This window comes from Alosa alosa, chromosome 4 (genome assembly GCF_017589495.1).
Source record: "Alosa alosa isolate M-15738 ecotype Scorff River chromosome 4, AALO_Geno_1.1, whole genome shotgun sequence".
NCBI classification, from domain to species: Eukaryota; Metazoa; Chordata; class Actinopteri; order Clupeiformes; family Clupeidae; genus Alosa; species Alosa alosa.
In genome coordinates this window covers 17,156,598-17,225,947 of record NC_063192.1, presented here as the reverse complement: position 1 = coordinate 17,225,947, position 69,350 = coordinate 17,156,598, and the positions used below count along the sequence as shown (strand labels likewise).

Genomic DNA, 69,350 nt, shown 5'->3' with positions numbered 1-69,350 from the left:
CTCTGCATCTTTTTATACCGCGATAATACCGAAAACCGCGAAGCGTTAAATTTTCATATCGTTACATCCCTACTTGTGTTCCTCTTCAGGTTTGATGTCAACAAATAATAATAGCTGATCTGCTGACTTGCATCTCTTAAGTCTGTAACCTAGGCAATTAAATTAAGTTAATTCACCATTGTTTTTTACTGTAAGGACATACAGTAATATGAGTAACAGGCTATGCAACTATTGGCAAGCTTTTACATAGCCTACAGTAGTATAAATAGCCTAGTTCACTCTTGCTATTAGTTAGCTCAGGCCATGCTTGCTTGGCATTTGTGCAGTGCTCACCAGAAATGAACTGTGCATGACACTCCTCTGCGATCCAAGACAGGTTCTCTTCAAGTTGTTTGCTTTTTCAATATTTAATCTAATTAAGCAAATAGCAAACATTCTGATTACACCCTTATATCCTTATGCACATCTCATTTCCAAATAATAGCCTACAGACACGGACACAAGTTACTCTCCTTAAAGTGAAAGGCACCAAAATAGTCTTACACATCACTAAGACAATGTAATCATTACATTAATGGTAGGTGTTAAAAAAAGTTTTTAAAAAATCCATTTGAAATATTTAAATAACAATAAAAATAAATGAACAAAATATTACAATGTACAATATATATGCTCTGAATTGGCCTACCGATTTTTTTTGTGTTTGTCAGTTTCTCAATTTCATCCAATTTGTCTGCTTTTCAATGTTGCCCACCTTAACATTTCTACCAGCCCACCCAAATGTAGTAGAACTGGCCCTGTTGGCCGTTATAAACGCTGATACCGATAGATTGGCAAAGCTAATATTGGCACATAGAGCTGTGTATTGGCAAGAATCTGGCGATACATGGGTTACAATTCCATTTATTGCAATATATTTCAATTTTGTGCAAAATGTGATACATTTAATGTCAGTTTTTCTAAAATTAAATGTAAGTAAAATTTGTAAGCTCTATTTGTTTGGAACATGCTGATGTTTGGCATTACATTTGTCACCTTTGATGTCACCTTTCAAAGTAGGGTACTCGACAGGTTTGTCTTTGACAGGGGTGCTTGGTTTCCATGTGACATTTTAGTTTTGGTGGTTTCATGCCCTCATGTGCCCGCAATTCACCACACACTGGGGTTTCGTGTCCAATTTTGTCCACAATTTAAGTGAATGGACTACTATGTCCATGGCAATGATTGGCATACAAATAAAGTCTATCAAAATAAAGGTCCAATATTAGATCTGATAATGTAATGAGCGACCCACCGTGACCCACGCAGAACGGTTCTGCGACCCACTTTTGGGTCCCGTTAAGTCAGTCAGTTAAGAAACTGCTGTAGAGTATATTATGTATGTGAAAATCGATAATCAGTATTGCCAAATAATATATTGCGATTTTTTCTTACAACCCTATCGGCACACCGATTTATCGGTCAGGCACTAATTTATTTAATGCATTGATTAGGTGCCAGAACAAAAGGCCTGAGCATTTCACACATGCATTTGTAGCGATGTGCAAATCTCAAGGCATGCACAGCGTTTCTCTCAACTTTTTCAATAATTTCATGTATGCCACTCCTCTCTGCACTTTGCACATGTATTTCTATTGGTCTCTTCAGACTCCAAGCAGAATGGGGATGCCAATGTAGCCCTGTCGGAGGAGGAAGACTGCGGTCTGACTCTGCCCCTGTCCCCCAGCGAGAAGTGGACCTTGCGCCGCTCCCGCACCCGTGAAAAACCCAAGAAGGAGGCCGCCTGTTTTCTGCTCACCTCCGGCGACTTCACCTGTGCCACTGAAACCACTGTCCGCACAGGTACCGGGAAAGGGGAGAGCAACGTGCAGGACAGCTTCCTGTAGCTCCATGACCAATATCACGGGGAGCTGTTCCACAGTCATGGCAGTCATCACTTGCCCTTAGACTCCAAGGCAGATTTCCACCCAGTTCCCTTTCATCACCACCATCCCATCAATATCACTAAGTGTTAAATTGACTTGTATCGACCTTATAAGTAGAAAGAAATGTAAAACTGCACTAGGTTGGAGAAATTGGGTTATTTTTATTTATGGATTCGTTTCAAATTGGGTTAAATTTAATTCTGATATAAAGACAGTGAAGAGCACCACAGTACTTTAGATTGAGTTGTCACCAAGCAAGAAAAGAATACAAAAAAACCCCTCATTTCTCCATGACTTCATCATCAACGCTCAGCGCCTCTGTTTTCTAAATAGCCCAGTCTAGCATTCAATAATGAGCATTTGCATTCTGTAATGAGCTTTGCCATACTATACCTAATTTTCCACCTTGTGTGTCACTCACAATATGATGGAAAGTGATGAGGGAAAAAAGTTGACTCTCTGATGAACATTAGAGTGACAGCGAAGCGCAAAAGTATACGTCACACTGGGAGGCAAGCTGATTTCTCTCATTATCCGCACTCCTCCGTCACAAATCTCTCTTTGCCTCAGCGACTTATGTGCCAGCTCTGAGATTCCCCAAAGCTTTGTTACAGACTGAGAAGGAGAGAGAGAGAGAGAGAGAGTCTATTTCTAGGGGTATGTATATCTGACTGTTTGAGCCCACATTCCTGTTTGCAGCATGTTGTGTGCTATTAGCTGATGAATGAATTTTTGTGAATATTGCATATAGTGCATGTAAGATGATAACGCCAGGAGCCCTGATTTGGCTAGAGTTTAATTAGCATCCCGTGGCGAAAGCAATTCATGATAAGATGAAGAAGGAAAGCACTAACCACAAGCCTGGAGCGGCAACATTGGTTTTACAGATGCAGAAGTCACTTCCTGAGAATGTAGTGCAATAAAAATCCATATGTACTGTATTGTCTCTGGGGCCTGTGCCATTCAAACATGCATGGAGGGTGTGTCACAGGGCAGTTTCTTACCAAGGATTCTCTTTTGTGTGGAACACTGGATGACAACCATGCATGTAATGTCCAGTGTAATGTGATCTACCCTGTAACCAGGGAGACATAAAAACAGCATGAAGATGGCCTATTCTGACAGCCCTCTCACCCCCACTCCCCACAAAAACAGGCATTAGGAGCCCGTGTCCTTGACCAGACTTTCATGCCTATTTTCATTTGACTAAGTTGAATGGTGTTGAAACATATCCCTGATATTTTTAGCAATTAGAATTAACTGTGAAGTATTTTGAGAGCTGAACAGCAATTGGAATTGGTATATTATACCTACATAATTTGTTGACGTTTTTCATGAAGTCTCAATAAAACATGACTCTTTTGACTTAATGTACACCCTCGCACCATGTCTTTGCTATCATGTCACATTAATATGGCTTCTCCTCATTGCCTTTATGATTTTACCTTTTATAATCAGCCCCCAGCTCGTCTTTCTGAACACTGCCTGAGCTCGCCTCTGTGCGACAGACCGTCCCCGCCGTGTCATCGCATCAGAGAGACGCCGACAGCCCCTCGCCGGCTCTCTTGTGACGAGCGTGCAATTACGTGGTGGTCCAGTCAGCCACTGTTGCAGCGAGTCAAATGGCAAACGTCAATAGCGGCGGTCTCGCCAGCTCCTCGTCAGCTGTGATGTGCTCTTACTCCCCGAGCGTCAGCTCGGCTTAATTGCCACTAATAGGCTTCCGTTAGCGCTGCGGGCCGAGGCTGAGGTTTTTTTCTCCTCATGCGTGAGCCATGCCTGATCTATGATACTGCCAACCAGGGGCCTGTTTTGTATCAGGGTGGAGCGGGAGGGTAGACACATGCTGGCTCGCCCCTGGGCCTACTGTACATGAAGGAACATGTAGCTGTTTAATACCAACGGGATAACTGGCTGATTTTATGCAAGCACATCCTTGCCATCCACTAAACATTTCCACATCATACATGTGTTTGTGTGTGTGTGTGTGCCTGCGTGTGTATGTGAGTGAGTGAAGAAGTTCTTTCTGGCACTCCTAACCCATAGAGCTGCAAAGATGCCCTCGCTACCATCACAAATTATGTCAAAGCTGAGGTGACCACTGTAACTTGAGGGTGAACGGCTATGGTGGGGAAAGATGCCAGACTGGAAAGAGAACACAAGGGGTTTTTGTGTGTGTGTGTGTGTGTGTGTGTGTCCACTTCCACAGAGGGTTTTCTCTGTGAAGACAGCACTTTCATTCCGTAGCAGAACATGTCCCACTTCCCATGGCATCGTCATGTTCACGTCTCCATGTCTCTCAACGCATACCGCATATTCTGCACGACCCAATGCTGTCCATTGTATCCTGAAAGCAAGTGAACATCAAGTCTTTGTCATATTTATGGAACCTCGGGTGTGTTTGACTATGTGAAGTAATTTCTCTGATGCTGTTAACGTTGTTAACATGTTTGGTTGATGTTGTTATTGTTGTTGTTGAACACAGTTGTCAGTCTCCCTCTCCATGGGTTTCTCAGCAATATTTTCAGTCAGTCTGCAGTCAGCAGTTTAACACCTTGCATTTGTGAACAATAATGTTGAAAGTGTGCAATATAAGGTCCAGTCTTCATGTTTATTGATGTTTTCAAACACACACACACACACACACACACACACACACACACACACACACACACACATACAAAAAGCTATGTTATCATATAATGTGCAGTAAATGAAATGTGTTTTGATAAATTCCTTGTAAATTTGTGACTTACCGGTAGATCTAGAACTTGACATCATGGTAATGAATTGACACTCTGGTTAAGGATTCAAGCATTTGTTTTGACTAATCTGGCATAGTGTTTGAGACATAGCAGCCCAGGGAGGTGTGTCTCTGCTTTATGTCATGCCAGCTCTCTCTGGCAAAGCTCAGACATTCAACAGTAATGTGTCTAAAACAATCTTCTACCTGGGTGACCATTTCACTATAGAGCGAGAATGAGAATGAGATAAAGAGAAAAATAATGTGCTTGTTGCATATGATTCTAAGACTATTCTAAGACATTCAAAGACTATTTCTATGAACCATTTGATATCACTGGTTGACAGAGGACCAACACTTCTTACATTATTTAGCATATCTTATCACCACTGCTGCAAAACCTTACTTCCAGTTGTGCCTAAAGTAGTTAATCTCAGCTTCCCAGCTCTCTGTTGAAATTATGATTACACTTGCACAGAATTCAGTGAGGACACACCAAAAGTATTCTCCTTTTCCTAATATCTGATAGCCTGCCATGGTTGCCTTATGTTGATTACACCAACAGATAATGAACTGAGATAATTAATTTAACCCAAAACCCCCTTTATTTTGAAGTTTGTAAATAAAAGCACAGTCATATGTAGCACAGTATGTTGAATCTTTAAGAGTATATAGGAAAAAAAATACAGTACCTTCTCGTCTACTTTCGCAGAAATTATGCGAAATACTGAAGACATACACACAGTGGTTCCTCATGATGAGTTGTGTAGTGGTGACTGTACAAAATGAAATAGAACTGTAAACTGTTGTATGTCTGATGCTGTGCTGTTATTTTCTTGTATCATGTAGACAGGTATTTCTCTGCTAAAATATACAATTAAAATGTTTCCTATATCAACAAATCTTGCACTATCCTGCCGTTTTTTTTTTTTTTTGCCTTTGAAATTCCATCTCTTTGTGAGTGACGTTTGAAGATATAGTTTTATGAATATGTGTCATTGAGTGTGACAATGACTGAATGTGTAGAGACACTCAGTGGCTCAGTGTTAACTCACATGCCCAGGCTGCACACATGCGCAGCACATAAACACCATGGAGATTGAGAAGGAGATAAGTCACACTAATTATCAAGCTTGTTCACAGAAACAAGCGCACACACATGCGCATGCTCACACAGAAACACACATGTGAACACACACGCACATGCCATAAGAAAAGGATCACTGATCAATGTAAGATCATTATAATTTTTCCTCGCTATTTACATGATTGTTGAAGGGCATTTGTTGTATTGTCAGACCAAAAACAAAAACATCAGTAAAAACACATAACTGCCAATCTTTTGTTCAGTTAATTCACTGAGACAGACAACTGGACTCATACGCATCATCCCTGAGGCCAATGTTCTATTTTGAACCTATGGTTGGTATGATTAGTTTACATTGACAAATAAGCTAAATGCACTTCTTTAATTAATTCATTGACAAGCATGTTGTGCTATGTAAAATTTTTATTTAAGTTACAATTTGTATCAAATTCTAGACAAATATGTTTCCAAACAACTTCTTTCTTCACTGGAAAATAATATTTTTTGAATTTAGAACCTCATCTCCGAAAATATCACTGAGCACTCAGACACAAATGACACAATTGATTGCAACAGACTGAGGCATTAGATGGGAGTGTCTGGTACGGCCTTAACTCATTGAGTGCCAAAAACGTAATATTACGTTTTTCTTTCCCATGCGTGCCAAAAACGTAATATTAAGTTTTTAGCTTTTTTTTTAATTACGAAACTAGACACTCTAACACACCTTATATGTGATTTTGGGAACTCTGTGATGAATGGAAATGAAATGTATGACGATCGAAAACTCATGAAAACGCACAATCTGGAAATCTGGTTATTTTATCATAACTTCGGTTGCGCTTTGGGTCAATCAGTGGCGATGCATGTCATCTCAAAGCCAGGCCATTTTAAATTGGGTATCACTAGGTGGCAGTCTCGCTTAGGTCTCTCGCTGATCACTTCCCCGAAAGTTTACAGGCAACACTTCATATTTCATGAAAGACGTTATATCTCCATTTCTAGAAAAAAACAGCGATTTTGTTGAAAACTAGCCACTGTTTAGCTTGGGATTTCTCAGGAACAGAGGCGTGTAGAAATACACGGTTTGCACCCACTGAGAGCTTAAAGTCTCACCTTTTAAACGAGCCATTGTATGTGTTCATAGCTATAACACAGAATATGCTGTGGCTGTACAAAAATCATCAACAATGGTCTAGATTGCTGGCACTCTAGGACAAATCTTCCGAAAACAGCTTGGCATTCAATGAGTTAAAATGGTTATCATCTTATCTTTTGTGTCTCTGTAAACAATTATACATCTTCATTTATCCTTTTAAGTATGGTGTACCTCAGGGGTCAGTTTTGGGACCAATTTTATTTTGTCTACATGCTTCCCCTTGGACACATTATTCAGAAACACATTGTTACTTTTAATTTCTTAGGTCCTCAGATCCTAGTACGCTGAATTAACTTGATGACTACCTAAATGATATCAAAAATTAGATGTCGAACACTTTTTTCCAGCTAAGCTCAGAACAAAGTTTGTGTCTGGTTTGACAGTAGTTCAAGTTTGTAAGCACATCACAAAGCTTGTACAATCATGTTTTCACCTTCAAAATATTTCTTCTTTCATTAACACAGAAACCATTTGACATGCATTTATCTCTTTATGCTTGGATGACTGGAATATCCTTTTTACCTTTCTAAGACTTCAGGTTGTTCAGAAATCAGCTGCCAGTGTGTTTTCAATTAGAATTCAAGATTATTTTAATTACTTATAAAACTCTGGTCTCTCACCCAGCTATATCTGACCTCTTAGTGCCTTATACACCTGCACGTACATTGAGATCCTCTGGTAGTGTTTTTCTTTTTCTCAAGCCTGAAGCTAGTCTCAATGGGATAGGGCATTTAGTGTCAGGGCTGCAAGGCTTTCGAATGATCTACCAGTACAAATCAGGTTAGCCAAGTCAGTGTCCTTTTTTAGTCTCTTTTCAAAACACATGTAATGCATTTATTGACATAATTGTAATATTCTATTTGCTGTCTTCAAACCTGTATGACTATGTCTTTATATTGTATTGTATTACTTTACACATGTAATTGCTTTGTTTTTTTAAGAATGTATTACTTTTAGGGCTGCCTTTTGTAAGTTCATCATTGTAAGTAAGTGCTATATATAAGATTATATGATTACAATTATTCATATTATTATTATTCATATTATTATTATTATAATGAGGATTTTTGTCATTATAATTATAAGTCATTGTCTCCTTATCATGAAAAGTATGAAAATGTAATCAAATTTCTATGTAACAGCATTCAGTGCCATTTTTTTTATTCCAGCATGCCAATATTGCATGTTGTCATCTCTTTTGTCTGTGGCAAAGCTAGTCTTTCAAAGTTATAATGATGCCTATCAATCATGTGTCTTTGATGTCACTTTCCTCTGAACTAAATGTCTGTAATCAAAGCAGGCTGGCTGTCGTTTCTCCCAGCAGTGATTTCAGATGCTCAGACATCAGATGTTTTCTCAGACGCAGGAGCTGTGCCACACTACAAGCATAGGAAGCACACTTCAATGACTCGGGTTTGGGGAGCCACGGTGCATGAAGCGCAATCATTCCTCTCAACCTTTTGTAGTTCAGAGGTTATCGTTATATCTTCCAGAGACATAGAGGGCCATTTTTGATGACAACCCCTCACTGTCCCCCACTCTTATTCACTGTTTCCTGTTGGGTTTTTTAGAACTCCACCAAACATGTTGTCATGGCAATATTGAACACCGTTACCATGGAGAACTGCTCATCCCTTACTCTAGCCAGGTCACATCATACAGTAGATGGTTGGTTTTTATCCCCTTGTGAAATAATAATCTATCTATCCCATAGTCAACAGGACATCTTACCGAATGCCATGAGCACACACACAGCTATACTGTGGCCCTGTGGAGAACAGCTGAGAGGATCAAAGTAACAGAGTGTGGTGGTGGAGGATCATAAGCAAATACCGTTTGTCATGTTATGAGGCACTGCTACAGTAAGCATCCCCACTTAGTAGTCAATAATATTCATTGTATTGGGGTGAAACTGGTTGTGCCTCTAAATGTCAGTAGACTATTATAACCTTTACAGTTCCCTGTGAGTGAAAGCTGCATGAATTTGAAAAAAAAAAATTACACATTTTGCTTTGAAAATAATGTATTGTCCTACCAGTGTCTTTTTCCATCACAAAGACACAAACACAATATGAAAGATACTGGGTTGCAATTCAAATACAGAATTATGGAGATAATCATTCAGAAGAGGAATCATTCAGAAGGAGAATCATTCAGAAATCACAGGATATTTTGTTACAATTCTTAAAACATTGGGCCAAAATCCTACTTGTGTTGTGTTGAAATTTTGCTTCAGGGTACATAGGTAGCCAGTGGGCAGATTGTTCTTAGTGCCAGAGTGTTGGCATCGATTGATATAAGTAAGCTATGTGCTCAAGCTCAATGTGTGACCTGGCGCCGGGGTTAAATTGGCTCATCCTACAGCTCTGATGTTCCCCGAGCCTGCTCCCATTCAGAATCTCATCACTCTGTGCTCCATAAAGGGCAATGACGGAGCAGGGGGTGGGGTAAAGAGAAAGAGTGGTGGCATAAAAGGGGGGTTTCCATGGCAACTCTGCCTCAACATGCCTGACCCTCTCTCCAATCTGAACATCATTCAGATATTGGGAGGCTCAAGAATCCTTCTGCTCAAGCTGTGCACACAGCTTTTATACAATTTTGATTTCAATTTTTTCTCTCTCTGATTGTTGATTCTGCCATTAGAAATGACGAGTCACTATATAATTGCCCCTCTGCTCACTTGTGCTTGAGTCACGTGCCACTTTATGCTCTCACCTCACATTGGCTGTCTATCACATTCTAATTATCACCTAGCAGCTTGAGAGCGGTGCTGAATATTTGCAATTCTGATTTTCCCTGGGATAACCAGAAAGATGGGAATGACAACAACATTACACACATACAAACACACACACACACACACACACGTATGGCTGTTTTTTCCTTGAACTTTGACACAAAGGCAGCACATTGATTCTCACTTGTACACTGTCCACATTGGGAACACTAACACGATTTGGGTTCCGGAAGCCATGAAGCTGTGCCTTTCTCGGAGAACCGTGTGTGTCAGTTCGCTCGGTGACAGAAGCAAAGGAAGAGTGTGTGAGTCACCCCGGGAAAGGTGGCTGGGTCACAAACTACCGCTGCTATGTTTAGACAGAGTGAAGAACTCTTGCAACAGGGGGAATGGTGGGCCTATATACAGAGTTAATGTCTATTTAAACTATCTCAGTCAGTTGCTGGACACAATATGCAGCACACTACTAATGGGTGCACTATAGCAGATGACTTGACGATTTTGCAGGCTGTTTGAACATTTGTCAAGCATTTGTTAAGCTCTTTAAATATTAACACAACATGCTGACATCTTGATATGAAGATGAAAGAAAATATTCAGTACAGCTTTTATGACAAAAGGGAGACATGAGTGTTGAGGACTAATGTTGTTTCTTGGCACACACTTGCCATTGCCCATAGAGGGAATTCTCAGCAATAGTCGTATTTGTTCAATGAGCAGAATCAACATCCCTGGGGGCTGGCTAATGGACATCATTTCTTGTTTTTCTCCTGCTGCAAGGCAGACCTCCCTGTGGGAGCAGGACAGAGAGAGGAACAGAGGTGGAGAGAAAGAGAGAGAGTCAGAGAGAGAGAGAGAGAGAGAGAGAGAGACAGAGAGAGAGAGAATCCATTTTTGGAGGAGCATCCATGTTGGCCTTTGAAACAGAGCACCACATTTCCATCAAGACTGACCTAATGCATTCAGACACCTCAGTACTTCTTCATTATCTGCCACAGCCTGACAATTACATAGATTTCTAGCAGCAGGCCTGGATCAACTGGACAAATGAGGTTTAAAGGAGAGAGAGGGAAGGCTGTGTGGGACGACAGAGGGCTTTGATGGATTAGACCTGCCCTGTTGTTTATCTCCCATGAGTGCATTCATGCACAAAGTGTTGCATATGATCTCAAACAGAAGTAAAATCTTAACTTGAAATGTTGTGCTGGCATTTTCCTCTTATGTTTTATGTTTTGCTTTGCTCCTTACCCACTTTCCATTGAAGGTAATCTGTTTAGTTTTTTTTTTACTGTTTCCACACATAATTACTTTTGCTAGTCATTATAACAATGGGTTACAATAAAAGCATAAAACCTCTAAACAGCATACAATTCAACTCTTTCATTCTCTAAAGAAGTGTTTGAAACATTACATTCTTTGCATGCCCAGTGATTACACTTACTCAGCTGAAAGCAAAATACAATGAAGCGTCTCATGACATTTTCATCAAACCTGCAGATATGTTAGAGCATTTGAAAACTGGAAAAGCTAGAGCGTTGTTGTCAGTGGCAAACAATGAGTAATAGTTTAATAATATAATGTAATATAATATAATATAATATAATATAATATAATATAATATAATATAATATAATATAATATCATATAATATAATGTAATATAATATAATAAATAATATGTTTATCACTGTGTAATACAGTATACTATAATACAAATCAGCAGCACCAGCAACAAGGCATCTCAACAGTCAGCCACTGTTGCACTACATGACAGCCGGTTGTTCAATTAATAGGAGAGCAGCAGACTCAGGTGTGCAAAGCAGTATAAGTATAAATACTCTTTTGATCTCATGAGGGAAATTTGGTGTCTGCATTTATCCCAATCTGTGAATTAGTGAAACACACTCAGCACACAGTGAGGTGAAGCACACACTAATCCCGGCGCAGTGAGCTGCCTGCAATGACGACGGCACTCGGGGAGCAGTGAGGGGTTAGGTGCCTTGCTCAAGGGCACTTCAGCCGTGCCTACTGGTCGGGGTTCGAACCGCAAACCCTCTGGTTACAAGTCCAAAGCGCTAACCAGTAGGCCACGGCTGCCCCACGCAGTGTTAAGATGGCGATATGGAGGGACGAGAGCCTGCACTGCCTGGAAAACAACAGAGGTGAGAGAAATCGACAGAAATAAGAAAATATATTTATAAACTCATTTGTTGAGGGAAATGGAAGGTACCAGGTATGGAAAACAGCATGAAGAAACAATTCTGCTTGCTTTCTGGACACATGCCAAAGTATGAATGCATTGAAATAAATGTATAATGTTGAATTGAGTGGCAGCAGTTTTAGACAGTGCCACTCTTGTCTTTTTTTGTAATATTCCAGACAGAGAGTATTCTAGGACTATCTTTGGTTGCTTTGTTATTGTCATAATTGTCACTACTGTATATAGAACTAGGTCCATGCAAGGACTATCAACTGTGTGATAAAAGGTTGTACCGTACTTTTACCATGGTGCAGTTCATTAGCCCCAGAGAAGGGGTCTGGGAGGGGGATGACCTCATCCAGAGTCTCCATAGATCTGCCCCCTTGAGAGGGAGAGTAGATGTATCTGAGTAAATCAGAGTCAATCTCAAAACAAGAACATTATTTTGGATGTATGTTATGTACACACAACTACAACTATAACTACAGCAAACCTGTAGTTATAAAACAAAGTTCAGGCGTTGAGTTTCTTCAGAATATCTATGCACTTTTCACATGCAACAATCCAAGCTTTCTGGAAATGATTGGACAGTGGTAGTGTAGTGGCTATGTAGCTGGGTTAGCATGCAGTATCCTGAAAAAAGTTGTGGGTTCAATTCCTGGCTTCCACTGCTGTGCCCTTGACCTGACTAACTCTGGGGAAATTGGTCCTTGTAATGTAATTGACATATGCAAGTTTCTTTGGATAAAAGTGTCTGTTAAATTAATACATGTGACTGTTCAGCTGGATGTGTGTGTGTAGTGTGAAGAGAGATGTCAGTGATGAGGGAAGCTCTATGGACCGTGTTGAGCAGGCCTCTGGAGAGATGAGGGCTCACCTGTTTTCTGCCTCACTGCCAGTGATAAACTCTCAGGATCAGTTCTGTCTCCACGAGTCATGGTCATTTCATCACATACACAGTACTAGGAATGTTACTGCAATGGTGATCTGTATTGAAAACCACTTACAACTCAAATCTAACAGCATACAGAGAATTATTATATTTCCCCAGATTTGAAGAATGTTTCAGCTGTCTAGTTTCATAGACAGTAGACACCATAATAATGGCATTAGGCAATGTGTGTCATCTTCATTTATCAAACATTGTTAATCCACTGAACCTACAGCTTTCAGGCTACTGCACACTAGCCCAGCTCCTTAACCACTACACTACCACCACCCCATTTATTTTAAAGATATACACAATTTTCACTTTCTGGTTGCTGCTCACTCACTGTCACACACATTGACCCATGTCATGTTAGTATCTCAAACATGGAGCAAATTATGAACTGAAATAGCAATGGGATGGCTGCATGATGTATTTTTATTGCACCGTCCAGATGCTCTATTAGTCTTGTGAAACAGCAAGGAATGTTGACATCACTTACAGCTTTAAAAGCACTCAGTGTAGGAAGTCAGAAAAAAACGTCTATAATGTTTTCATCAATGTCCATTTTCATTTTGTTCATTTAAGGTCCTTTAACATTAAACATTTATCTGATGTGCACTCATGTTACATAGACCATTTCTATAAGCATCTCTAGTGTCTTAATGGATGATGCTAATGGCAATGCTACTTATTCAGAATCTTTATTGTAGTCTGAGATTGTGTAGGAGTTGTAAGATAAAGTAGTGTCTTTTTGTTTCTTACAGAGAAAGTCGGTCCACTTTTCCAATCAATGAGTGACTGAAGAACTCGGCTTAGCTCTTAATCATCCAATCAAGACTTACACCTCCGCAGAAACCATCACAGAAAGACACAAAGAATCAACAACTCAAACAATGCCTGGTTTATTTTCCTGTGAGTGTTGGCAATACAGATGCACAGAAAGAGAGAGAGAGAGAGAGAGAGAGAGAGAGAGAGAGAGAGAGAGAGAGAGAGAGAGAGACATCACAGTCACAGCTGCTTACAGTACACGTGGTAAGATAAGGTGCAGACCTGGGAAATTATGTTATTCATAACAGAGTAATTGCCTTGACTTTGAAGTTCTTTCCTTTGATTTCTGAAGAAAACACACACACCGAGAAAAAATTGTAGGGTTTAAAAAATATTGGATTGTACTGCTGGGGTCTGATTGGGTTTCTTTTAATCACAGAGCTTATTCATGTTGATTGAGCAGAAGTGATTGGAGTCTAAATTAAATGAGCCCCAATCATGACAGAGGAACTTAATGTGATATATGAAAAGGAAGGTATCAGTGGGATCTCATGTCTGACCTTATCTGACCTTATGAATCAGTTTGAACCTTTGTCCTCCTATTGCACTATGTCTTTCCGTGTTGTCATTGAACACTCAAGTGTAAGTGTGAGAAGCACAAACATTGTTTGTCCTGGACATTGTTTATATTGTGCTCCTTTTTCCTGTTTACTTGTGATCCTTATAATAACAAAATAAAGAGAAAACTGTTCATTGTTTGTTGTTGGTATTGGATTGTTGTTGTTGGTATTGATTGATTTGTTGATTTGTTAATCTGGCTGTCCTTTGAATTGGGTTATTTCTATGAAGAGCCTTTAATGATACAATGCACTCTTCTCACTGTACACTTGGACAATGTCTTTCCAGGTTGTCTTTTCCTAGTGCCAGTTCCTCTGTTCTCAGAATCCAGAGTCCTCTCTGGGACACCACTCTGGGAATTTGAAGAGCAGAACACTGACCGAAGGCTGAAATTAACCTTCCTTCCCGGAGGAACATCCTGTATTTGGATGTTCGACCAGGTGGGTTGTACAGAGCCCAGAAGGTGTCATTCTGAGATGTTTTTGTATATCTAGGGAACACTCATTCATTTGACTAAATTGTGCACTTGTTTTACTAGCATGATTTTATGTTTTTGTCATTTGTGGTTTTCGGTGATGTACTGTCAGATATCAGCTGCAAATTGACATATGATGTGGATTAGAATAATAGTTCAGTGATGAGCCTCTAGGTTCACATATTCATATCAGGGCACTGTGCAAATTGTTCCACAACATCACATGTAACATACAATACATACAATACAACATATACAACCCTGCTTGGGATTCTGTGAAAATAAATCAATTGCTTTGGTCTGAATGCTCTGATCTAGACATGCCTGGAGAGCCATTCTTTTTATGTACCATTTCATAAAAAGTAAGAGAGAATCTTTTTCCAGCAGTCATGCTGAACTCGAGGAACATTCTATTTAGACCCTGAATGTGACAGTAAATAATGATGGAGAGCTGATGTGAAAGTGTGAAGGGAAGTGGAGCAGGCGAGGCAGTAGTGCTTGCAGCAGGGGGGCCAGTAGTGTGTGCAGGTGTGAGGAGACAGCGGTCAGGGCACACTCTTGGCCGAGACCCGTCTTCCTGGATGGACCATGCGCATCGGTACCATTAGCCCCCTGGGTCCTTCAGGAAAACAATAGCTGGAGACTTGAGCTTCCCCCCTTCCCACACACACGTAGTCACGCACAAACCCTACCAGGCCTCCACAGGAAAAAACAGATGGGGCTTTGGGGACCTGCGGGCTCTTTGGCTCCACCTGCTCCTGCGGGTGCCCCCTGTGGCCAGTGGCCATTAGCCTCCCCTCTCCGTCCACAAATGGCCCTTTAGTGCAGAGAGTGGAGCAGGAAGTGAGAGCCTGTGTCTGTGTACTGCAAGGGCATTTGTCCATTAAGAGAGAGTGAGAGAGAGTGTGTGTGTGCATGTGTGTGTGTTTGTGTGTGTGTGTGTGCGTGTGTTTGTGTGTGTGGAGGTTTGCATCATTTTCTCTTAATGTGGTACAATTTATCTTGGTTTATTTTAATACCTCACTTAGCTAATTGGCCAACATGAATGTATATGTATGTAATGTGAGAACGCGGTGAAATTGCTTGGAGGATCAGGGAGAATTAGACTGACAGGGACATATATGGTGTAAGTGTAAGTGTGTGTGTGTGTGTGTGTGTGTGTGTGTGTGTGTGTGTGTGTGTAACATACATATATGTTTGAGGACACTGAAGCGAGGGGCTGTTGCTAAATCAAGGGTTCGGCCGGTGGGAAAGCGGAAGTGGCCTCTAGAACCTGGGCCCGGCCTGATAAACATTTGGAGGGCAGCTCCAGCCAAGCCACCCTCCCTCCTCTCTAATCAGGCTGGAGGATGTGAGGCCCATCTGCAGGTCTGTGTGTGAGTGTGTGTGTGTGTGTGTGTGTGTGTGTGTGTGCGTGTGCGTGTGCGTGTGCGTGTGCGTGTGTGTGTGTGTGTGTGTGTGTGTGCAGGGCCTGCCTGAGAGTGATGTGTTTATGCTGGTGTGTTTACAGGATGCCACAGAGAGGGATGCTGCTCAGCAGAGGACAGGGTTATGTGTGATGAATCCTCCCAACACCAGCAGGGAAACACTGCTGGCAAAATGAGGCTGGGGCATTCACTAGGTCCTCCATCATCACGATCAAATCTTTCATGAAAAGCACATTCATCAGTTAAATCCAGGTTTAAAGTGCAGAAGAAATATCTTTGATTTGATACTCTTTATCTCTCTCTCTCTCTTTCTCTCTCTCTCTCTCATCACACACACACACACACACACACACACACACACATAATACTCACACTCATACTCGCAATTTACTTTTATTTTATTATCAGGGAGAGAATAAAAAGTACATTAGCATAGCTATTATTTTCAATTCAGGAAATAGTTATGTTCCAGCCCACTGTAATAGAGTCAAAAATCCATGTCACTCTTTGGGGTATATTAGAGGTGGGGCAAATCTGTGATGTGGCAACAGGGATAGTTGGTTGCCTGGCTGCCCTTTAGCCCCATAACGCGTTATGTTTTGATCACATGGTTTGGCAAACTCAATACAGCCTGATGGTACTGCCAGGATTGTGTATTAGTGGGTGTGCCTGACCGATTAGAGGGCCTCTTGTCCCAGTCCGGCCCTGCAGCTTAGGGGGCACCTGATCCACATACTAGCCTGGCATTTTTTTGCCTTTGAGTTCTGTTGAGCTGAGCCATGTGTAAATTGCTTCTTGTATGATGGTGCTCATGCAGCGGAAGCATTGGCAAATTGGTCTCAGCAAAAGAGATGCTGATGCGGCCATGTCGCCAGCAGATAATGATCCCCACTTCCCCTGTCTGGGACTGGGATTACCACTTGGGGTCTTTCAGAGGGTCATATATGTCAATGCTGAGGTAATTGAACTGTAGCCCTGCCCAAGTTCCATGCATCTCACTGCGATCCAAATTGCCCCATGTGACAACAATAATGGCTTCTACATACTCTCCTCGAAAAAGTGTTGCCTCCATTTAGAAGGAAATGATGCGCTATGATTACGTGTCCCTTTTCAATTTCATTCAATTTGTCGGACGGGATGGGGTTTTAAAAAGCCATGTGCAAAGTGGTCTGAAAGCATATGAGAGGAGTGGGGCAGCTGGACATTAGCTGTGACCATGACTCCGACACTGACTGAGTGGGGTTTGGAGCATGTGCAGATTTGGATATATGAGAGAGAGACAGTGAGAGTGAAAAATCGATGAAAAAAGACCACCCTCTCTCCACCCTACACATTCTTCTCATGAGGTCCTTCTCCCTTCGGTTCTCCACAGACTTGATGCTGTGATTTCTTTTTTACAATCACACTGTATGCATTTATCAGTACTGATCTCACTCCTCTTGAAGGTACAGTATTCACAGTTAGGATATCGGTGATGTACTGTAAGTGGACCAAACTATATCATTTGTCATTGGTTTTAAAATATTATTGTGATAAAAAATGACATAAATACAGAATTAATACGATAAGTGGACATGTCTACATTGCAAGTTTTCATAGCTATATTTAGTAAAAACAATACTCATGAATAGATTCCTCATGAATAGATTCATTCTCATCAATCTGCATACAATACTGTATGCACTGCATCCTTGACAGAACTGCACAATTGCATGATTTGAAACATGATTTCCTAACAAACACACAACACAGCGATTTGGGAAGGCGACATGAACACTCACACACGACTCACAAACAGAGAAACACTCTCTCACACAAACATGTGTACACTGGCCACATCTTGATGGTAATATTATTTACACATACTGTAATAAAAAACTAAAAAAGAAATACAGTAATCTTTGACAGACTTCTGCTAATAGCCACTTTACAGTCTAACTCTAGCCACTTGACCCCATCAGCGGGAGATCCCATCACTTCCCACATCTGTTGAATGCATGCGGTGCTTCAACAGTCCCATTTAGACCACATCCCAGCTTCCTCTTGGTTTGGCAGCTTTGTTTCTGCACGTTTGTGCAGTCGATTGATCATCTATCAGTTCATCACCACTTTACTTTCCTCTACGGGTTCACTAAACAATATCACTGACATACATCAATGCATGTGGAGAGTCCTACAACAGAACACATTGGCCCTGTAATGGCTGAGTACAATGGGCAATGATTTCAGAGATGAAAATGCCCCTGTTAATGTCACGAGACACCAGAGCTGCCCTTTGGAAGCCGGGCAACTGTCACATCTGCTCTCTTTTGTAGGCCAGCTCCTGTCTTTTATTGGCGTGAGTGGCAGCCTCTATGTGGAGAAGCCTTTCCGCTCTGAAAAGGGCCCTCACTTGGCTCTGGTGGGTAGATGACTCAGGCTTGCTGGCTACATTGTACATGCTGAAGAGAGATATGAGAGATTGAAGGAGGCTCCAGTTATGCCGTCTACTGCCTCCGTGTCTAGTCGTTCAGAGCGCTGACATGAAGGGTTAGTCTTTTTTTTTAATAGCGCAGAACACTGACACTGTACCAGAAATGTGTTACACATCATTGCATTTATGTCTATTAAGAGCCACTTTAGAGCGACAATTTTCACACTGTTTTGGCCAGAGTGGTGCACACACACACACAGGCAATGAAGCTGAAAACTCTGAAAACAGAGATGTGAGTAAGAATGTCATCTTTATTGTTCTGGTGAAACTTAAAATTCCATCTCTACATAGTTTTTTTTGTCTCCCACACAAATGTTAAATACTGTACAATATCCATGACACTTCACTATATGACTGTAGAACTGTCATACGTACAGTAAAAGCATGTGAATGTGTGCTTGTTTTTTTTTTTTCTTTTTTTTTTGAAGTCCGGTGGGGAACTGTTTGGTCTGGGGCTGTGGGCTGGCAGAGAGGGTGCAGTACAGTTTACCCGTTACAGGAGCACCAATCATCGGAGACTCCCTCAGCCCTTGTGGGCTGCCCCACCAGAGAAGTGCTTCTCCCCCTGAGGACTCCATTACCCAGCAGCCCTCTCAGCCCCTGTGCAGCTTACAGTTTGATGCAAAACATCAAAAATATTGCTTCCACAGACTATAACAGTGCAAGTGTCAGGTCTTCACTATGCAAAATGACTTTGAGGTTCACAAGAAGCATTATAGGACTAAACCGATTTCAGAACGCAAAAACTCTTCCCAGAGGGCTTTAAAAGTGCATTTACATTCACGGTACATACAGCTGCACTTTTTCTATTTCTATTATGACACTGTTGACAAGTGCTGACAGTAGATTGTTTACTTGCCCCACTGCTATTTTAAATATTAGGAAACAAAGGGTGTGGATCATTTCAGACACTTATTATTATTCTACAGTGACAGGACAATACACTTAACATTTCATTAGCCAGGCAGACTAGGCTGAACCTGGAGAGCAGTGAATAGAACAGTGTTACTGTTATGTACAGGACAGGGTCAAACCGACTGGGATCTTTAACTTAACATGCCCAGCACTGAACACACAACTCTACACTAGCGGGCTAGAGGGACAGGACTGATATATAGTGTTTTTTACACTGCATAACAATAACTACTTTGTACTAGGATGCTTTGCATATAAAGTTAATGGTCCCATGTCAGTTGAGCACAATTGCAACAACATGATTTTCTAACAAACACACAACACAGCAATTTGGGAAGGCGACATGAACACACTCACACACAAATGAACAGAGAAACACTCTCTCACACAAGCATTTGTGCACTGGCACAAATACCAACACACACACACATGAAATGTGAGGTTTACTAGTTAGGACTAGAAATCAGCCAACCCACTTGACACACAACACTTACATACAGTACTGCACAACACTCCAAAAATGTCTTACATTTTTCAAATACTGTACAGAAACATTATATACACAAGACAGGGTGGAATAAGTCACCCCTATATGTTTTTCCTTATATATATATATATTTTCAAGGTTGTTTTGACATAATGTACAGCGACATATACAGTACAGCTTAATTTCACAATTACATAAATATAGATGTTAATTAACCACAAATACAATGGCTTCTAGAATCACTATAAAAATAAATAAATCACAACTGTGCTTTCATCAAATTAATTTGAAAGGGGGTGGGGTTTTTTTTGTTTCACTGATGGGAGACCTCATCAACAAATCCCGAGGCCCCAGAATTGTTTCCAAATGAAATGCCAAATCAAGTGGCACTAACGTGGGCACGCACAGAGTCAGAGTTTCTTAGCTTGTATTATGAGAACACAAAAAGATAGGAGCACCAAATTACGGTCTGGTCCCCGCCAGATTGTCTGACCCGCTATGGGAATGGACACCACTCACGTTCACAGCTGCTCCACAGAGCCGGGAAGAGAGGCTGGAAAAGTGTTCTAACTAGCGATGAGCTAAGCTTCTGGGATTTGATTGGATCATTCATGAACATAACAGGATGTGTATTAATCCCTCATTTTTCAAGTAATTTCGCTTTGAGTATGCACTATATGTCCACTTGTCTGTGGTGGACGGTAAGCCGGAATGGCACATTAAAGAGTGCATTACAAACTTCAACCTTACATTGTTTAAGTGCGTAATGTATTGTCATTCTGTGCTCATTAAATCAATATGAAGACATAGCCTAACATCAATTAGGAATGGGTATTAACTGCAAGAAACTCTCAATTCACTTTTTCAAAACCTTCAGCCTAGTTCTACCTAGAAGATTGTGCTCTCATGCAATTTCTCAAAAATATAAGTCCCTAGCTACAGGCCAGTATTACAATATTTTGTAAACCTAATGAATGGACCAGTGGTTTGTTCAACTGACTGTCATGCTCCATTGTAACATCACACTACAGTTTCAGTATATTCCAGTACACCTCTACATGGATAACAGAAAAGTCTAGCTGGTCTAGCTGCTGTTTTAACCTTAAAGCTATATGTGCTTCTAGATTGTGAAAAACACTTGTACAGATGCAGCTTGTGCGAGTTAGATATATTTATGTATTTAGTCAGCTATAGTGTTCTAATGTGCTGTGCTTTCACCTCTAAATTCTAGTTCAGTGTCTTTGTGCTTCATGTTGACACAGCTACTGTTACCGTTGTCATACTAAGCAAATTTTAAAAATGGACCTCACGCTGGTGGCCTGGTTATACATCTGTCTGTCACCATGTACAATTTGGGGTTCTGGGTAGCAGAGCTGGTGTGCGCGGAAGTGTGTGCTTCTTTGTGTGTATTTGGGCTTATGTGTGTGTGGGAGTGGTGGAGGAGGGTGTGTGTGTGTGTGTGTGTGTGTGTGTGTGTGGGGGTTATTATAGCATTAATCTCTGCTTCTTACGCAACTCTGGGGACTCATCACATGGTAAAGTGCACAAGGTGAATGTGTCTGTCTGACGGACTGTCTGTCAAACAGGAATGATGGCTGCATCTAAAGAGGGCACTGGAAAGACCAATAAAACACAGAGGCTGCTGCTATTCACGCTCAGGCACTAACGTGCAGCTGCGCAGAGCCGTTTGGACAAGCAGGTCAGTGCCCTTGGATGCTGTATAGGCCACAGACACCGAGACACGCCTTCAAATGCCCTGCTCAGTGGTGAAGGGTGACACCCTGTGGTGGTATGACTACTCTGCAGGTCCATACTCTCAGCTCGAGCAAAAAGTCTGTTTTTGAAAAGATGATACCCCAAAGCACACATCCACAATAGAAAGGGAGGATTTCTCTAGTTAGACAAGCATGGACTCAATTAGGCTTCTCATTATGTTTTTTAAGGGAGGGACAGTGGGGGCTGGGGTGGGATTTGTCTTTGATGTGTCTGAGCTGAAGGGTCATTATTTCCATATAGCATTTTGCTGTGAAACACGCCGTGGCTTTTACGGTACGGTCTTTGTACGTTTGTGTGTGTGAACTGGAGCTCACCCAGCATCTCTCTCTCATCTCTCTGCCTCTGCCAAGGCTTCATTAACCAGCAGCCTGCCTGCCTACCTCTGACGCCTCTTCCCCTGGGTAAACCACGTCTATTTTTAATACTGGAGCCATTGTTACTTGTCGCGGGAGCAGACGGGGAGAGATGCTCCTAGCTGCCGGCTGATCAAACACACTAGCGACTGGCTTATCACCAGCTCATTGCAGCTGGTGCCACCACAGAACTTCCCACCCCAGCCCGGCCCCAACCCGCTGCCTTCCCGGCTCATAAACACATGTCGACCGAGTCTCAGAATGGAGCGGTTTCATTTGGACTCTGCTTTAACGAAGGTGTCGCCTACATGAAGGTGCAATTCTGCTTAAGGCATTGAACTGTTTTTGAGTTTAACGCTTTGGAGGGGGCCTACTGTTTCTAAGCCAGTTATTTTCCTTTTTCTTTTCTCAACACAATAAAAGGGCAACAAAAATATACACCCACCCACCCACCCCTTCTACACATACACACACACACACACACACACACACATATGTACATTTATGTGTCTACAGTACAACAACAGCTATTCAAACTAAAAAAGTTAAAATGGTAACAGCTTGCACGGCACTAAATATTTCTTATTGCACACAGAATAGATGAAATAGAAGAATCTCAGTTTTTAAATACATAACCTTTCACAGACTACATCTTCTATTTCCCTTGAGCTAATTTTACATCTTTTTTTCCTGACTGTTCTCCACTATGGAAAACAGCAGTCACATGTTTAGAGTGAGACATTTTAATATTTACCTGTGAATGAATACATGCTCTATACCACACTGTGGGTCTTAAGGTGTGCTGGCAGTGACTTCAGGGCATTTATGTAGTATCAGGAATAGGTATATTATAGTATTTTTATATTCTCACCCTTCTGATGGATGTCTGTGCTTTGGTATGGGAGACAGTGCATTTTCAATCTAAAGTCTCTCTACGAAAACTACTAGATGTCTAAGTTATTGAAGATATACCGGACCTCCAGATTCTGACACTGAAAACTGACTGAAAAAGATACTGTCAAAAGGGTAGATTGTTTTAACACAGGCTATTGACGTAAATACTTTTACCAACCAATTTTTTTACATTTAAATGTGCTTGTGTAGGTGTGTATGTACTTAAAACATTCCAAAATTTGGGGAACCCTTTCCGATCACATACACTTGCTGTGCTCCAAAGTTCTTTACAAAGGCCCATGTACTTGTTCCATTTGGTAAGGCAACAGAGCAAAGCTATGCTGTGGAAGAGAAGCAGATGAATCTCCATCTTTTCTACAGCATGTTGTGAACTACAATGGCTTACAAATAACAATCCTTGTTGTTTGTTTTTCCTTTCGTTTCAGTTAAGGGGAGAAAAGGCTCAAAAAAGTGAGCTCTGTTACAACACCAAGACAACCTCTGCCAGGAGACTGCATTGTCAGTGCAGCGTGAAAATATATATACGTATATATTGCAGCGTTTGGGACACCTTACCCTGAGCCGATAGATACATAGAGATACATATAGAGGTGAGAGGGTTTGGACCTGGCTGATGTGACATCTCTGTAGGTCTGAATCCAAGTGGCTAACACCTCCACACTGCCTGCAGTGCAGTGCTGAAGCCGACAGGTCGCACACTACCAATCTGGCCTTGAGCGGCGCAGAGTTAGCGTTAGCATTAGCAGCACAGGCCCTCGGGAACAGAGCAGGAGGGACTGAGTTTGGGTGTGTGGGGGTGGACGGGGTTGGCTTGTAGCTCCCTGCTATAGAGGCAGTTTGCTTATTTCTGAGCGCTGGGCTCGTTTAAGGGGTAAGGTGTAAAGAGTGCTGTGACATCTCATTCTGTCTTTCTCCTTTGTCTGTCTGTCTGTTTGTCTGCCTGCCTATCTCATCCTTGTCTTTGTATGGCATTCTGTCTCACTCACTCTTTCTGTCTCTACCCTGTCTGTGCTTGTTTGTGAGTGTGTGTGTGTGTGAGTGTGTGTGTGTGTGTGTGTGTGTGTGTGTGTGTGTGTGTGTGAGTGTGTGTGAGTGTGAGAGTGTGTGTGTGTGTGTGTGTGTGTGTGTGTGTGTGTGTGTGTGTGTGTGCGTGTGTGTAAGGGGGATAGAGCAATCATAAGTCGGTCTTAGGCCCGGTGGTGGTGGTCTGGCTGCTGGTGCCGTAGCCGTGGCTGGAGATGGAGGTGGTGGTGAGTTCGATGGGCGAGGAGTTGCCGGGCCCGAGGTAGGCGCGATGCGTGGGCATGGGCGACGGCGTCTCGCTCGGGTTCTTGCCCAGGATGAAGCGCGACTCATCCTCCAGGTTGGAGATGTCCTTCATCATGCTCTTCTTGTAGGAGACAGACAGTTTGTTGGAGCCGTCTGGAATGAGGTGGAAGTGCCGGGCGATGAAGACCAGAGGGAGGGGCAACATGGCCGCAACGACCAAGGAGATGCACATGATCAGCGCCCATGTGGGGTAGCTCTCGAAACGCTCCATGGCCTGGAGATGATAAAAAGAAGACAGTAGAGAGGAATATTGGCCAGACTGTGCACACAGGGAAGGACTGAATTACATGTGTGTCTGTGGAGTTTCCATTAAACTTTTTAATGTGCATTTTGATCACTCAATAAAAAAATCAAATACAAAGTTGATTCCTAAGAGGGGGGTTGATTAACTCTCAATTCACATAAGGCATGATGCAACTAAGGTAGATGGTAATGAATTTAAACAACAGTGATCTATTGATATGATCTATTGTGAGATAAGGGACACACTAGCTTGTGGAGTGATTGTAATAATTTTGTAAGTGGAAGATAAAAAAAAGAAAAAAAATTCTCCAGGACACTGACCAGCTCCTGCACCCAGGCGTTGTAGCCCGGCGGCTTGACGGCCATCTCGATGAGGGTGGCGCTGATGAGGATGATGAGGCAGAACGGGGACACGTACTTCCACATGTAGAAATAGAAGGAGTATGGCCGGAAGCCCAGCATATCCTCCAGATCCTGCATGAACCTGCCCGTCCACCAGGGGGTGTGAGAGAAAAAAATCATGAGCAGTGTGCCAAAAGGTATGAACCATTTCATACCTTCCTTCATCCATTCCCTTTGTTCTTCTGTCTATCTCAAGTTTGGAAACAATGAACAAAACAGAATTGTTCTTTTGTTAAAAATGAATAACTAGTAATGAATTCTCTGCACTTCAACTGTGTCTATAAGTGATGTTGTGTATCTGTAGTTGCCCTGGAGGGGAATCACTAAGCCAGGTCTGCAGCTGAGCCCTTTCCCCTGTGATAGTAAACACCAGGGCCGTAGTCACTAGTGTTAATTTTGTCACCTATTTTTAATTTAGTCTTAGTCTTCGTCTTGTGACGAAATGTCCTTTTTAGTCTTTGTCATATTTAGTCATTCAAATATCATTTTTGTTAGTCAAGTTTTAGTTGACTAAAAGTCTCGTCATTTTAGTCTAGTTTTAGTCAAAAGAAAACTAAAAGTATCTTAGTCTTAGTCAGTTTTAGTCAACACATTTTAGTCTTTTTTTTTATAACAAATTATTTCTGATTACCATTTGAGTCAAATAGTGTTTCACACATCTCAATTTTCCAACAATATTGTGTGTCCACAGGGCTACTCGTCTGTTATAATTACTCATTCTGATTTTTTGTCAGTCAGTATGTTTACATGCACAGGTAAGTCGAGCTACAGTTATAGCTCGGCTGGGATTTGACCATAGACAGTAAAGATTTGACTGGACCACTGTCATATTAAGTAGACCAGTGTTTCTCAAAGTGTGGTCTGGGGGATCACTGGTGGTCCCAAGCAAGGTATCCCAAGTAGTCCGAGCAGGCGTGGTAAAATATAATATAGATGAGTTGTTTGCAATATTGAACCAACTTGTATGTAAAAACAGTTCTGCAACTAAGATATGCCAGTTTAAATCATACAGTATGAATCCACACAATAAGCAAAGTACAAAGACAATAAGCAAGGTGGTTCAGTAGGCCTATTGTGTAGACTAATTATAGGCTACTGTTGAAGTAGGTCTAATCTTTTTTTTTTTTTTTTTTTTTAGATAGGGTTAGTTAAGTGGTCCTGAAACTGAAAAGGTTTGAGAAACACTGTCATAGGCCAAAGTATTAATGTTTTACTCCGCCTAAGCTAGATGGCGATATCGCTAAACACAACACATTCCCCAAACAGACTCTCCGTCTTAGCCATAGCTAACTTGCTAGCTTAACTTTCCATATTAGCTTACTTGCTAGCAAACTTTGCATCATCAGTCTAAGTTAAATAGTTGTTAAATAGTTGACATTACATGATGAACATTTTCGTATGGACATTCTAGGGGATGTTAATTTGTATGAGAGAAGCTTCAACTTCTGGGTATGTAGCATTGTGGCATAAAGCTTAGGTAGTTATCTTGCTAACTCTGGCAGAAATCTCCAGTGTTCTTGTTCCATGTAGTTTAGGTGTTGCAGCCACAGGGTTGCAGCAACAGCAATGACTAGCCTACAGGAAAGCTGCGTATGAACTCATTCGAATATTTTGAAAACGTAACAGCTAGATATTCTGTCTTCTCATTTTGTAGACGAAAATGAAGAGATTTTATCTTAGTTTTTATTTCATGCAAAACATTTTAGTCTAGTCTTTTTTTTGTCAACAATAAGGCATCTTAAGATAGTCTTAGTCAGTGTTTCAGGACATTACTGCCGTCTCGTCATCGTCTCGTCTTAGTCATGAAAAAAAAGGTTGTTGACGAACATATTTCCTCTCGTCTCGTCTGACGAAATTAACACTAGTAGTCACCATAGACTTTGGGGAATGTGTATTGCTAATATTCAGATGTGATCAAAATGTCCCCCCCAATATTCGGACATACAAAAAAATAAAGAAAAAAAACCGCTATAGGCTACTACAGGAAACCAACAAGTCCCGCCATCTGAAATGCAATCAAATGTAAATAACACACAAATTAGTGACCTATTCATGGTTTCAGAGAGTACACTGTGAGTGGTTTGTCCTGGAGGTTTTGCGTTTATCGTTTGAGGCGTGCGCTATCAAAAGCGTCCTGCACCCTACTGCGGTGCAGGCTGTCAACAATATCGCAAAAGATACCGGTACAATTCTCACAAAACTTGTTGGGAAGGTGTAGCACTGTCTAAAGAAAACCCCATTCATTTTTGAAGCTGATCAGATTCAAAGGTAACTTTGAAGCATTTTCCATATTGTAGCCTATTTTCTCGCATGATAGCGAAAGTGAAACGTAGTGTCCTTTTATTTGAATTTGTGCGTGCCTGTGTCATTCATTTCTTTCACATGTCTTACAACATAAATAATGCATTCATATGCTAGTAGTAATGTCAAAAATGAACCGGTTTATAAGCCTCTTAGAAATGGCTGTTGCGCACTCAATCGCGCATCCAAAAGTTCAATCGCGGCACAAAAGTTGAAAAAACTTTTACAATGGCGGTGATAGCCTACAGTTAATGTGAATCGCGGACATTAACCAAAGAAAGGAATTTCCACCTCCAATCACCAAATAAAGGCTGTGCTTACATTTTAACACAAAACGTAATTTCTGACAGAAACCAGCCTATAATGCATAGGGTAACTTGAGGTGAGTCAGACAGAAGAGGGACCTGTCTTAGTAGCCTATATTGAATCCCATCCCTTTCAAACAACCTTAAAATTGTGTGATTAGCCGCCAGAATAATAAAATCAAAATACAAAATATGATTGGGCTAGGTCCAAACCTATGAGTAAGCATTCAGTAATATAGAGGTTATCAAAGATACTCTAGTTTGTATTTTCTTTTAAAATATACATTTTGGAGACAAATGGAGTCATACCACAGGTACGGTGTTCATTTTAGGACATCCTCAGACTCAGGTGTCAGACTCAGAAAAACATCGGTCATCTTCAGACAAAACTGCCTTAGCGTCAGAAAAACCTCTGTCATCTTCAGACAAAACTGCATCAGCGTCAGAAAAACCTCTGTCATCTTCTGTCATCTTCAGAAAAAAACTCAGCCTCAGAAAAACATCTGTCATTTTCAGACAAAACCCTCAGCTGTCATCATCTTCAGATAAAACTGCCTCAAATAAAAACCTGCCTCCTCAGATAAAATGCTTCAAACTAAACTGCCTCAGAAAAACATCTCTAAGGTCTCAGAAAAACGCTGTCAGAAAAAAAGTGGAGTCAGGTCTCAGAAAATCAGGTCTCAGAAAAGTATTAAGTATTAAATAAAGACAAATGTGCTATGCCATGATGTAATACCATATAATACCATTATAAAACGTTAGCAGTTGTCATTGTCATTGCACAACAATAATAGACAGACATAAAGATAGACAGGTACTTGAAATGTAATCCCCAGGGGACAATAACTGCAGCGTTGTTGAATTCATTTGATATGAGATATTATCTTAACTTATTTAGAAAATGTGCCTTGTTGTTGGTACCTGCTATTTCATGTATTATCATAATGGTATTATATGGTATTACATCATGACATAGCACATTTGTCTTTATGGGGGTTTGGGAATAATGATGTGATGATAATGATCCAGGTTTCTTACTGGGGTAGTGTACAACTGGGAAACGGTTAGCAAAAGTAAGAAATAATGGTCCAGGTGTCGTTCTGGACTTTAGAGTGGTGGAAAAATGTTTAACCCACTTTTCCCTAGCTCATTGAATGTACCGTAATCCTCACGAAAAACAAATTATTTTGCTGTATGTAGTACGTAGCTTACTCCGGTATGTGCCTTACAGCAGCTGCTAATGTTACTAGCGAAGTGAGGTTAGCTAAGTTACATCCATGGATTTCCTACAATGTGTATACCATTGGATCACTTTCTACCTTTACTTATAATTTCTACATCTAACCAAGCACCAAATATAACATGCCAGTGACCAGGCTTGGAATTTCACCATTCTGGGGGCAAGGCCACTTGGCCTTCAGTTGGGCATATTTGGTGGGGGGCACAAAGGCCACATGGGCACCAAGGCCAAAGTTAACTATACAGTAGTAGGCTATAAAAATGATGTTGTATTTAGCCTATTCACTGCAGTAGACCTGCATCATTGTATGAAACATTACAAAAACATGAAACATGAAATATTACATATAACTGTAAATCATCTGATCATCTAATAAAAACAGATATCTAGGCTATATATAACATTTATTTTATATTTGGCCTGCTATGAAATCATGTATTGAACAATTTAAATTTAAGCACAGCTCATCTTTAAGAAACTCAAATAGCCTAGATGCATGCTTAGCATTTTGTGATCAGGCTACTTTCACAAACTCTTAGTCAGCTGTCTTCTGATTTACCAATATCTAGGCGATATTTGTAACATTTATTTTGTATTTGGCCCGTTATGAAATCATGTGGAACAATTTAAACACATTGTAAAACTTAAAGCCCAAATTTGGAGACATCAATGCATGTCGAAATTTACTGCAAATTCAAAACTGGATTACTCTGGAACGGCTAACTGTACAGGGGACTGCTTTACACTTTTATGTTCGGTAAGGTCTGCTGTTTATTCTGATATGTGGTTTGTCATGTGTTAAAAGAAGGGTTCGTAATGTATTCCACCGAGATGAATGGGTAGGGAGATCATGGACGCAAAACCTTCAGTAGAATGTATGATTAAATTGAATTATATTATTTACTTTTCTCGCGAACCGTATTAGTAGTACACAAAGCAGAATATTGAAAGAAGGGGGCACCAAGGCCACCGTGGCCTGTAAACCTATGATTTTCAAAGGGGCTTCACGACCAGCGCAAAGGCTACCACGGCCCGTCGTGGCCGCCGTGAAATTCCTACCCTGCCAGTGACAGAATAAATGTATTAAGCATAATATTAAACTCACCGTTCTGTATCCGTCGTCTTCTTCTGTCCCCACAATAACTTTTCATTTGAGACTTTTTCGTCTGACTCTGTTTTTTCTGACAGCGTTTTTTCTGAGACCTGATTTTCTGAGACCTGACTCCACTTTTTCTGACAGCAGTTTTTCTGGACCTGAAGCAGTTTTTCTGATAGTTTTTTTCTGAGACCTGACTTTTTTTTCTGAGGCAGTTTGGTTTGAAGCAGTTTTATCTGAAGGATGACAGAGGTTTTTCTTAAGCTGAGGCAGTTTGTCTGAAGATGACAGAAGTTTTTCTGACGCTGATGCAGTTTTGTCTGAAGATGACAGAGGTTTTTCTGACGCTGAGGCTGTTTTGTCTGAAGATGACCGATGTTTTTCTGAGTCTGACACCTGAGTCTGAGGATGTCCTAAAATGAACACCGTACACAGGTCTATATCCAGGGATGGATTATTGAATGGACCTACTGGGCCCAAGAGCTCAGGGGGCCCTGAAGCCTAAGACTGTGTGAAGTTGCTTCTCTGCCCTTCTCTTCTATTTCCACAAAACTCACAAGTCGTCATAATTATAAAGGGTCATTTTTTTTTTTAGTCTTCCGGGGAAGTATGCCCCCGGGCGCCCCTATCTTAACAGGGGAGGGTTTTTTTGCATCTATGCCCAGGGGTTCATAATCCATCCGTGCCTATGTCCATCAAAAGTTTGGTATATCCTAATTGCTTGACTTAACTAATGACTTGTTTGTGATTTTAATAATATTTTTGCATGGCAGGAAATGTATGGAAATTCTGTTATTGAAATTCACACCGCACCACAGATTTGGTCCCCCCCAATGTTGACATCATGGCTACGGCCTTGGTAAACACCCTCCTCACCTCTTGCTGCCATAGATCCAGGCCACTGAGATGTTCTCCAGGATGACCACTATGGTGAGTGGCAGCCCGGCGGAGTAGTCATCAAACATGGTGACAAAGTAATTCCCCGAGCGCTGCACGAACAAGAGGCCACAGAAGAAAGCCACGATGCAACAGCCCACTGGGGAATAGAGGACAGGAGAGGAGAGGAGAGGGGGAAGAGAAGAGGAGAGGAGAGAAGAGGAGGGGAATAGAGAGGAGAGGAGAAAAGAGAAGGGAGGGGAACAGGAGGAGAGAGAGCACAGGGGGTCAATCCTACAAAGTCTGCAGAGGTGCCAGACATCAATTTATATTAAGAGATGGCCCAGCATCAGAGGGGCTCTGTAGTCAACTACAAAAAACTATATCTACACATAGAAAACAAACGAGGGGATTTCTGCATTTTATTACAGTAACTAAGAGAGTGGGCTCACTGGTAAGTGGTAAATACATTATTTTCAAAATACTTGATCAAATACTTCTGAAATTCTCCTAATACTCCAGCTGCAATTGCAATATGAGGAAAACTAATCTAATCTATGTGGTGGGGAGAGTAGACAGATGTGTACCCTGAGAAACCAAACAATTAGGTCAAGTCATGTTCATTGGGAATGACATTTTAGTGGGTAAACTGTGTTGTTGACTGCTGACTTCTGAACCCCATAATGCCAGCCCAAATCACTACCTGTAACAGCGTTTAGACAGAGGAAATGAAGAAAGAGGAGCTCACCTGTCAGGTACTCTTTGCGCACCTTGAACGTGTCGAGCACCGGCGTGGTGATGCCAGTCATGGTGCCAATCATGCTGCCCAGGCCCAGGTTGATGAGCATGAAGAAGAACATCACAGACCAGAAGGGCGAGGCAGGGAAATAAATCATGGCCTCGGTGAAGGCGATGAAGGCCAGGCCAGTGCCCTGTACTGCCTGGAGACAGATATACGGAGAGACGGACAGACAGAAAGACAGACAGACAGACAGACAATAAAGACAGGCAGAATGACAGACAGGCAGAAAGACAGACAGGCAGAAAGACAGACACAAAGAAGGGGGATTAAAAAGGATTGACGCAATCGACTGAGACAAGCTAGGCTGAGTCACACTTGGACAAAAAGTGGAAAATTTCACTCCTGATAATTAGAGCATGCCATGAGTTATGGCTTCCCACAGTCATCGCCTCTGTGGATTTCACGAGAAGCTCCGTGTACAAAGACTGTGCTAATTAACTAATTAATGATGAATACCAATGGCTGCCACAAACTAAATAAAAGGTAAATAAAAGGTAAATAAAAGGTGATTTCTAGATGAACGATAAAACACCTTTGCTATTCTGTGCTGTGCAACCGAAAGCGGTGCTCTTTAAAAAAAAAAAAAAAAAGCCCCACCTTGTTGAGCTCGTCCTCCAGCAGGCAGGCGTCCAGGCCCAGCTGGTCGAAGCTGTCGCCTCTGACCGTTTTAATGACACCATACATCTCGGCGTAGTCCTCGGTGCTAAGTTGTGAGAAGTTGACGTGTGGAGGTATCAGGTCGTGGCTCAGCACACCTGTGTTCAGGTAGCCCAGAATCTTCTCTGCATTGCTACAACAGGGATAAAGACCCATTCAGAACCAAACTAAGCCTCAACATTAAGGATATCTATCAGACTAACTTTGTTTTTCTGAAAACTGACTAAATGTTATATATATATATACTTTATTTTCAAAAAATATATTATTTGAAGGTATACATAAACTTCATAGGAAATGGTTGAGAACACATCTTGACAATAATGATAGTCATGTATAATGCTTTTAATGCCTAATGCCGTTATAATATATAATATATATAATGATGCTAATCTCTCAACATAAAGGCCCAGTAAGCCAGATAATACAGAATTATCAGATTAAGCACTTTGTGAGCTAAGGGTGGATAAACATGCAAAACAAAACAAACAAATTCAATCAAAAGACAAAAGAAATATGTTGTGAGATTTTCCATGGCAATTGCTGCGCTTGCTTTTTCCTAAAAGTGGTTATGGCCTGATCCCACTCACTCAACGACGCATTTCTCGTTCATGATGTTGGCCTTGAAGCCGAGCACGGCGAACACCACCAGTGTGGCCAGCACAGAAGTGATGAAGTTGATGACGGACACCAGCACGGCGTCAAAGTGGCAGTTGTTGTCACGCTTGTTGTAGCTGGAGAAGGCGATGACCCCTCCGAAGCCCAGGCCCAGGGCGAAGAACACCTGGGTGGCCGCCTCACGCCACACTTGCAGCTCTAGCATCTTCTCCAGCTGGACGTGGGGAGCGGAGAGGAGACACGTGATGAGATGCAGCACAGGACAAAGCCCAACATAGCCTTACATAACAACATGCTTATTATTATGTTTATAGTTATAGTAGATGCTTTTGAGACTTAGGATGGCACCAATAAACACTGCATTAACATTAAAATAAGCAGTTAAGTCATATAGCCTAAATAAAAGAAATACCAATATTAGAAGATAGACTAAATAGAATATGGGCTGTTGATAATTAATTTGTAATGCATCATTCATTCACAATCTCAAGAGAGTTTCATTTTTATAACAAGAAAACAATGTTTCTAATTTCTAGTGCCAAATAGGAAAAACCTGGACCAAGATCAAAAGACACGGTATCCAAAGAGAAGGTATCCATTTCAAGTTTTTAAAGGAGCTCGGGAGACTGAGTATGGCTGTGTGCATTTAAATTCACCACCAGGGGGCAACAAATCCCACATCTTTTCTCCACTGGGGAGGGCAGTGAAGCAAAACCCGTGAAGGCGAATGAATCCCTGGAGCACTGACTCTACACAGAGGTTGTGTATATGCCACAACACTATGCTCAGAAGAAGAGGGGGGTGCCACTACAACTGCATCTGTTGTGTAAGTGTACGTTGCAACTGTCTGTAAACATACATGTGTATGTGCGTGTCTGAACATGTGCGTGTTTAATTGAGTGTGTCTCCTCTCTCCATGTGTCCGTGCGGCGCCTCACCTTGGGTGTGAACATATGGGCAATGCCATCCGTGGCCCCTTTAAGCATGAGCCCGCGCACCAGGAAGCAGAAGAGGACCACGTAGGGGAAGAGCGAGCTGAAGTACATCACCTGACCAGGATGAAAAACACATCACCACCGTGTTACTATGGAGACCGAGGGGCAGTCCATTTGTATTCATGTTCACAAGGTGCGACGTCAATCTATCTCTCAAGAGACACGTTCTTGTGAACACAAGAAGACTAGACTAGACACAAAGATGGCCATGCAAAGACTGCAGGAGTGTGTAGGAAATAAATTGCAGCTTTTTAACATTTCATTGTTTAGGCTCATGATTTCTAGTGTGCTGATCGTATAAATAATACATGATGGTACCACTTTAAAGTGACTCGGTTGAATCCACATTTGACTGTTTTTTTTTTTGTGCCCTCACGTGTACTGGGGTTACTCTTGAACTATTTTTGAACGAGGCATTATTTATTGACAAACAAAAATAATGGCGAGAGATGACTTTTTTTTTCTGGATGAAAAACAGTCCAGCAAATTCATCATGCAATGTTGTCATGTTGATCAGCATTTAAACCAGTTTTATGAGAAAAATGGCATCCTGTGCATTAAGAACAACCGAAATGTCACACATTGCGGAAAGACACGGGATCATTTCCTGGCGTCAAAAAGGGGCCCTTTTCACCAGAGTGCTTTAGTCTCTGATGCTCTATCAGACTAATCTTCTGGCACAGGCATCTGCGGTAATGTCACACCGCGGCCTCTTCACCTTTCCAGAGGACTGGATGCCTTTGATCACAGCCAAGCAGACGATTATCCACGCCGCCAACAGGGACAGCGTCATCCTCCAGTTCAGGCCTCCACTGTCATCGATGGTGCTGGTGATGTTGAGGGTTTGACGGTACCAGAAATATGTCGTCGCCGAACTCCTCTCACACTCTGGTTCCAAATCTACCAAAGGGAAGAGAATGAAAAATAAGGAAACATGGAGGGTAGAACCCTATTTTCTGCACACTTACACCAGTTCTTAAACAAGACTCAAATGTAAAGGGTCAAAGAAATACAAGTCGGGCAAGTCAAAAAGGGTACAGTAGTTCCACCGCACTTCTGAGTGCCAATCTGGTGCTTCACGGGACAGGACCGGTCATGTGGAGAGGGAGAATGTTCATCGGAGCACACAGAGATGGACGTTAGTTGTTTTTATTGTGGTGCAGCAGAAAAGACTAACATTTTGATGGGTTTCCCTAATATTCATGGTACCCATGGGTATTCATGGACTCTGATGAAAATGGAATACCTGTCGAAACAACCAACATCCAATTCTGTGTTCTCCGGTGATCCCTCTCCCTCTCCAAAAGCCCAAGAGGGGCTTTCAAACCTGTCCCATCAAGGATATTACATGTTATCTGTGAGGAGATTAAAAGTTCCTTATTTAACGTACATCCATTGGTGAGTCCTCACAACACACAGATACCACGCTGAGCCATGCTTTAGCACGTGGGTGGATAAACGTACCCTCAGGGGACTGTTATCGCTGCTGCTATTTAATCCAATCAAATAGGAGCACAGCACATATCACTATGTAATCATCTAAAGACCCAGGTCAACTGATTAGAGTCAAATATATTCTGTACAAAAATAAAAACTTAATTGGCCTTAACAGATAAGGCTGCCCACTCATGGTTTAGTGTTTGAGTAATAGTGTATTTTCTTCCATGTGATTTGTGGCTCAAATACAACATATACAGTATATATAGTACAAAAATATTGTGCATGCAGTATAGAAACAATCAGATAAGAACATATTTATTTTTATTATCCCTCAATGTATCTTCTCTGAACTCTAACTCTTGCAATATTTCCCTGTGGCCATCACAAGGAGTGTGGGGCAAATATGGCCCGAGGCGTCTGTCTCTGTCCGAGCCAGTGAGCGCATCCACCAATCACGTCTGCATGCGGCACAAAGCATTCTGGGAATGAGCAATCCTGGATCTCTCTCTCTCTCTCTCCTCTCTCTTTTGACAGCCCAGCGAAAAATAACTTTGAATATCAAAGCTGCAAGGCCTGGCGAAAGCTCTGTGTGTTATCACCACGGCACTGGGCCTCTCTGGGCTGCAGTCAGCAGAAAGACAGCTGCTCTCAGCGGAGAGCATTAGCGCACTGAATACCTAGTATGGAGATACGCACACACACACACACACACTCACAGGGAGGCAGACAAACCAAATGCGAACGTGTGCTCTTTGCGTCTGTCCACTCCCCCCCACCATCACACACAAACACACACACAGACTTACAGGCCAGGGTTCCGTTTCTCCGGATGGGGCACTCGCTCCATGGCAGAGGGTACTGGAACGACTGGAAGAAGTAGAAGATGCTCCAGCCGATGATGACGTTGTAGTAAAGCCCCACGAAAGCACAAACCTGAGGGGGGAGGAAGAACGGAAGGGTGGAGGTCTGGGGTTAACACTACTTAGAGGAAAAGAGTGTCCATATCTGGTGCATGCATTAGTATGCACATGGGTAAGCCATTTCCACTCTAGGCCACACTGGACTGGAATACTGCAGCCTCAGAGAAAACTGATACTCACAATGTTCACAACCTCACTCCACTCTCGGTATTTAAGCTGAACTCATTTTGACCTACAAAAATGGCAATCACACACACACACACACACACACACACAGTCTTCTACTACCTTTTTCTCTAATCACAGAACTGGGTCAGTAGATAAATGGACACTGACCCAAACACATACAACAGTCACACATGTCCGAGCCAACACACACACAACAAGACCCTAACCTCTCTGTTATACATATAGGACTAACTATATAGAGGCTTCTACACTGAAAATACATCACTACCTACAAAATGTACCATATGGGCCTAGCAGCCTACACCTGTACACCTCTGCCCAGATGTTAGACATGTCATTCTGGCTCTACATTCCTGTTTAGTCTTACAGGTCAGAGATCTTGGGCAAACCAGGCTATTAAAAATCCTAACTTCAGCCCTCCTGCAGTCTCCCATAGAACTGTAAAATACCATAGAACAGTAAAAATATCTATTTAAATAACAACCACAGTCAGGAATGTCTGACAACTCAACTACTAACAATACACTACATCATCAATCACTGGTACAGCAACTTCAAAGGTAACAGCATCACCCTACATGACACCTGATTAGTGAAATCTCCTCCATGTCACCCTGTCCATGTCCTAACAAGACATCAACTCTGATAAATAAACCATGCTGTGCATTTTATGACTGCTTAACCCTACCTCTGCCCTACTGTTGATCACTTCTCTGTTTTAAAATTGTTTTAATAAAAATGGACCAAAACCATGTAGTAGTAGGTGTATAGTGTGTCAAATTCAAAATAAAACTGATGATGCACAATCTTGATGTAGATGTCAGATCATCAGCACACACCTGAGTAATTATTCTGTCTATGGAACATGCTTGTTTGTCTGAGGACAGGTGTGGTGATGTGTGTCAGTGCAGTGGCAGGGGATGCTGGTGGTGGGTGTGCCTCTCCTCTCCTCCCCTCCCCTGCCCTGCCCTGCCCTGCGCTCTCCCTGGAGGGACGTGCGAGTGAGAGAGGGAGCCAGAGCGTCTGCGTCACACCGCTGCAGTCACAAGCTCTCTAAATTATTAAAGCGTACTCACTCTCCGCCCACTCCGCCATCCCTGCAGGATATTTTTAGCTGCTCTCTCTCTCTCCCCCTCTCTCTCTCTGTCTCTCCCTCTCTCTCTCGGCTCTCCAGCTCCACGCTCACCTAACCCTGAGCTACACCACCCAGCTGTCAGTCGTAGACTATACTCCTCCATCTGTCTCACACTCTCTTCCTCTCTCTCTCTAGCTGCCTCTGGCGGGAACTGCCGTCAGATTGCCACATCTGAATGTCCATTAGAATGTGTGAATCAATGGTAAGGACTCTGTGAGTGAGTGTGCGGTCAGACTGAGAAATTGGTGTCCGTCTTTAACACACAACCCCATCTTGAAGCGCAAAGATCACAAACTTAGCTTGCAGGATGCAACCACATTTCTCCAACCCAATTTGAGGAGTTGGAGGTGACTGGAATAGCTATAGTGCTTATAGTGTAAGAATTCTTCAAAAAACCTGCGGGCAGAGCAAAGCACCATCCACCTGCTTTGAACTCAATTCACAAGATGACATTACTGGACCATAACCTTTCCAGAGAGCCAGTGTGTATCCCTCTAAAAGGTGGCAACGTAGGGTCATGTGACTTTCTGTATTGCCTGATGCAGCGTTCAACATGGCCGCCCTGGCTGGAGGGACAGTTCCCCTCAGGACATAGCGTTGCATAATTCCATAAAGTGGTGTTGCTACTCTGACCCCCTCAAACAACACATTAAAGGCTTTAGCCGCCACGGCAGGCACTGCACAGCGCATCTGTCCCCAGGAACAGCTTTGACACCAGCTAAACACTGCCAGGGGCTTTTGTTTGGCTGCTGGGATGATGTCACAACGACAACCGAGGGGTGTACTCATGACTCATCTCAGCGGCCTGTACCCTCCCCCACATACTGTACACACGCACAAACACACGCACACGCACACACACACACACACACAAACACACACACACACATGAACACACACGTACACAGTTTTCCGGTGAGGGCTGTGAATGACGCGGTGTGCTGCTTCCTAAAAATAAAAGACAGCCGTCTCTGTGTGTCAGCACCTGAGAGCCTGTCGCCGCTCATTAGCTCACCATTAAGCTGGAGACCCCGATGCCCCCCAGGCGTGGGTACACGTAGTTCCACACGCCAATGCTCCCACGTCGGATCCGCTGTCCCACCGCCAGCTCCAGGAAGAAGAGTGGAATTCCGATGAGGAGGAGAAGGATAAAGTACGGCACCAGGTACGCACCTGGGAGAGATGGAAGCTTCAGGTTTTTTTGCCGTGACCATCATTCATTTCAATACAACAACGGAAATCAGTTAAACCACAGAAAAGCATTTTTGAAATAATCAACTCAACAAACTATTTTCTTCGAATAACACAACTTCAATTGGGATTTCTTCAAGTTTCATCCCAATGCCATCCCGATGACGCTTTCATCCAGAGCAACTTACATATGTATTACAGTATATTACAAGAGCCTTTATCCCTGGAGCAACTTGGGGTTAAGTACCTTGCTCAACAGGCACAATGGAGGAAGGTGGGAATTGAACCACCCACCAACTTTTCTGACTACTACATGCTAGTTAGTCAGCCAGCTCCTTAACCACTACAGTATGCTACCACTGCTCCAATGATCACACAACCCACTATGAGCTTCAGTAAACCTTAACCTATTGGCTCCCTAAACTCTTTTATGGCCTCAGCAGCTTACAATTAAGATGTCTGCAGTCATCACCTACTATCCTTTACTAAAAGTGCCCCATTCCATTTTATCTAAACTTCATTTGACCAGATGAAATGTACACCACATCAAGCGATGCTGCAGCAAGCCAAATCAAGTCACCATGACGTCGGAAGGTACCATGGTAACTGTTACTTTCATCTAGAGAAAATTGGTCTGCCTCGTACCCTACCACCCCAGACTATGCGGGACATCAATGTTTGATGTCAAATAGCACGTCCAAATATGTAAACTACAAACAATACAAATGAAAGAGGCTTATAAGTGAGGGCTACTGTTTTGATTGTGATAAGGGGTTATTAAAGTCAAGCGGAACCACTAGGATACGAAAACAATATTGATTTGATTGGGGTCTCATTTGATGACTCAGTGTTTCTCTTTGTGGCTCCTGTGTTATTTACACAGGCCTGTAATGAAAGGGAAATGGCAGGTATAGGGCTAAAGAGGAGAGCAGGGGAGAGGAGAAAAGGGAGGGGAGGGGTGGGTGAGGGGATGGGGGCAATTGGGATGTCATTGGATGGCTCCATAGTTACCTGATGGGGTAGGGCCTGTGGGAGATGACTATTATGGTGTCATGTTTCATTTATAATCACACACACACACACACACACACACACACACATTGAGGTCGTATGCTGTAAAGCCTCATACATAAAGGTGAATGCTGCACATATAGAAATGGAGAGTAAAACAACTGTCTAAAGAAAAAAACATATTAGATATTCTGGTTCTCTGTGAGCCTCTGAGGAACATTTGAGAGAGCTGTGCGATAAATGAAGATCTGGGATAAAGTCTGTCTGTCACTGGTGGACAGCCAGGAAATCACAGGCACAGTTATCAGCTAATGTGCCCCTCCCGCCAAATGTGATCCATCTTATGAGCCAGAAAATGGGCAGAGAGAGGACAGGAGTTGATAACACCCACACGCCTATTAATTCCTGCACTGAGAGGTGACAGCAGCAATATTAGCAAGTGACATACACCTTGCTGTACTCACTGGCATGAGAGCCCAGTCTATGTACATACAAGATCTTGAGGAATACATCAATTTATCTTAGTCAGGTCATGTTAAGGTCGCCTTTTATTGCCTTAAATAAGAACTGATTTTCTCACAAGCCATTTTTTTTCTCACAAGCCAATGTCACAATGACATGTTCCCAAAGCGACTGTTCTTCCTAAACAATGCAGGTTATATTTCTGAGCCTTCGAACGGGGCCGACAGGTATTTACGGAGGCTATGTTGGGACACTGCACCATATATCACAAAGGCAGCCCTCTGATCTAGAGAGCCTGACAAACCAGCCAGAGGCCGTGCCAGAACGTAAAGAGTTGTAGCCGAACAAGAATGAATAGTTGTTGCCCATGGCCCTGTGTCTTGCGTAGAAATAGCCATGGGGCTGGAACAGCTTTATATTTCAGATGGTCACAGGACAAAAATAGCCACGCTTCCGGCACAGCGAGACGCCCACACCACGGTTTGTAACATAAATCTCCTGGCCTATCTCCAGGCCAGGTCATCAGGGCCAGCAGTTCAATACTCAGGTTTAGTAGGGAGATGAATACAGCATCCCCGTTGCATGCAGTAAAAAAAACAACAACAACAACAGTGACTCACCTCCACCGTTCTTTTGGCACAGGTAAGGGAAGCGCCACACGTTGCCCAGACCCACAGAGAAGCCCACCTGGGCTAGAATGTACTCGATCTTGTTGTTCCAGGCGGGGCGTCCGTCCTCCTCGTCGTCCGGCGAGGGCTCAGGCTTGGTCTTAGGCGCAGCGCCTCCGGGGGGCACGTTCATGCTCATCTGACTGCTCTTGTAGTCCAGGGGCGCCTCCAGGGCCAGGAGGTCGGCCACCGACTCGGTCACATTGTCTTTGCTCTGCTGCCGCAGGGCCACTTTGCTGTGCTTCCTCATTGTGGAGGGGTCACCACGTCGCCACGTCAATCGAGAATGGGTTTAAGACCAAACTGGCTGGTGTCCCGTTGTATCTTCTGTCTTGTGTGGTAAAGGTTGTTCTTGCCTGGTTCTGTTGATAAAAGACACAGGAAAGATGTTTTTAAAAAGAGAAGCAAAAGTATGGTAGCTAAAAGCTAGACTTTTGACAGTTTGTAAAAACATCTGGTGCTCACTGTAACTTATGGTGTCCAACAGCCACATACTTTGAATGAAATACTGAGAGAAAGTGGATAAGAGCATTATGTCCAATATTACAATATGCGGTTTAATGTTCTGTGTTATGTCCAATATTCCAATATGTGGTTTAATGTTCTGCATTATGTCCAATATTCCAATATGTGGAATTACTGCCACTGTTACTCTATGATTACGTATCTATCCTTTGCTGTCGTGTACTTAAAACCCTAAATATTTCCTTGTCTAGTTAGAGCAGCTGATGGATCTTTAGGTGAAGTCACGCTGTCTCTCCCTTGATGCACATCATTGTAAATAAAACTCTGTTCCTGATTTTTCCTACCATTGGCCTGACTGGGTCTTCATTCATTTGTGGTATCAAAATTACTATCAATGCATACCAATAAAAAACATAAAAGATTTTTTAGGACCCTATACTTCAAGAATAATCTGCAGACAGGAGTTGATTATTTGTAGTGTCAAACGTTATACCTCACCTTGTGTTTCTGTGATTGATAAAACACAGTCAGTGATGGTGGACCTGACATTTAAAGAAGGCAGTCAGCCAGCTTTGTGAGTGATTAAGGGGCCTGGTTCACTACTACTGCCACACTCACCACTATTGCCACACCACCATTAATAGTATATTAAAGAAGCATAATCTAGTTTTGTATAAAACTAATAAGCTACATTATCTCATAGGCAACAAACCAACAACTGAGCTTGCTAACATCATGCATCAAAAAGGCTGTTTTTGCATTTTGCAGGGTTTTGTACCTAGACCACAAAACTACACGATGAACAGTCTCGTTGGCTTGTGGGAATGACAGGTGTGTTTACATACTCTGCACATGTCCACTTGCCATCAAAATGAATCTGAGGATGTTATTAAAGCCGCCTACAACCTCCATGATGTTACCTCACACTGAGGTTAAATGTGGTCGTGTTTGTAAGGTTAATACAGGGTTTCTGTGCTTTTAAAATGGTCAGGTTAAAAAAGAAAGACCCCTTGCTTTGGCTGGCTTGAGCTTATAGATGAATTATAAATGAATATTAATAGTTAAATGAAGAACCCATAAGGACTTTATTATCTCAAAATAATGCTGTTGGATTACTAAAAGGAAAGCTGAGTCCCATGGTCTGTGCACAAACTGGCTGCATTATGGCAACTCCTGGAAGGTGAGGGGATTTGTCACAAGTGTTCAGACTTTCTAATGCCTGAATTCATCATCCTGTGAAATTGTGCATGTTTAACTTGGTGGAGGCATTCGGCAAATCCATAAATCCCAGTGGGTAATCAGTAGCCATTTCCAGCGGACTGTTAGTTTAGTTAAAGGAAACACGTCTGTGCAAAGCGCTGTCTAAGCAGCCACGTATCTTGACACTAACTTACAATCAATTGAAAATCACGTGTTCCCAAGCACAAAGAGGGCCTTAACTTCAGCTAAACAAAAGCAAAAGGAGGTAGGTGTTATTTTTGAATGCCCTACTTTATGCCGCACTGGTTTTCTGCATATTTGTCAAGCGGGCCACTTAGTATACAACTGAACCAGGTAGATAATGAACTGATTACACTAGTACTGTACATCTACCTGTCAGTCACTTGGATGTGATGAGTGAAAGTGGAGGCTGTTGTAGAAGGTGATGATATTTGAGAGCAGAGGCAGGCCCAGTGGAGATTAGCAGGATCACTGGGACCTCGTGTGCACAGACTTCTTAAGGAGGTGCCTGTCCCACCCGGATCCCAGCCCAGCTGCACGCACAGTACATTCCATGACAACTCCAATCGTGCTTTGTCACGATATGGTCAGGCCAGCTTGTCACATTCACACAATCACTCAGCTAAATTTATGCCTTTGCCTCAATGGCAAAAATGTAAGTACCTCCTTGTATGTGCCATAGTTTGCCATTTTGAATGTAGGTCCCAAGATAAAATTTGGGTAAGTGGGTCTGAAGTGCATGAAGTGCCATAAAATAAAATGCAATACACTGTAGAGAACATGTTTGGAATTAAGTTCTCAGGTTGCGTTTGCAACAAATCCCTCCAAAGTTTGCATTATATGTTCTAATGCAGCACACCTCAGAAAGGCCTTCAAGAGCCATACATTAGAGAAGCAACTCAAGCAATAGGAGTCACCTGAAGGACTCAAAGATTACCTTAGAGCTGACTGACATTTGGTGAACTCATATCCAACTACTTCAAATGCTTACCTATAACATAGACCTGCCTCATGCAGGACATCTAGAATATTTTGTTATTTGTGAAGCCTCACTAAATATTGTTCTCAATAAAACTGATCCCATAACCCTACAATCATTACTGCTCTCAGCAAACTACAGTAAGTTGTTTTTATGTTGAAAATAGCAGATCAGGTTCCATCAAGTGCCATCAGAGAGGGATGTGGTCTAGCTTTATGTCACGGTTGCTAGGCAATGGTAGTACAGCACAAACTCTCCTCTCCTGCATGCTTTATCTAAGTCCAGAGAACTCAGGAGCCACGGTCATTGTTCTAAACTGACGGTTTCTGAAAGATTGACACATACCATTAACTCTTCAAGGAGAGATAACAGAAACAATCTATGCAGTGGAGGTGAAAGTGCAGTCGACCAGTCAGAGCACAGAAATCAGTTCATGAAAGAAAGGAATAGGTAGGCTACATCAGTGGAGACCCAAGTGATAATGTCAGAGTTGGGAGAATAACATTGTTGAATCCAGGTTGCCCCTTCAAACTGACTCCATACTTGTTTGTCATATAAATTAAAGTGAAGTCCCATTTTGCTTAATCTTTTTGCAGATGAGCATTTTCACCTCATGACCCGCATAGGCTACTACAAGCAGATTATGTGTTTAATCTACCATTGGCAAGTAACTGCATTGGCTTTAATACAGGCTACCTGCAAGCCTCTAAAATATTGCAATGCAAGGTATTAGGCTTTGGAGTAGGCCTAATACCTTGCATTGCAATATTTTGTTGACGTGACAGCAACAAGTCACTGTTAGTATGCACACTAGCAGTTCTTTCCATAGACTAAAGGGGGCCCTACTCTCATTAATTATGTGTTATCTATGATCGTTTTTTTTAATTAATTTAGGCCTAAAATCTGACCATCACGTTCTCTCTACAGATTACTTATTAAATAGTACTCTCATTTTAATGTAAACAACATTACAAACTGAATACTAATAGTTCAGTAATAGTGGTACAGGCCTCGATGAAAACATGAATGAATAGGCTACCAGACAAGCGCGTCACGCGCTTCGTTAGCACCAATGTGCGCTCGGATTTTAAAACCAATTAAGCAGTATTTTGTATTTTGTTAATTTAATTGTAGTCTTAGACTAACCAGAGAAGTTGAAATGGTGTTAAGATGCATATCTTAACAGACTGTTTAGCCTACTCCTAAAACATAAAACGAGATGCGCAGGTGTGTTATTTGAAAAATATATGTAATGTCCCATTTAGAGCTACATTTGTTCCTTACGTTGTTGTTGTGGAGATTTTGTTATCTTGAAGCATTTTGGTTAAAGCAGAAATGATGTTACGGTCGTCACGAGCATCATTGTCAAGGTCAAATTACGATGCATTTCGACTGCTCATAAGATGTTAATTCAATAACCGGAAACAATTCACGCAGGCCCGGGCAGTTACAATGCCAGTGTTAACATGTCGTACTATTTCAGTAAAGTTACCATTTTAAAGTCGTGACAGCAGGTGCTGTCATACACTTCAGAAGCAATGTAGGACAACATCGGTCACGCCAAATTTTCCAAAGCACAAAGCTCAAAGCCAAAGTAACTGACACCCGTACAATAGTTCATTCGAATTATAACTACGCATCGATACCTTTTAATGGACGCCATTTCCATCCATGCCATGTATAATCATTTGTCATTTACAAAAATCCCACTTGAATTTGGTGGCTTTTACGTAGGCTATCTTCATTTAGTCTCACTGGCAACATATCTTACCTTGTCGGTCTTGATAGGTCTCAATCAACACTTCGGTGTCAGCCCCTATAAAAACTTCACCCACAACGGCTGCATCCTCGAAGATAAGTGATGAGTAATTTTCCTAAGAAAGCTGCTGGCTTCATTCAATCGCCGTGCCTTTCTTCTGGGCGCGCAGCGATGCGTGCCAAAGCCAGAGTGAAACGTAAAGTCTGACGCAGACACCTCAAGGGACTGGACAGATAGTTCAAAACAGTAGAATTTTGTCTTCTGTATGCACAAAAAACGTCACAGATCTGGTCTTGCAGTGCAGTTCTCACCCGATATTACGTCCAGTTAGATAGTGCACCATTTTATATTTTCCTCACGAATCTGAAGAAGGTAGGCTGATGGATAGTCAGTGTTGAACGCTGGTACTGACGCGTGAATCACCATGCGCATCTACGTCAGTAGCTGTTGGATAGGATTTATTCTCATCTGCAGTAGTATTCTTTGGAAATGCAAATAAAGCGAAGGCAGCGCAAAGAGCAGGACAAACATACTCCATACTGCATCACCATTCCAATTACATTCACAAGTGGACAGGTGCAAAGTGAGGCGGGTGTGCTGCCAGTTTGGTTCATTAAAGATGTAGCCTAATACACCTGATATAGAGTCAACCACTGTCATTAAGTTGGCTGGTGACCACGTCTTACCAGAGAGGCGATGTAAACAGTGACTTTGAGCATACCTTGTGAATGCCTAGTCATTTTCTTGTGCCCTTGACTGCTTCTCTGTAATCATTAACTTTTTTGTCAAGTATGCCCATTATTGCTGAAGCAAAGGAATGTATCAGAATTAAGTGCTAATGTTACTTTGTGAGGAGATCTGAGAAAAGATAAATATTTTAAAATGTGGCTATATTAGACAGTGACCATGGAAATGCAAAATTAATGTGATGTATGACTTCATAGCCTATTGCAGTCACTGTCTCATATTAGTATCCTTGAGGATTTTGCTTCAGAGAGTGTCATTGGGCACCTCACAAACAGGCGCCTATATATCACCTGCCTATCAAACTAACTATTTCCTCCAGCCTCTGTGAAGACCTGATGCTGTGCCAGGCTCATCTCTCTTCTTGACACATGGGAAGTGGTCTGCCCTTGCCGGTATTATGCTGTGTGGTGCGGTGACTCTGTCCAATGCCTTTGATATAGATTGATATCAAGGCCTCTGATTTTATCTGGCTCAGCACATACTGTTTAATTACAATTCCACTGTACAATTCCTGTTTTTTTTTTTCTTCTCATTTTCACTTTTTGTCTTGTAGGGCATTGAAAATTGTGAGACCATATCCTGAATCACTGGGCTATCTATCATTTCAAACTCTTTGCACAGTCACATAACACATTGTGGATTGGACGATGAAAGATAAACAGCCTTTGTTATTTGTGTTGTCATCAAGCAATGGTAATCAAATATCACCATTTACTATCAGCTGAGGGCTCGAATGTCTATCTCAGATAAGGAGTGTCAGAGGCGGCCAAAGAAAACAGAGGATTTGAGTCACTGCTGCATGAGCAACGGTGACGGAGGGATCCCGGAGGTCTTTGAAGCCTCTGGAGTGGGCCAAGAGTGTAAATAAAGCCGGCTTTAGCTGTGACCTAACCCCCCCACCTCACTCCCACCACCACCACCACCACCACACACACACCCTAGGTGCAGCCACAGCTGTGTGCGGGGTGAGACAGCTGCCTGCCTCCCAGACCCCTCTCTATCAACAAACAGGTAGGCTACAGTCAGTCCGCAGCAGTGAGCGGAAGTTAAGAACGCATGAGGGAGAGAGGCTCACCTTAAAACTCCCCCTCTCTCCCTCAGTCACTCCCTCCCTTCTTCCCTATCCAACCCGCAGCAGATGTTGTGGAGCACACTGTGCAAATACTGCAGGGAGGATTTGGAGGTCCTTCTTGAAGACTCGGGAGGAGAGAGAGAAACCTTGCAAGCCTGCTGGTGTTTGCTTGTTGAGCTAATGGAGGAATGCACTAATGCTCATGTGGTGTGGGGTTACAGGGGAGGCTTTGCAGGAGTGTTCACACATTGGAGTGCTCGTGAGTGCAAGGAGGTTTGGCTGAAACACTGAGGGCTGAAACAAAGAGGATTTGGGTCTGTGACGGGAGAGTGTCGCAGTGATTTCAAGGCTGCTCTGAAAATAGGTTTTAACTGAGTCATACAGAAATCCATGTGCTGCATTATATCACAGCCGTCAGTGATATGGAGCATCCTCAACACAAGAGGTTTGTGGCTGCCTTTGCCCCCCTCCCTGGAATCACAAGGCTGTGTGTTTGGACAAGTACAGCAAGCTCCCTATTCGCCTCCGGTTTCTCATGTGACTCACCTTGTAAGGGCCAACTGCTAGGATCTGTTGCTATGGCAACCAAAGATCATATGATTATTACTCATGCCGAGTGTCCCCCCCCCCCCTTCCACAGCACCATCTTGTTTTCTATGGCTATATGCACCACCGCTGTGAATGAATGGAGCATTGAATGATTCTGAGTAGTGCAGGATATTACACATGCTAATGCTAGTTTGCCTACTGCTTGCAGGATCTAGAGAACGAGTGAACTGCTCCTTTAGACTGTGTATAATCTCTGGCACTTATTGATGTGCCACTAATAACCTGGGCACCCATTGTCTTTATGATGTCAATGGATGCAACAAAAACAATTAAAATACATTTGATGCTCTTTTTTGCCATGACTGATCTGATAGCTGAAAGCAAATAGTTAAAGAGATGCAGAATGATTTTTAACCACAGTCTGATAAGAACTAGGCTAAATCATAATTTTTGACTTATCTGCTGTATTGTTTTTTGATTTAATGCAGTCAGAGATTACTGATATTTAATTATTAAGTGATCACTTTTGCCATCCCGACCTTGAGGATGATAAATTTCTGTTGATGGGCTTTACGGTGCAGGAGTAATAAAAAACAATCCATTACATCAGACCTCTCTGGTAAAGCTGTTCCTTCCCTTGTTTCAAAATCCTGACAGGCAGAGTAGCTACACCATACTGAGACAGTTCAGCGACACAAGATGTCAACTGAAATGCTTTGAAAATATTTACATTTATTCATTTAGCAAATGCTTTTATTGACTTATGCCAATTATGTTACAAGGCCCCTCGTCCCCAGAGCAACTGAGGGGTTAAGTGCCTTGCTGAAGGACACAACGGCGGGTATTGAACCCACAACTTTACAGGTTATTACATGCTAGCCCCCTTCCTTAACCACTATGCTATGACATATGACTTCTGTTATTGATGACGACTGTTAAATCTTGAACAGAAATCGACCGTGGTGGCATGACAAGTTTGTGCATTAATTTATCATTACATTATTCAATTTTTACATTATTAAGGTCTTGTTAAACATATTAACCTTGGGTATAGTTTTAACATCAGATGGAATTATGCCCAATACAATTCTGCCAGTCCGGTATGACTTTGTCAAGCACATACAGTGAGTAAATATGCTGACACGTGGATATTAGGTAAAATTGTAGATTACACTTCTGTGACTCCCTGCAATTTCATACATTTCTTCTAAATTCTAAGATCTTTGCGAGAGCTCAGATGGTTTGCTCTGCTCTCTAGTCTGCCATGTGTACTGAGCAGTCTCAAGAGCAGCAGGGGCAGCCTACAGGAGAGTGATGTCCGAGGGTCCTGACCTGTAAAAGTGTGCTGTGGGCTCCATCACATAAGGAGCCAGGTCAGGCTGGATGAGTTTGGGGTACCTGAGCTAATGGACTCTGTAATGGGGATTACTGAAGCTTGGTTGTAGTTGTCCAATCATGTGAATTTACGGCAGGTAAGCCTGAGCTAATAATTTGATAATATACAGCCGCTGTCTTACGGCTGTAATGAATGACCAGAGGACAGTGCAGCCATGTGTGCACCCCTAATAGAGCTGTTAGGAATGCAGCGTCTGACTCTGACTGTCTTTGTTGTTGATAAAATGTCAATGGTATGAGAGCAGAGACAAGTTGTTTCCCCTAGACTGCTGTAATTCATGTTTTAAATAAACAAGTGAAGTAGATAAGGGTAAAACTGACTCAATTGTATGTGTAAACATTAAAATCAGATAAGCAGCAAGTCACTCACATAATCTGCTGAATAGCGTTCCAGATAAGGAAGACTTGTCTAACTTGCCACAGTCTGTTCACTGTTGGGATTTAGAAATGAAATGCTTCTGATAAAATCCAGTTTTAGGTTTGAGTAAAATTTGATGGGATATAAAGCTTGTCTAGGCTATCTATAAGAACTTTATGAATAAATAAAAAAACAGTGCTGCATTACTGTGCTGACTGACTGGCCTGCATTTTGATAATGAGTGCAGTAGTGTGTACTATGTCCATCACCCGTGATGCAGAGTGACAGGTTACATCTAGAGGCTCACAAAACTAATGTAGGTGAGGCAGGCCTATTGATGACAACTGTTTTGAACAGTTAGCTTTTACTGTTTGTAAGTCATGAAAATTTTTTAAGGATTATTGATAACTTCTAAGGGCTAAGACAACCAACTGTATCAGATAGGCTATAACAGTGCACATTCCTGGTGACTCCTGATAGTGGACGTTATGCAAATTAGCATTGCATATATATTTAAAACAAGGGTCTATAACTATGTGGATAACTTCTAATGTCATACAAATGAGTGTACTGGAATGTAGGCTACTTGAACTACGCATTGAAAATGGTTGAGCAGACTTTGGCCCACTTAAATCAGCAGTATGGGAGAGTCAGTGAGTGTAGAAGTCATGTAGAGAATGGCATTAATGTTCTGAAGAAATTAAGCCAAAATCAGTTGGCCATTTTGGCAAAATTGGAGACAGAGTCTGCACAGAAACTGCCTTTTGGAGCCAGCAAACTGTTTGCCAATCAAGACGTAGCATATGCATAACAGAAAATCACATTTTTTGTTCCACGTGGTGGCCCCAGTTTCACTAAGTGTATACAGTGCATCGATTTTATAGGTTGAGCACAGATGAGTTGTAGAAAGAATTTGATAAAGATGTTGTGCGCTTTTTAGTTAACATGTTCTTGAACTTATCTATGGGCAGATGGTCAGCCCCAGTGAGACCAGATTGGCCCGGCCATATCCTTGGGGTTACAACCCAGCACAAGAAGAGAACAGCAAGAGAATGGCAAAATAGCCATGCCGTATTTCTACTGTGAGTCCAAACTTTGCTTGGTATGCATGTTTGGTTCAGTCAGTCACTCTTTAGTATGTACAAAGGGTGACCTATTGAAAGTTTCTTCAACAACATGAAATACTTCTCAGCATCACACTCCGTTGTTTTCAGTCCAGACAGGACATTCAAATAATGAAATGCATTTGAAGGCTATAATTGACTAGATTATAGAAAAAGATAATAGAAAAAGATATAGAAATATTTTAAATAAGTATAACAATTCTTACTGTGAAACATGCTTGAACATATCTTACATAGTTATCTGGAGTGGGGTTTTTTTCCGGCCTACAATACAGCTAACCAGGACAGACGTGTCCATTTTAGTATTCAGTCTCTCTCCTATGCCAATAATATTGTCAGGCAGCTGCCTGCACACGAGAAGCCTCATTAGTTCCCTGACAAACACTCTCTTCTCTCCCTACCCAGGAGAAAGCGTACAAGCCACCATCACAGTCTGACAGATGGCCAACGACCTTCCAAACGGGGATGAGTCGAAGAGACACGATCAATTGTCGCATCAGAATTAGGGTGCTTAAGCTACAAAAAAAAGGTGGTGTGATGTCTTATTGCCCGTAACAGGCAATGTGCTGTGCAAATGATTTGTCTACAATCACGTTGCTTTCTTAAGACGTCTTGATTGGCAAACAGAGACAGTACAAATGCACTGAAGCATACATGTAAAGAACATACTGTATGCACAGAGCACTAGAAAGATGCATAAAACACTACAATGCCCATCTTTCTCAAACTAAAAAGGGATGAACTAAATGTTGTTTCATTCTAACCAATGGGGCTAACTAGGCCATTCACTTAAAAATACAGCACTCATCTGTATCCTGCACCTGCAACAAAAGTATCCAAGCTTAACCAACAAACTTACAAAAATTACCAATGTAAATTTAGCCATCTAAAATTACAAATCTGATCAAATGTATGTATATATCTTATATAAAGGAACCAATGCTAGAAAAGAAGAAGACCAAAATCAGTAAGGACTGGTAAGAACTACCCCTTGTAGTGCCACACTCTAGAGAATGTGAGAACCCTCCACTGAGTTGCTCGTTTCAAATGATGAGTCATCGCTGATCTAATTTGTCCCTTTTTTATTTTCCTGAAGTGATATAAGTGCTTTAAAAAATGGATTATGTTGGATTAACGTAGTTTATGGTTACTTGCCAGTCCTTAAATGTAACATTCATTTCTCTTGGACAGTAAATCTGGGTACTGCTCAGCCCACAATTGGACATTGTCTTCATTTGCATGTTTGTGTGTGTGTTTGTGGGTGTGTGTGTGTGTGTGTGTGTGTGTGTGTGTGTGAGAGAGAGAGAGAGAGAGAGAGAGAGAGAGAGAGAGAGAGCATTTGTATTTCTGTCAGCATATCTCTTTGATGGAGGTGGCAAAATGTATAGCTTGTCATCACTTGTCATTTTAACCGGATTATGTGCATCTCATGAATATGCATAAAACACTGTTCCCTTTCTAGCAGGATGAAAGATTTGTGTTTTGTGTGTGAGAGCTGCCTGTGCTGGCTTTGTATATTTATTGCTGGTCACAGGGAACAGATGGGCTTTTTGCTCACCTCAAACAGCTTCTGACCAGTTTACTAGCTGGCCACCATGCTCTGAGAGAGTGCTGATCAGCATTTCTGAGGTTGGCAGTGGTTGCAAATGGAAACCATATTACGGTAACTGCCACCAGCAACTGACTCTGGATTGCTTAGGTTTGTCAACCCAGTAGAAAGAGCAGGACTGATCAATCTCTCTGCAGTTGGCCCTGCACACCCCGGATCCTCTGACAGAGCTGACATACTGATGTTCATAAACATAACCTTGTCTTACGTAACACCTCATAATGTACACGATTAATGGTGGGGTGGAAAGGGTTAAATCAGCATTAATCTCTTGTTAGTGCTGGGAGGTGTGATGATTTAGCAGATGGCCTCTCGCAGACATGCAGAGGGTCTTTGCGGATGGAGTGAGCGTGATGGTTACGCAACCCTCTGAGATGTCAGGCCGTGCTGTCTGTCTGAAGTCCGCTGCATTAACTCTGCTCATTTAATGAGGAAGCAGTTGTGAGTCACTACCATTAACAATGAAATTAAATGAAATGACTTGGGCTCAGTCCACTGGAATGCATAGAGTATGCTTGTTGATTACAGGTCATGCTGTACACTATTGCTGCTCAAACTGTGATTTTCAGTCTGTTGATTTCTGTTCAGCTTTCATGATCACAGTCATGCTTACTGACCTGTCTGTGTTGGTGATCAGGCTTTGTTGTTATTTTTATGTGTCTGCTTTGTGGAACGGATTGGATTACTCATGATAAATAGAAGTAAGGTGTATGGGCAACCTAGGGAACAGTGGCTGTGCAAGCGTCCATATGACAAAGGTTGCTAAGAAGAGCTTAATCCTGGACCATGTTGTCCCCCCCAGTAATCCTGCATGACATTTCTCCCATGAATCTGGTAACATCTTCTTTTACTAGTTAATCCTTTGGTCAGTTCCATGTGCGAGCATTTCTCCCTCTATGTGTGGGTTTGTGTGTGTGTTTGTGTGTATGTGTGGGTGCAAATAAGCATGAGTGTATGTGCGTGTGTGTGTGTGTGTTTGTGTGTGTGTGTGTGTGTGTGTGTGTGTGTGTGTGTGTGTGTGTGTGTTTGTTTGTGTATGTGTGTGTGATTCACATGTGACTCCACATGTGTTGTTGTAATATTGTTTATGTACAGTGCTGCTACTGTACGTACACAAAGGTTTACATAACATTCAGCAGCCACTATAAACCAACGGAATTCTGTATGGTTTCATGACTGCATTAAAATAGGATTGGTAAAGAAATCCTACATTACATCCTACAATCATATCAACAAATATATATGAATTTAAATACCTCAAGTTAAATACCTAAATTTAAAACCTAATAATTATGACCGCCACACAGTGACGGTTTAGTCAGAGTTTTTTTTCTTCTGGATTTCTTTCTTTTTTTTCTTTATTTTCAGTTATTTTGTGTCAACGATTCCCAGGACACTGAAAGACCAGGATGCACGGAACTTGGTAGGCATGTAGCCCCACAAGGATGACACAGAACCATTGTTTTTTCGTTTTGATCCGTGCACCCCTCCCACCACCGGACTGGACCCCCGAAAGGAGGGTAGGGTGGACAACGTTCTCTGCCAAGTTTCATGGAATTCCATTCATGGGGGGCCATACAATAAATTAATTTATGTGTACATTTAGTGACTACACCAACTGGTCTGTAGATGGCCGGACACAGTTTTCTGTGAATATATCTCGAGAACTGTAGGGCCTAGGATGACCAACTTTTTTGTATGTTGGCCTCCAGGGGCCATGTCAACCCATCCTGTATCCACTCATTTGATGTATAGTGCCACCTAGTTAAAAATGAAAAAGCTAAATCAAGGCATTGTATCACAGGTATCTTTGGCTGACAGGTTCAAAACTGCACAGAATTTGAAGCGTTATGACACTCTCTGAATGCATGCCAAGTTTTGTGGAATTTCGTTCATGGGGGACCATACAATAAATGAATATATGTGTACATTTAGTGACTATTCCATTCATGCGCACACACACACGTACTCATGAACACACGCAATCACACACATAAAGATACATGTACACATATGCAGGCACACACACATACACATAAAAACACACACACACACATAAACGCACACACACACATACACACACACACAAGCACAGACATACACACAGACACAGGTACACACACACTCACACATACGCACACATAAACACACACACACCTAAAAACACACACACATATACACACAGTAGACATGCAGGCATACGCATGCATGCACATGCACACACACACAGGCACGCACGCATGGACTCACACGCACGCACACACACACACACACACACACACACACACACACACACACACACACACACACACACACACACACACACATAAACACAAACATGTACAAGCACGCATGCGCAAACACACCCACCCACACACATAAACACACACATGCAGGCAAGCAGGCACACATGAACTCACACACACACACACACACACACACACACACACACACCATTACCCCCACACACCCACTCACAAGTGAACACGCACAGACACATAAAACACACACACACATGCAGACAAGCAGACACACGCACACACACACACACGCACACACACACACACACCATTACCCCCCACACACTTACATGCGAAAACACACACGCAGAGAAGCACACAAATGCACACATTCACACACTCATTTACATACACAAAAGTTGCAAGAGTAGGGGATGGAGTAGGAAATGGAGACAAATTGTGATTTATTTTTTTGGAGAGAATGTGCAGGACTGAGTGGCGGTCATATTTTGTACTGCTTTGCTGTACATCTAGTTATACATTGATCAATGTATAATTTCATTACATATGACATTTTATGTTATTACTTTTAGTTTAATTTAAGACTATGTCACAACTCCATCTAGTAAAAGTGTTTTTAAATTCATTACATGGGTTAGAAGAAACATTTTTGAAAGCCTTCTTTTCTCACTTCTTCCTGATTTCCCTTCAGACACTTGTTGGCTCAGTGGGTTTAACAATTTTGTTTAGATACTATATGTTTGGACAATTATGTAGATGAGAAGTAGGATTCAAAACTAAATTCTGAAAATTACAATCAAATTCACTGCTGCTAGCTCAATGACCGGTAACAGGCTCAGATTCCATTTCTGTCCATTTTGTCTGAACAGTCATGTATTTATGGAGCTCAAAGTGACCTGATAAATTCTCAAATCAATGCTATGCTAAATATATTTAGCATCAAGAGCTTTTAAATGTCATTAATGATAAGAGCCAGTCCCCTCGATCATTTCATTGTTCAACTCCTCAGATCATTATTCTGGCTGACTGTTTTGCCCTTCCTGCAGTATCAACAGTAAGTGTAAACTAAAGTGCATTCGTGATCCATTTGCATAGTGTACGTGTTATTGATCGCTAAAGCACATTTGCTCACATTTGCACTGACACCCACACAAGCCATCAGTATGTAAACACTTGAGCAGGATGTACATATAGAGCTCACTTTATACCAAAACATCCAACAACCGCACATGTTCATAGTAGGTAACATGTTTCAGTGTTTTCCTCTCCTCTCTCCCCACTCCTGTTTCCTCTCTTCTCCTCTCTCCTCCTCCAAGCCATCAGTATGTAAACACTTATGTAGGGATGTAAATATAGAGCTCACTCTATACCAAAACATCCAATAACCTCACGTTACACACTCAAAGAATAAATGGTTCTATAGAACCTAAAAGGCCCTAGAGCAGGGGTTCCCAACCTTTTTTGGCAGATGACCCTATTTTGATGTTACAAAACGTTGGCGACCCCAATCATTCACATGTTATGCCAGAGAGCGCAACTCATCTCTGCTGTAACATTCAGACTAGAGCGGTTCTTTAATTTCCCCCAAATGTCCTTGCACGCCTGGTTGTTTTGCTACTTTGTTTCGAACATTGATCAAGCATAATTCTGTCAATCAAACATCTCATGCAGTCTGTCTAAGGTTATTTTTACTTGATTATAATGAAGCATCCGTCACTTAACTTGGATATCATGGAGTTTTAAATATTTTTTTATTTAATGTATGTATATTTGAATGAAATGTAGCGGTCAATTGTGGATTTTCTTTGAAGCCAAACCAAATGGTTCTATATAGACATGCATGTTTCAGTGACACTGTCTGGTGTTTAGGTTCTCTTAACCATTTAAACTCCTAAAAGTCCTTAAAGCACAGCTGAAAGCTGGCAAAAGTGTAACATAAGATCTATGAATCCTTTTTACACTCAAATTGTGGCTGTTGTTACTCCACGTTCACAAAACCCAGCCAAGGGACACATTCAGTTTGGTATGGACACACTTATACTTTGTTACACTTTAGCTGGGGTAATCATATACACAGGACTGTGATTAAGCCTTATCTTTGATTAGAAAAGAGTAGGTATCAAACAAGAAGATCCCTACCCTGTATCTGTGAAAACACTGCTGTGGCATGACAAATCAAAATGGGATTCAATCATAAATCTGATACACAGAGAGTTATGGACCAAAAATATTAGCCAACATGTTTGTCATTTTGCCTACTTGAGTTTTAGAGGTGGATTTTATTGGATTAGTGTCACAGCCAAAAATAAAATGGCTACCAGACAGACACCATGAACCATGCCAACACCATCCCTCATGCAGTGAGAGCAGAGGAAGAGCAACATAACATTACAGTGTCCTCTAGTGGTAATAAACTCCACTGCACCAGGATAATGGTATACGATGACTCTGCAGTATATTGTAATGTACAAAATATGATTGTTCAAGCTCTCTCACATCAGCAGCTTATATATGGATTTCGGACCTTTTTAATATTGCTGACACAGTGTAACCCTGCAAATGCTTCTGCAGGGAGTATTTGGTGACATTTAGGGATCATTGTGGAGGTCTGCTACTCAGTAACATTACATACTCTACTCTTCTCCAGAATGTGCATCCATGTGTATGTTTTGCATGTATGAATACACAACCACTTGTGTTGGTAAATGCAAATGTTTGTTTGTGTGTTTATCTGAGCACACTACCATCTGTCCTGCAGGGAGTGCAGACATGCAGAAGGTCACCTCTGAGATGAACTACGGTAGTGAGGAGAGAAGTAGCTCCTCTGATATCTGATACATCTCAGTTTTACTGACGTCCCAGATCCTTTAGAATCATAAACAAAGATTATCTCATGTGATATTTCATGGCTTTGAAGTTACAGTATGTCCCTCTTTAATTGCTACAGTTTTTCAGGTCCTAACAGCTAAACCACGACTAAGAAGATAGTTATGTTACCACCTGAACACACAATGCAGAATGATGTATTTGCTCATTACAGCAGAGATTCCTGCTATAGCATTCACACACACACACACACACACACACAGGCAGAAAGGGCAGAGGGAGAGGAAAAGCGCAACAGATAGAGGGAGAGGCTGACAGAGATATATGAACGCGATGTGAAAAATGATCCTGTGCCAGCCACAGCGGTGTGGTCGCCATCGCTTATCATGTGCTCCTCCACCCTGCTGTCCCCACGCCCCATTAGTCTATTGATCTGTCTCCGAAAATAAAGACACTATGGGCCTCAGCAGATGCTGGCCACTCATCTACAGCCTCCCTTAACACAACTATATTAGTGATGAATATGTATTTCATATGACTGATGCCATTCTGTCTGGCTTATGCTAAAGCAATGCATTTTAATGAGCTGTACTAAGATGCCTATGACCTAGCTTTATCTTTCAGGAGCTCTGAGGAAAGCTTAGCCAGCTATAATCACTAGAGCTAATATAATCACTTCTCTCCCAAAGCTCACGACTGGTCAACGTTGAGCTTCGGCCAATGCACCAAAAGAAGGGAAAAAGGGCATCTTTTTTTTATTAGAATCTGCCAGTGGGCATATACACGAAAACTGGCGATATTGCCCCATTTTGCCCATAAACAACTCAGTCTTGGCCACAGGATGAAGTGGTGGTGGTGGGGGACATAAAGAACTCCGCGGTCACGGCGATTGATATACCGCCGTGGGGTCCATAAAGTCTCGGGCAGCGCCTTCACTTAAAACGGCGGGACCATTAGAGGGAATGATTATGGCTGTATATCTCCCGACGCCATGCTCTGCTGCTGCTCATTGAAGTTTTGTGCAGAACAGTAACTCCTGAGCTCTTGCCCTCCTCGGCCCAGAGAAATGCATGATTACTCAAAGGGAGCCGGGGTAATGGGCCATACATCACGGCCTACATTACAGCGCTGTGCTCCTGAAACATGACTAGGCTCCCAGCTTTAGAGGCTGAGTGAATGGAAAGCATTTGACAAGCCATGCATCAAGCCAGGTAACATTAAGATGTACCTTTGTTCACAGACGTTCGCTGCTAATGAATGCATAGTTTACTCAAACTGTACGAAAATGTTTCTAATATTTTACATTTTAGAGCTTCTCAAAGTATGGAATGTTATTGCAATGTGGTGCTTTGTTTAGTTGAAGCACAGACAAATTCAGTTTTTTTGTGTCATTCTATCCTAGAGACCATGTGATCAGTCAAGGTATGCAACCTGACACTTCCTGGGCCATTGTGTAGAAACATTTATGGGTCTGGGAAGACAGACAGATAGGGTATGCTCTGGTGTCTAATAAACGCCCTGTCGTTAAATGTGCCACTAGATGGTGCTACAGAAGCTTCACATCACACCTTCGGATTGCCTCTGTACAATTCCAAGATGAAACTGAAAAAAAAAGTCACCTTTTTATCACAACATTAAACTCAAATGATAATAGACTAACAGCTTCTTCAAGTAAACCTGATGAAAGAACATACAGTAGCAATGGGATATGATGAAAAAGAGGGACATTTTATCTTCCCCTCCTATCTCTCGCAGACACCCACACACACAAACACACACAGCGAAATCCACTTTCACCGTATCTCTAGTTATGGCTGACAACACCCTGTTTATCTTGTAAGAAAGCGTGTGAATGCTAGAGAGCTGTTGTCATCATTTGGCAACATCTCCGGCTCGGTCGGTGAAAGACGTCCATGTGCCTCGCTGCAAACAGAGCTGAGGGGATGGAGCTGCCCGCCGAGCCCTAAATGAGCCTCCAATGCGTAGGGGCCCAGTTGAGTCGGGCTCCCGGTGGCGCTCGCTTTGTCATGAGCGTGCATCGCTGGACGCACACGGTTCCATCTTGCTAGGTTCCCCTTCCAGGTCACACAGAGGCCTGACCCGGCAAGCTGGACATGCCCTTATTAATAAAACAATAAACAAGGCTCTGCAATGCCTGCCCTCCAGCCTCCAGCAGATCCAACCTGCCCTCCCCCCAAGCCCCAAACGCCTTCGCTTTCATCCTCTGATCCTCATACTAGGTCTGTACTACCACACACAGACAAAACACACAGACACACACAGGGACCCACACATGGACACACACACACACACACACACACACACACACACACACACATTCTCCTTTACAAACACATATGCATGTGCATGCATTGCGTACATTCACAGAAGAACTTGCACATGAATGCACATTTTGGGTCTTGCACGCAACTACTTGCACACACATATGAACACATGTAAAATGGCCTGCTCATATAAACACATGCAAAATGGCCTTAAAAGCCACAGAGGCAGCCACACAAAGCCACTCTCACTCACCCATTTATTTATCCAATCCAGTGACTCCAATAACTGAGACATGCCCTCAGTGTTGTGCCTGTGCATGCAAACTTTTTTGTTTTGTTTTAACTTTGCAATAACTGTATTTACTCCTCACCCACCATATGTGATGTCCCTGAGTGTTTGAAATCTAAGATCCGTCACAGAGGGGGGATGGTGGGGGTGGGGGGACCCCAGAGTCCCAGGACACCCAATACTCTGCGCGCTCCAGGGCTGTCTTGAAGAAAAAGAGCACAATTGGATTAGATACCAAAATACGGCCTGTGTTTGTTTTAATCAGTCTGGTGACACAGGGAGCTTTTGAAAGCACGGGGGAAAGGCCATTTGGAGAGGGAGAGTGGAGCGAGTGGAGCTTTCTCCCCTCGGGGGCAAACTCCAGCCTTTGGAGACTGAGGCCTGAGGGGCGACTGTCTGGGGGGTGGCTGGCCACAGAGAGTTCACAGCCGGACCGCGGGGACAGCGGACTGACGCCTTGTGTGTGGGTTTGTGTGCGTGTCACTTCCTCTGCGCTCTCCTTTAGATGTATGTCGGCGTTATCTCTCAGCTCACAAAAGTCAAAATAAAAAGCTTTGACAGTTCATTGACATGTATAAAAAATGCCTTATTTGTCCCATCTGAATAGCAGTTTTATCAGACCTGAGATCACTAGAACATTCCAGTGCAAAGTGAGTCAATACAGTAGTTGAAACCCAAAGCTGAGGATCTCTGTTGTCTAGTCTTCGATTCCATATCCAGTTCCCTCTACTGTTTTTCTTGCCTCTCTGGCAGGATTTAGTGTGAAGACAGTAATTGGACTGGAATACCTTAAGACAGCTTAGAAGCCTAAAGCCGACAAAACAGATAACTCACAGGCTCATCTCCAGAGCCACGGCTGCAGCTTTTTGGTTTCCTTGTCCGTCATACTAAATTTTCCTTAATTCCCTGTGGCCAGGTGGTCAGTCAGGATACAGGTGTGTTGAGGCCTTTCTGTCGCAGTGCTTAGTGGGCGTTTGGGCCTGAAAAAGCCATTCTGTGCTTGACCTAAAGGAAAGTCTCTCTTCTGTTTTCTAGGGCCTGGTTGGGCAGAGTGAGTGACAGCCAGTGCTGTGCAGTGCAGTGGTTGGGGGAGAGGGCTACTGGAGCGCTAACGTTAGCCTGCTGGAGCTGCACCGGCGCTGAACTCTGCGGGGCTGCCACGGGCCGTTCCCTCAGACGGGTTCCGCTCACTGTAACGGAATCCCCCTCTCGGAAGTGCAAATCCAGCTGCTGCCGAGCGGCCATAAATTTCATTATCCGTGCTCCAGTGAGCCCCCCGGCCTCTGGTGTGTCGTTAGGTAAAGCGCAGAGGTTTAGCTTTACCTTGCCCTAAACCAGTCAAATGCTGCATCATGAATACTGCTTCCCCGCTCTGGCTTCAGGTGTGGAGGTCTATAAGGACGAGCTGGATGTCTTCTTGAGGAGTGTGTGTGTGTGTCCCCGTTTGACACTGCTCTGTCTAATGACTTAGCCTCAGCCTCTTCTCCATTTCACCGTCTGACACGCATGCATGCAGAGAGCCTCCTTTTGCCGCTGGAGGAATCGAAATAGCACCAGCGAACCATTTGCATCTGCTTTCCATTGCACCGAGTGCAAAGTATTTCCAAACAGTTTATGTTTAATTTCTACCACTGTCTCTGTCAAGGTCAGCCACAGCCTTTGGAAGAGAGCCGCGCCGAACCACGCACAACATGGAAGCAATGTTCCTCTTGTTGTGGAGAAACCAGTGTGTCTGATCCTGCGTTTACCGTCTTCAGTCACGCAGCCTACCCCTGCTCGGCTGGGCTTTTGATGCGGCCATCTCAGCATACATTCCTGCGAGTGGAGGGGGGGGGTGGGTGGGAGGGAGGGAGAGAAAGGCTTTCCCTTTCGGTTGTCTGATAGGGATCTCCCAGGTCCCGGTAGACTCGGGACGAGGCCTGCTCCAGCTGTTGGTCTCAGCCTGTGGTCAGAGGAGTCCATCACAAATTGCCAGAGAGTGCCCGGCTGCCAAAGGGCCCCGCTAATGTTGTTTTTTTCTGTTTTTTTCTCCCGAGCTGTTTTTTTTATTTTTTTATTAAGGCTTTTTAGTTAAGGAAAGACACACCATGGTCACATTTTAGTGTGTGTGTGTGTGTGTGTGTGTGTGTGTGTGTGTGTGTGTGTGTGTGTGTGTGTGTGTGTGTGAGAGAGAGAGAGAGTGTGTGTGTGTGTCTGTCTGTTTGCGCGCATGCATTTGTATGAGTGTGTGAAGGATGAAAACTGATGTGTGGCGAAAGAAGTTGCTGTCTTCAGGGCAAAAAAGGGACCAAATTAAGCAAAAATAAACTCAAGAGTGTTTTCTGATAAAGACCCAGTGAGCGTTGAGAGCGGGGGCAACATAGCAGCATCTGGGTGGTGAGGCTGGAGGGTCACTGAACATGCCTCAGGCTATGGACTGAGGATGAGCTCCAGGGACAGGATGGGTGACCCCACGTATAGTCCTGTTGGATATGGCTTATACAGCTGCCTTAAATCCAACTGGAACAACGGTCCAGAGTCCACCGGCGCTGGCATTCATGTGGGCCAGTCCTAACCTCTGCCAAAGGCCACTGGGCATGTCAAAAATAAAACCACCTGAATATGTGCTGCTCTCTGCTTCAAATTGTCTCTGTTTAACCAAGAGTGGGAATGATTTTGAAATCTCACCGTGTTGCCAAGACCGGGAGAGATTTCAAAAAGTCCTTAGTTCTCCCATCTGGTTTTTTAATAATTCACACACACACACACACACACACACACAAGAGTCAAAATTAACTGCCACTGTATGGAAGAGCGACCACAGCTTCATCCCACTGATCACATCTCCATCGGTGTGTGGACAGAAAGTCAGGTCCCTGCTGTAGACTGCAACTGGGGATTACAGTACTCTGTAGCCCTGTATTCAGTTTCACTACTGCGAAGAAGGTAACCTGAGAGGACACTGTCTCAACTCTTGATAAGTCCCAGGAGGACCTCTATTTAATAAGGCACTTACATCACCACATTTCCTTTTCATACTTCTAATCTCGTCATTGTGAAAATTACACAAGAGAAGGATGTTATGAACAATTCTGCAATCATTTATCTGTTATTATTCCCTCGATTCAAATCCAAAGGTAATTTGTAAAATATGTAACTCTTTTCGTTCCGTGAAATGGTAGGCTACCTATTATGATGTGGCCTACTGGCTAAGAGCTGAGACCAATATATAAACGTCTAAATGCACTCTAATGTCTCTGTCACAGCTGGGAGATATACGTACTTCAACAATGACCACTTCGAGTGCAGGCTGTTGGAAAGAGTAGTTGGACGGGCCTTCGAGTTGTAGCCAATTTTAGGCTTCTTAAACCCATGAGTAGAATAACTTATGACACTTTACGGTTCTTTCCTTCACGCAGAGCTACATGCGATGCTATTAATTCCTTATTCCTCCTCGTATAGTGACAGAAAGGTAGTAATATTTTATATCTGAATTTCCTGAATGTTAAACTCGACAAAAACACAAATACTCCATGTTTGGAAACTTCATTAAATGTCACGTGGTTAAATCACAATTATCAGCGCTGTCGACTGTTATTTCACTATTTCACTTTTTACATCTATGTAATTCAAGAAAACTAGACGTAGCCTACGCTAATGTGAAGTATGTGTTTTCTTCTTTCTCCTTTTTGCTAACAGTGTATTGAAAGCAAGCCAACATATTTTGGTTAATTTCCACAATTAACCCGAATTCGTAGACACATTTGTCATTCATTATTTCCCAACCAAAAAATATAAAAAGAAAACTTCTAGATAATAAGAATCATTTATCGAATTATTTGTAAAGAAGAAATATTACAGGGTTGGACATAGCCTGCACATGTTGGCATACAATAATGGGGAATGTAGTGTTGCTAAACACGAGGCATAAAATAAAATAGGCAAAACAGAGCTTAATAGATAGCTAAAAATATCTCCCTACTATTTTTATCCACAGCACAATGCTCTATCGTGTTATATATTTTCCCAAAATTATTGGTGTCCTGCTCGGTAGTGGCAGAATATTGGCATGCATGCTGCAAAGCGCTTTGAAGCTACTTGACCGCTCATTCGTCCTTCAGTGACAGGCTAAATGAACCTCTTTCTGTTCTGCTCAAACATGACTCATGACATAGTTGAGCGAGTCGGTTGAAAATAATGGTCTATTCTGTATTTGAATGTTAACTTTCGGGAACAAATGACACTGGGGCCATGGAAGAGAGGTTGTACATTAATGCTTTTCTTATTTAACCAGGCTTTTCATGGTGTTATTTTTAATAGGGGACATTTTCTCTTCATGAAATCAGATGACCCCAAAATGAATGCTTTTTTGCTCTGCTCTCATATGATAACAAAAGAGTTATCTTAAAAATTGACACAATATGTTTATTCATCATGAAAACAACATGACATTTTCTTTAATCATTATGAATTAATTAAAGTCCTTGGGGTGGGCCCAAAGTGGGGAATCTCTGAACCATTCCATAGACAATGTAGTATTACAGATCTTATCCCATTGACATGTACAGTGTGTTTAACCTGTGCAGGTTGTCAGGCTGAAAAACAAACAAAAAGAAATCTTGGAATATGTATACATTTTTGCAAGATTTGCTAAGTGTCTCTTGCTGAGTTTCTCTTGTGGATGCTTGCAGGGTAACCTTCCTAATAACTGTGTGTTTTATAAATTTGTATCTTTCACTCATCTCCTAGAAGGAGTGAGCCTACTTGTCCTGTATTGTAACACTTCATATTACTGCTGTTGAAGCTGCACAAAGAGCATAAAAACAGTATAGTTTACAGTCAGCTTTTACTGCAGGCGATGGTTGGGATATAAGTATAGTATATATACTCTTTTGATCCCGTGAGGGAAATTTGGGATGGCCATGATCAGGGTCTTGGATCACAGGCGAGGGTGATGTAGCCTTTGGAGTCGGCCTGCTAAAGGTTAGCTGTATCTGCAGAGAGGTTCCCGTCCTCAGGCACTGGCTAATGAAAAGCCCATGGTCGCGCATCCGTGTTCAAGAGCTGCTTCATGGTCATTGTGCGCCTGCTCCTAATTGAATCAGGGACGCAGGTCACAGGGACGCTCTGCCTCTGGTTCCCTGTCCACTATAAACACATTTAGGGATTATTTATTTTTAGCACTTGTGTGCATCCAGACCATCTTGGTCAACTGATATCCAGATGGGTCTACGGAGGTGCCTGTTTAGGGATTCCAGGGGATTGTGAGGTAGGAGGCAAGAGTCCATTGGGCTGTCCTTTATTAGACACAGTCAGGCTCACAGAGGGCCCAGCATGATAAACCCTACTCTCCTTTAAACTCTTTCAATGTAATGTTTCAATGCTGATTAATTTGAATGTGCAGATACAACAATGTGTTGATATTCACATCATAATAGACAAGTTACAACATCACAGGGCTGTGGTGATGAGCAGACAATATTGTGTTTATAGATAACCATGTGCTATCTTTCAAAAGTCCTGCGTTCTCCTTAGATTCTACACTGGGGGGTAGAACCGAACCGATCCATCCTTTTAGCATGTGATTAACACATCTTCAAGCTGATAATCATGGCTTCATAAACAGAGAGTAGATATATGAGGTGTTAAGCCAGTGGTAGTTGATCAGTGCACAGAGAGGATCTACTTGATTGTGTTTCATGAGCCTGGCCAAAGGGTCATCGAGAGGACAGTCACCCTGCTTTACTTTTGCCCCCTAACCCCCAAACACACACACAATCACACACACTGCACCCTGCGTGAGGGCTTTCTGCAGCAAACCCCCCGTTTCCCAGACTGCCTCTGTCCTGTCTGATGACCCTGGGGTCAGCAGCTGTCAGTCAGTCCCTCAGCTGGCCGTCAGGCCGTCGGACACAGAGCTGGCCTCTGTCTCCCGCCAAGGCGAAAGCCGGTCCCGTTCATCTGGGATCGTCTCTCTCCGCATTCATGGCGCATAATTCAATTACCTCCTCACCCTCGCCCTCCTCTCCTCTCCTCTCATTCTAATGCAAACCTCAGGTTGGCTGGCGATGCTCTTTCACTTAGCGGGTGCTCGGGAGAGAGAGCGGCCCGCGTTTTGTCGCCGAGCGTCGAGACAAAGACGCCCACACATGGACGCGGAGAGCACGTGAGGCCAGGCCAGAAAAAAAAAAAAAACACCCGCACAGAGATCCCCCTGTTTGGACCCTCCTGGACAACACTGGGGGTCTCCTGTGGACAAGCACCTCATGTACACTTCATCCTCATCCGGGGCAGGGATCACCCAAGTGGTCTGCAGATGGGGTCAGGACTTCTCTTTTGTGTTGTGTCAATCACAGATCCTGGTGTCTTTGGCATACTGTCTATATGGTCAATGGGAGGCATGGGGGTTAATTACCATGTCATGGAATCAGATGCATAGCCCAGTGATAGGGTGCTGCTGTAGTGTTGTCACCTGATTAAGCTGAGGCCTCACCGCGGTATAGTTTGAGTGCATTTGTGCCAAATGAATGCAGACTGGCCACCCATCAGTGCTTAAGGGTCAGCCGCTGTGGGCATGATGTGTGGGGACTGAGCAGGACGGAGAGGATGTGAGAGAGTTAGCATCCAGGGACTCGGAGGGGTCAGCCTGCTCGAGGCCCGTCTGTGCCCAGGGCCGTGAGGCGGTGGGGAGGCCTGCGACTCGCCGCAGACTGGACTGATTTCCTGTATGGGGTCATGCCAAGGACAGGTTCAGAAGCCCCAGGTTCAGGAAACACGGAGTGGCCACAGAGACCCTATACCCCCCCACCCACCCTCACCCACCGTCTGATGATTTACTGGAAATCCATAGATTCAGCTGCGGTTTTTATCGGGGTGAATTATGAATCCCCCTAAATCCTGACTAACATTATATATTCCTGGGTGAAACATTACCATGCGCTGAGGTCCCTGTGCCAGCTGCTTCACAAGCAGAGTAGGGCTTCAGTAGTGAGCTTGTCTTTTCCATAAATCTCTTTCTGGAGAATGCAACTCGGATATTCTGTGCTTTCCTTCACTTTTTTAGTGTTGATGCTCATTTCGGAAAAGCAATGCATCAAAACAGGTGTGCATTGGCTCATTGGTTGTGTCAGCGTGGTCAGCGCTTCAAGGGGTTCTGTACAAGTCAACTCCATATACACGCAGCTCATTAAAAATGGCTCTACCTAAGGCGGCCTAAATATCAGAGTGCTGACATTTCCCCTCCTACCCATATTCTGGAAGGAATTTACCCTGCTAGGTTTTTGATTTCAAGGGAGTGCCTTTGCTTTGCTTGAGGCAAGGGTAGAAATTCTCTTCACAGAACTTTAGCTAGTTAACCCTGTCTAGCAACCGGGTCACAACTGGTGCCATGCATCTTCAAGTGGTGCTTCTTGTCTCATATGATCTGTTTAGGCTTTCTGTGAATGGGAATGTTTTCTTGTGCAATTCAATTCTGCCACTATTTACCAGAGAGAAGCATGAAGATACATGGTTTTCGGTATGAGACCAACACGACACACCAGAGTGATAGCATTAGTGAAATGTGAATACTACTGTTGGACTACTTTTTGCATGATACTCACTCTTGAGCACCTTACCATGCACACAGAACTACAGGCCAGTCCCAGCCCTGTCACTGCAAGCGTCTCATGCTTGATCATCCTCAAGCACACTGTGGATTTTTTTTATTTAATTGAAATAGTATATTTAGTATTTAGTTTAGTTAGTTTTTCTTATCTTCTACTGTCTCTATTGTACAGTGGAGTTTTGTTATATGTATATACTTATATTTACCCTATCTGCTGTACGTACATGTTGTGTGTGATGTCTGTACTGCTGTCTGCTACTGAGACCTTGAATTTCCCCTTACATATCTGGTGTTCATCCCCAGTCTGTGAACTGTGAATAGTCACCGTCTGTTACACCCTCTGTCAAAAATAACAGACACATGTTTGGGCATGTTTATTTACTAATGTTGTGTTCATAAGGTGCATAAAAGCAACAGTCAAGCTTAGGAGAATGAATTGGATAATGTCGTTTGTAGGTAAATTTGTCACAAAGATGCTGAATCAAACTGTCAGATACCTGACACATAGAGAGAGCAGCAGCACACTCTCTGTGACTCCCATGTTCTCTGTGGTCCCAGGACAGACTAATTGAAGTCATGTTGCTCATTAATTGAGTTATGTGTCAGGAAGCATGCCACCACAATCTTCCAGCGGCCTGACTATTTCAACTTTGTGCCGCAGTCATGTCTTTTTAATTAGAGAGCCACGCTGAAAAGGTACTGCATGTCTCATTAGAGGCGAGCATGCTCCTGATGGTCTCATTCTGGGCCACTGGGTAATGAACGTCAGGATTTATTCTCTCCGATGCGAGATGCTGGTTTCACTAATAGACTGTGGCCTCAGCGTTGAAACATGTGGGGATGTAGCTGTGTCACTGGCCAAGCAATCTAGAGCCCTGAAAATTTACTAACAAGCATAAAACTAAATGTTTTTTTTGTTGCTTTTAACCATAAGTGGTTGGGAGTGTTTTCTCTTTTTTTGTAGTTCACAGATGTTTAGTGGTTTAAATCTGCCTCCTGAACAATAAGTAGTAAAATAAGTTTTGAATTTGGGTAGGTACAGTTGTTCGTTTTAGCCTGTTTATAGAGAGTTTGTTTATTTAAGTTATACAAATGCAAATGTGTTTATGAAATGATGCAATTCAGAGGTTTCTAAATTGTACAGTCATGTTTTTTCTGCCGAGTAAATAAAGTACAACTGCCCTATAGTCTTTGTCCTTTAAAATGATGAGGTAAATCAATCATTTTCGCTCAAACTTGAGAAACATATTGCTTCGAGTAAGGATCAGGTTTCAATTACATAAAGTGCTGCAGGAGTTGGTGCTTAACTTTGGAAGCATTTAGAAGCCTCAATTACAGTCTTCAACTTGAGTGACACAGGGCTAAAATAATGACTTTTGAGTTCCTCCTTCATAATGTATGTCATGTAATTTACAAGTTGAAGTTGAGAGGACTCCCTTCCCCCATATTCGTGAGAGTCTGTGCTTTAGGAACACATCCCTGAATAAAATGGTGCTTATGTCCTCCCCCTACTGCAAATGGACCGTATGTTTACACACTTGTCCGTCAGTTTGCCTCCATGTGGCCTTGTAGGTAACCAAGAAGACTATGAGACATCCTCAAAAACCAACGTTAGCATATCTGAAGTCTGTAAGTGCTTTATGTTTAGAGATGGCTCACAGAGATTGGAGTTGCCATGTAAATATCAACAATTTGCAGTTCTCTTTAATGTCAAAGCTATATGCTGAGGTTTAGTTTTTTTTCTTTCTCTTTGTAAACCATGGAGGGTGAGTAACGTGTTTTTATGTGTTGTAAGGCACTATTTCAGGCCAAAAGGCCTGTTAACTGTGGTCCCTGTGTCAGCATTAGGCATTTACAACCTGTAATTCCAGTGTTGTGCATGCATTTTGCTTTATTTACAAGTTATGTGTTTGAATTTATATTCCCACGATGTGTACACAATTTATCATAGCTCAGTG

General features: G+C 42.5%; 2 protein-coding genes across 4 annotated transcripts in view; one reads left to right on the top strand and one right to left on the bottom strand.

Annotated features, from left to right (window-relative positions):
* kcnc4 (potassium voltage-gated channel, Shaw-related subfamily, member 4) overlaps positions 1-5,570 on the top strand; it is an 18,069-nt gene extending 12,499 nt beyond the window's left edge. For 2 of the 3 annotated variants that reach the window (XM_048241941.1, XM_048241939.1), the window contains exon 3: positions 1,648-5,570. In XM_048241941.1, the coding sequence (XP_048097898.1) occupies positions 1,648-1,886 (239 nt within the window). In that variant the 3' untranslated portion in view covers positions 1,887-5,570. The remainder of the gene's footprint in view (positions 1-1,647) is intronic. The other variant, XM_048241940.1, reaches the window with a different exon arrangement.
* Positions 5,571-23,919: 18,349 nt separating this feature from the next.
* slc6a17 (solute carrier family 6 member 17) lies at positions 23,920-45,841 on the bottom strand. Its single transcript, XM_048241403.1, has 12 exons — positions 45,305-45,841; positions 40,821-41,230; positions 38,552-38,709; positions 36,099-36,225; positions 34,571-34,752; positions 33,796-33,906; positions 32,830-33,071; positions 32,180-32,372; positions 31,529-31,721; positions 30,781-30,940; positions 24,882-25,044; positions 23,920-24,531 (listed from the first exon to the last, which is right to left on the bottom strand). The coding sequence occupies exons 2-12, from the start codon at positions 41,116-41,118 to the stop codon at positions 24,163-24,165; spliced, it is 2,196 nt and encodes a 731-aa protein (XP_048097360.1). The 5' UTR covers positions 41,119-41,230; positions 45,305-45,841; the 3' UTR covers positions 23,920-24,162.
* Positions 45,842-69,350: the final 23,509 nt, after the last annotated feature.

What these genes read in the sequence shown, in the direction of transcription:
- slc6a17 (XM_048241403.1), bottom strand. Translation starts at nt 41,118, where the DNA reads ATGAGGAAGCACAGCAAAGTGGCCCTGCGGCAGCAGAGCAAAGACAAT. An exon ending in TCGGGGTCTCCAGCTTAATG is followed by an intron (nt 36,226 to 38,551) that starts GTGAGCTAATGA and finishes CTCCCCCCTCAG; the next exon opens with GTTTGTGCTTTCGTGGGGCT. An exon ending in ACGCCTGGGTGCAGGAGCTG is followed by an intron (nt 24,532 to 24,881) that starts GTCAGTGTCCTG and finishes TATCATCTCCAG; the next exon opens with GCCATGGAGCGTTTCGAGAG.